This window comes from Carex rostrata, chromosome 5 (assembly GCF_964058835.1).
Source record: "Carex rostrata chromosome 5, lpCarRost1.2, whole genome shotgun sequence".
Lineage (NCBI taxonomy): Eukaryota > Viridiplantae > Streptophyta > Magnoliopsida > Poales > Cyperaceae > Carex > Carex rostrata.
The window spans coordinates 7,168,310-7,233,910 of record NC_135922.1 but is presented as its reverse complement, the minus strand read 5'-3'; the positions used below and the strand labels follow the sequence as shown (position 1 = coordinate 7,233,910).

General features: G+C 32.5%; 3 protein-coding genes and 2 pseudogenes across 4 annotated transcripts; all 5 read right to left on the bottom strand.

The window, feature by feature from the left end:
- Positions 1 to 20,050: 20,050 nt before the first annotated feature.
- On the bottom strand, positions 20,051 to 34,964 carry LOC144553779 (G-type lectin S-receptor-like serine/threonine-protein kinase SD2-5; annotated as a pseudogene). The gene is made up of 5 exons (XR_013511454.1): positions 34,027 to 34,964; positions 28,419 to 29,676; positions 27,845 to 28,229; positions 27,585 to 27,662; positions 20,051 to 20,089 (listed from the first exon to the last, which is right to left on the bottom strand). The product of XR_013511454.1 is annotated as a G-type lectin S-receptor-like serine/threonine-protein kinase SD2-5 (transcript).
- On the bottom strand, positions 20,055 to 22,357 carry LOC144554538 (G-type lectin S-receptor-like serine/threonine-protein kinase SD2-5; annotated as a pseudogene).
- Positions 34,965 to 39,600: 4,636 nt separating the features above from the next.
- Positions 39,601 to 42,563, bottom strand: LOC144554537 (G-type lectin S-receptor-like serine/threonine-protein kinase SD2-5). The gene is made up of 2 exons (XM_078302854.1): positions 39,881 to 42,563; positions 39,601 to 39,698 (listed from the first exon to the last, which is right to left on the bottom strand). Exon 1 carries the CDS (start codon positions 42,497 to 42,499, stop codon positions 39,995 to 39,997), a length of 2,505 nt encoding a protein of 834 aa, XP_078158980.1. The 5' UTR covers positions 42,500 to 42,563; the 3' UTR covers positions 39,601 to 39,698; positions 39,881 to 39,994.
- Positions 42,564 to 50,324: 7,761 nt separating this feature from the next.
- LOC144554797 (G-type lectin S-receptor-like serine/threonine-protein kinase SD2-5) lies at positions 50,325 to 53,013 on the bottom strand. The gene has a single exon (XM_078303143.1). The coding sequence runs from the start codon at positions 52,983 to 52,985 to the stop codon at positions 50,487 to 50,489; it is 2,499 nt and encodes an 832-aa protein (XP_078159269.1). The 5' UTR covers positions 52,986 to 53,013; the 3' UTR covers positions 50,325 to 50,486.
- Positions 53,014 to 58,160: 5,147 nt separating this feature from the next.
- Positions 58,161 to 59,744, bottom strand: LOC144553778 (EP1-like glycoprotein 2). The gene has a single exon (XM_078301974.1). It carries the CDS (start codon positions 59,742 to 59,744, stop codon positions 58,161 to 58,163), a length of 1,584 nt encoding a protein of 527 aa, XP_078158100.1.
- Between the last annotated feature and the right edge of the window lie 5,857 nt (positions 59,745 to 65,601).

The window sequence follows — 65,601 nt, the reverse complement described above, 5'->3', positions numbered from 1 at the left end:
CGAGTTTTCAAATCCTAACGGTCGATCCGAACCGTTCATCTTGTTCTCCGTATTAATATGTGTTTGGAGACCAAATTTTACATTTTTTGAAATTTTTTTACTATTTTTTTAGATTTATTGAAAATCACTGTTTTTGGATGGTCCAGAATTTTCAGATCAAGTGATTTTCTAAATATCTAAAAAAATAGTAAAAAAATTTCAAAAAATGTAAAATTTGATCTCCAAACACATATTAATATGGAGAACAAGATGAACGGTTCGGATCGACCGTTAGAATTTGAAAACTCGAATATAGAGCCGTAGCACGGTAACAACCCGTGATATGCATAGTACCATAGACTCACTCCATAACAAATGTTAAAATTATATAATAATACTTAAAACAATAATATTTTATTATTTTCATCTTAATGTTTCAAATTTACTATTTCGTCCCTGAAGTTATCAACTTGTACCTAATCAATCATACTGTTAAATTTTGTTTCAGAAATAAATGAATTATTGAATGTTGATTATTGGTAATTAATTTCATTTTGAAGAAAAAGATAGTTGGTAATTAACTTATATGATGACATAAATATGTATGTCATTTTTATTGATGATGTGATTTTATGAAAGAGATTAGATGGCATCAATCATCATGATAATGATATGGTAGTAGGTTTTGCACCTTTTTTTTTTCTTAATCAAATTTTACTAACAAGGATCAATTTAATACAAATTGATAAATGTAGGATCAAAATGATATTTATGTAATTTACTCATAATAAAAAAACACAAAAAAACAAAACAAAAATTGCTGATGCATGCACTCTGTGTTTTGTGCTGTGTATCTAAGTGAAAATCTTGTGATCTAACTAACTTTAGGTAAATTTCTCTATTAGTAGTTGAGGATGAAAATATTAACAGTGTTGTTCTTACTTCACGCAGTGTACGGACAATAGAGGTAAGATGGAAAATCATATAACTCGTGCATTGTATGAAGTCAAAACAGTGATGTCAATATCTCTACTGGTTGATGAACTTCATATTTATTATGTCTCTAGATGTCAAATTATGACATAATTAACATGTATTGTACAATCTTTGAATATTTGTCTGAATTTGCTTTAATATCTAACAAATATCAATCAACCAATTGGAAGTTGCATATATTGCCAAAGAAATTAATGTCAAGAAGAATTGTCTTTATGAAATATGCATGCATAGTATATATGACCAAAGATACATTGGAGAGGTTGGCAAATATTAGAGTAATTAATTTCAACAACATTCCAAATTATTGGTCTATAACATGACATTGGATGTTGAAAAACAATCTATATAATCTAATTATAGTATATTTCTTAAAAAAAAAATGATTGATTATCATATGTGTTTGATTTTTATAGATCGATTATACAAAAACTCGCAAATGAAATCTCTAGAGACGAGATGTGATTTTATCACTATCCATTCTGTATCTATTATCGGGTCTGTATCCGTCATGTTTTCACCTCTAATTGATCCTATATATATTTAACCCCCATAGTTTTATTATACAAAAACTCGCAAATGAAATCCCTATAGAGGAGATGATATTTCCAACTTTGATGCTATTGTAATCAGTGTTGTAAATAATGGTATATGTTTGTCAGACGAACAGTGTATCATCAAGCAATTAATTCATAATAATCGGGTATAATTGAGAATAATCAGCCGATTAATCGAAAAAATCCATAACAGTTTGATCGCCGCCAACTACTAATCGACCGATTAATCAACTTAAACTGTGGTTTTTTACAACACCTATTGTATTTGATTCTATAATTTTCTTTCATTTCCTTTTAATATTCCTTTAATTTTAACCACCAATGTTAAATTTATAAAATTTGACAACTACATCTATATTGTGTACTTGAAAAGAAATGATAGTGTTGTTCTCTACCAATTTGCAAGGAAAGCATCCAAATAATTAAACTTTTCTTACTCCAATTACATGGCCACTTGTCATGTCATGTCATGTAGAGATTGCACAATATAATATAGGAAAAAGAATCAGAAGTAGGTTCTAATAAAAACAACAAGAGACTATGATTCTATAATAAGAGATTTCTGATAAATAAATAAAAAAAAACAAGACGTGCAAGTCACGTGCTTGCACGTGCTGTGAACTTAACCTGGTATTGCTCCACCTAACCCCTCCTCAACTGTCATAACATTAATGACAATTTTTATATCCAATTTAATAATAATGAAGATTATGAAATGTATTTTGATTTAGTGCATCATTACTACAGTATCATTTTAAAATAATTTAATATTATGAAGTATTATGACAGATCATTCTAAGAAAGAAGAAATTATATTATTAAACAATAATATAAAAATGTCTATAAATCATAAAATAGGAAAAGAGTGAGACTATGATAATATGTATATTATTAATTGACTCGTGCTATGAATTTATATTTATATTTTCAACATGAACTAATTAAATCGTTAAATATGATGTTGAAAATTAAATTTTACATTTTTAAAATTATATTACTATCTTTTTAGATAGGCAGTGATTTTCTACCTATCTAAAAAATGTAAAAAGAAAATATAAAATTTGGTTTTTAAGTATTTTTTTTCATGTGGAGTACATGTTTAACTGTTCAAATCAATTCCGAAAATAATATATTAAAAAGATAATATAAAATTTGGTCTTTAAGTACTTTTTCACGTGGAGTACATGTTTAACTGTTCAGATCAACTCAGAAAATAATATGGATTGATCCGTAAAATACATATTACTATATTATCTAGCCTTACTCCTAAGAAAGATATCATTTTCCTTAAGAATCAAAGTAACTTACGTGAGATAACTTATGAAATAAATTAAACCACCCAAAATATTTTTTTTAATTTGTAAACATAATCCTTGACAGATGCTTTTAAATTGCGTCAAGTAAATGTTGATGCGTCAAGTAATCTACATAGAATTAGAATATATTCTTACTTGTAGAGTTGCAAACGAAGCAGACACGCATTGAATAGTAATTAATTAATTAAATCATGTATATTATTTAATGTTAGAGTTTTAACCTAAGTGTTAACTTTTTTTTTAAAACGTATTAGATAGATTTTAAATATAAATTCAAATCATTTAAATTAATCTACTTCACGAATGATATGTGTAACATAAAATTTATAATTTTTTTAATTTATTTATTATCAAGACAGGCATATATTTCGAATAATTAAATAAATATGACTAAATATGTTTCAATTGAAGGATTTTTGAAATAGGAGCTTCTAGAATTTACTTAAAAAATAACGTGCTGTTGAATTTTTGTAGATATTTTTTACAGAAATTATATATATATAGGGTCCGGCTAATTTGCTGCCGGCAGCATTTTAGCCGGAGGTGCTGCCACTGTTTTTTCTATTTTTTGATGTTCAAATGACAAATCTAAACCGTTAGATGTTTAATCTATATTATAATCTACTTGGAGACCAAATTTTACATTTTTTGGAATTTTTTTACTATTTATTAAGCTGGTTTGAAAATCGCTGATTTCAGTAAATTTCTGCAGTATTGAAATCAGCGGTTTTCAAACCAGCTTAATAAATAGTAAAAAAATTCCAAAAAATGTAAAATTTGGTCTCCAAGTAGATTATAATATAGATTAAACATCTAACGGTTTAGATTTGTCGTTTGAACATCAAAAAATAGAAAAAATAGTGGCAGCACCGCCGGCAGCAAATTAGCCACAGCCTATATATATATATATATATATATACTAGTATCATACCCGTGCGTTGCAACGGGGACATATTATAAGTGATACGGGCTATATGAGGTAGCAGGCTGTATGCTAAACTAGGGTTGAACTGGGCTCGTCCTGCTATAGATCACAGGCCGAGAGACAATCAATTCAGAGAGATCAAGGGATGACCTCGGATCCCGAGCTCGGAGGTCAATAGATCACCTCGGAGATAAGGGAATGGACCCCGGAGATATCGTACTCTGTCCTATCTGATATCTCGGAGTATGAGTATAAGAAAAAGAGTGTACAAGTGACTAGGGGTGTTAGAGAGTAATGGCCTATCTCTCGTTCGCCCTTTTCCTGTGAAAGGGATGGCCTTATATAGTATTTTCTACGTACCGCCTTCCCCCTGCCAGGGTAAGGCAGAACGTGAATCAGTTATACGGTTATGTGAGCGTGGCCACTTATGATCGTGTGATCGTGGCTGTTAGGAAGACGAGGTCAGTAACCGGCGTGGCTGCCAGTTATAAGAGGTTATTGACTCAATGGAGACTTTGGGGCTTTATCCCCCAAGGCGTAGGCGGTCTAAGCCTTTTATTGGGCCGGCTTATTATGGGCCTCAATCATGGACTTTGCATTGCATCCCGGGTTGGCCTCACAGAACGAGGTCCTAATCCCGGCCTTGTTCATGGCCCAAATTGAAGCTAATAGAATATTTATATGAAAATAATAATTATCTAAAAATTAAAACACATGTTAATAGAAAATTTATATGATTCTGTATTTTTAATTAACTTTAATCGTGATCTCTGATAACAATCTTATGATGTGATGATTTTTTATTTTTAAGTACCAATAATATCAAATAATAGCTCGATTCGAATCTAATATCACATATCATACAACAATTCAATATCAGCATATAATATGATATCAAAAAACATAAATAAAAAGTGTTATCGTGTGTATGTATAGGATATATACACACACACACACATATATTATAAGAAAAATATATATTCACACACACGTTCCAATTTATATTCTTCTTCGTTTCTAATTTAGAATACACACACACACACATTGATATATTCTATATCGGAAATATATTCTAAATTGCCTACACCAATATGTATAGAAACAAAGAAAGAGAAATAATGAAATAAAAAAAAAATGATTTCCATTGTGATCCGTATAGAAACGAAGAAGTAAGGAAACAATAAATAAGAAAATGGAAGGTGGAGTCTTCTCAATTGAAGAGGAGAAATATGGAAGAAAAAAAAAAAAGGAAACAGATAAATATATCGCTAAATTTCAGAATTTATTCAATTTTAATTGTAACGTATCGTGTAGCAGCATATGTGGTGGGTATGTTTTTAACTAAATTTAGACTTATATACATAAAACAGATGCATTTAATTAAAAGAAGACAAATTATGTAATTGGAGAGCTGAGATCAAATCCGAAGTTTCATCTCTCAATCGTAGCCGTTGACGGATCGAACATCCAACGTGCTTAATAATAGAATAGAGATATATATATAATATTGTAATGAAACGAAGCTATCATCTTACATATTCTGTCTAGTGTTTTGCAGTTGAGTGTTGACCCATCTATCTTATAGTATTAATATTGAATATGACTTTTACTATAGTTCTACAATACTTCTACTTCGCTCGCTTTCTTGACTAATTCATACACAAATTGACCACTTTTGACTAGTATTTTGTAAGTTTGAATCAAAGCTCAATTTTTATGTGAATTGAACACATGATTCTCATTATTTGCACCAATTTTATCAAAATTAATAGAATATTTATTGTTAATTATTTATTGATAAGATCAACCTAGGGCTTCAAACGAATCAAACCAAATCAAACTTCCTCTAATTTGAGTTTGAGTTTGAATTTCCTATACTGATGTGTATACACTGATAGTGGCTATCAGGTTTTCAAAAAAAAGAGTTTGAGTTTGAATAAGATTCGAACTGAACTGCTATGATTTGTTTTAGTATGAACATCAATCGAATGAGTTAATTGCGAAATTTTTTTCGAATCAAATTCAATCGAATGATTTGTTTCAGAACGACCATCAATCGAATGAGTTAATTGCGGAATTTTTTAAAATCAAGTCAATCGAATCACGAACTACGAACTTTTTTGAAAGCCCTACCCCAACCTGGGTTAAATGAATATGATATTTCGGATTAAAATTTAAATAAGATTATAAATACGATTTATATTTATATTGTCTATAAAATAGATGATATTTCATGTAAGTTTCATCTAACTATATCAAATAATTTCAATTTCAATTGGTCGAAATTAACTCTTGTTGTTGTGTCATTAAACAATACTTAAATTATATTAAATTTGATTTTATATTATCAATACGTTGAATAGTATACTTATAAATTTATTTTTCAAATTTCTATTTTATATGGAAGTTTTGACAATCTATAGTTATATAAGATAATCAAAATAACCATTACAAAATAATGCTTCCTCATTTTTAAATACTTATATATCTACAAAATATATAAATATTGTAAAGTAATTATATATAGTACTTGTACAACATATAAGATTTTAACAGAGCAGTTTTGGCTTTATACAGCGCACAAATTATTTTGATTATATAATATGTGTATAGAGTGAAAATTGCTCCTAAAAATTAAAATATTTACCACATTATTAGTGGGTAGTTTATTTCTAAGAAGATTGAATTCCAGTATTCGTCAAAGATTTACTGGTGCTAACTACCTATATCTTTTATACGCTTACGTACTTATTATACCAAAAACAAAAGAAAACATATTTTGTCATTATAAAGTCAATCTATGACTGCTAATGAAATTTCAAACTTGACCAAGGTGTCACTGTCAATGTAAAAGTCTATTAGTGTGAATTGACAAATCTCCGTGCAATTATAATTGCAGGTATGAAACAAACAGAGAAGATCTATCTCATCTCATCAGAATCAGATCCAGTATTTTTATTCCCAAATTGGAGGAGGGGGACCCTTTCCACGTGACTTCTCTTCTTACAAATCCGCTCTGTGCTCCGTTTACATTTATCCGTTGGATTATAATCAGACGGTTAATGACGTACGCTATTAGTGGACCGTGATCATTTAATTAACATTTATTTAAAATTTGAACTGATCATGCAACTGGCATGAACAGAAAAACCAGATCCTCAGCAATAACACAAATTTTGAGTTCATATGATGACCGTCCGATCAGAATCCTATGAATGCACCGGGCAACTTTAATATCCGTGTTGAAGCAGATCGTACGGTGCGGATATAAACTCAAAATTTGAGTTAGGTTAGGTATATGAATTCAGCTGTAGGAGGGCTCCTTTTCCACGTGACTTATTTTCCTACAAATCCGCTCTGTGCTCCGTCTAAATTTTCACCGTTGGATCACAATCGGACGTTCCTAAATGTACGCCATTGGTGAACCATGATCATTTAGCTAATACTTTTAATAAAATCTGAAACTGATCATGCAACTGGCACGAACGGATATCCCAACTCTCCTCAAAAAAAAAAAAAAAAAAAAATCCCAACTGTGTTCTCTTTGCGTGCGTGCCATGGACCCACATGTCACTGTCACTGTCACTGGTATTTTCTTATTTATTTTTTTAGTAAACGCCAAGTTTCTTATTTTATTATTTCTTATTATACAGCAGATTTGGAACTTAGTTGTTGTAAACTTGGCATTTACTAAATTAAAGATAAATTTCAGATTGTGATCCTTACATCTTTTGAAAAACACTAAATTGGTTCCTATATTTTTCAGGAGCATCAAATTAATTTTTTTTATTTTATAAAAAAATCAAAATATTATGTAATTTTTTATCGAGAATTGGTATTTTGCAGTGTTGTAAAAAATGTCCGTTTAGGCCGATTAATCAGTCGATTAATTGTTGGCGGTGATCAAACTATCATGAATTTTTTCGACTAATCGACCAATTATTTCTGATTATGACCGATTATTCTTCATTAACCACTTAGTGATACCTTGTCCGTCTGACAACCGCATACCGTTATTTACAACACTAGTATTTTGTTAGCAAGTGGCGGAGATAAAAAAGAAAGTACGGGGGTCAATTGATTCTCATTTTTTTTTTAATTTTTTTTTTGCATTACTGTATAATTTAGAGTAAAACGTCAAGAAATTATAAAATTGATTCTTATTTTTTAGACAAAAATTTCATATGATTGATCCCCATGTATATTTGACCTTTATAGTTCGAAAGTCTGGCTCCGCCTCTGCTGTTGGCCATGTTGCTCTTTTTGGCATCATATATATTTGCTTTGCATTGTCGTATTTATTATCATTTAATACTGTATCTAAACATTAATTACAAGGTTTTCATATTATTTTGCAGCATATACATATACTGTTGAAACATTAATAAGAATTAAAACTCGTTGACAATATATAAACTTAATAGAATAGTATTAACAACTGTAAAATTAATTTTAAATTTTGACAATTGTAATTGGTAATGCATATTATTTACATAAAAATGATAAAATACAATGTAAGTTTTATTTTCAACAAATTTGCAATGGTTCATGTCTAATTATAATCCATGAAAAGATGTTTAAATTTGAACAATTTTAATATATGACACATCATCAATATTTGATCCATTTGATTTCATTCTCTCTCCTTATTTATTTGATCGAAACACTTAAATCTTTTCTTGTGTTCTCCTTATTTTAAAAGAAAATATGTGTTTAATTTTATTATGATGCAACGAAAATTTCAAAAAATTTACCAATCCATTTTACTTCTCTATAAATATTTCTTCAGAGTTAATCATATCGTTCTTATATTACGTGTTAGTTTTTTTTATTTTTTGTGAGAAGCCATAAGGCTTGATTGTTGTTGTTGTTGTGAGAAGCCATAAGGCGACTCTCACACACCCACTCCACACTTTTTTTTTTAATTTTTTTTTTTTCATCTAAGCAGGTGTTTTAGTCTAGTGAATTTGCTCACTGCTTTTGGTGTTTCTGCTTAGTAGATTTGGTCACCACTTGTTGTATCACTTTTATTCGAGCATGTGCTTCCTCCTAGTGGATCTGTCCATCGTTTTTCGACGCTTCCATTTTTTGGATCTAGTCCAAGCTCTTGGCTTTGCCTTTCTGGGGTTTTTATTTTTCACGACAAGCGGTTCGCTTTTTCTTCTCTTCTTCCGAACTCTCCTTCTCCTCTTTGGCAATGGAAAAGTGGGTGGACTGAGTTGTACATAAAGATACTTACTTTATATGTTGTTGTCAGTGTTAGTTATTTGTTGGCGTTTGCTATATATGTGCTATCTTTCTTCTCCTTCTCTTTTCCCATACCTCTTCTGACTTTCACACTGGCGGCTCTTCATTGGGACCTCTGAGTGGTAATTGTTCCGGTTCGGTTGATTCAATTGCCGATCTGTTTGATTCAGTGCATCTCTTGGAACTTCGGAGTGGTCATTGTCCTAGTCCGGTTGATTCAATTTTCAGTCCGATTTGATTCAATATCTTCTCTGATGTAGTTTGCCGAGGAAACAATCACTATGTTCCTATCATTTTCATCAAGCAAGGATGACCAACTTGATCCCAACAGGATGCACATACTCCTTATGTATTTTTAATTTATTTATATATATAGTTGTATGTATTTTTAGATACTTGTGTCTAATCTTATATAACAACTAATGTAATTCTTGTAATTCAATAAAATTACCAACGTGCTTTTAAACCAAAAAAACAAAAAAACATGTTAGTTTTTGTTTTTTGTGTTTTTAGCGTGCGTGTTATTTTCTACACATCAGACACCTTTTTTAAAACATGGTGCACGAGTTTGAAAGGAACTTGCCGACTTGTTAAATTCACCAATTTTGAAGGTGTAAAATATCATTTTTTTTTTAGTTTTAAAATTCTAAAAAAAGTGTGGAGTTTAATTTCTTGGAAATTTAATCATATCTTGAAACTATAATTTATATTGTAGAATATATATTAACAGCATTTCTTTTATTAATATAGTATCGAAAATCGATATTATTTATAGATATTTAATTAAAATTTAGAGACTAATTAATTCATCGTAATCTAAAAAAGATTGGACAAGGATCATATTTTGAAAGCATATTTCAATACTAGATAATGCATTAACAACTTTATTTATTTAAAATAATTTCCAACGACAGTTGTAAAACATATGATATACAAACTACAACTATCCAATCTTGTATTATTTTTCCTAATATCACCTTAAATGAAATTAAAAGATGCCAACCCAACAATTGAATCAAGAGATATTTAAATATAAATCATAATGATTATGTGATATATATATATATATATATAGAGAGAGAGAGATGGGCTATGGTGCATTGCAATGCATGGAGGGGTTTGTGCATTGGACCATAAATATAAAATTTAAAATCCAAATGGCCGATCCAAACCGTTCATCTTGTTCTCCATATTAATATGTGCTTGGAGACCAAATTTTACATTTTTCTGAATTTTTTTACTATTTATTAAGTATTTTACAAAATTATTGATCCAACGGTGTCTGAAAAACAGCGATTTTCAATAAATCTAAAAAAATAGTAAACAATTTCCAAAAAATGTAAAATTTGGTCTCCAAGCACATATTAATATGGAGAACAAGATGAACGGTTCGGATAGATCGTTAGAATTTTGAAAAGTCGAATATTGAGCCGTAGCACGGGAGGCCTCTTAGCTATCACTAGTGGAAAAACTGGAATCAGGATCGGCCTATCTGGATCGGTTATATGAAACAACCGATACTAATACCTATCTGGATCGGTTTTCTGAACAAAACCGATCCTAAAAACTAGTTAGATCGGGTTTTTTAGTCAACCGATCCAAATTTGTGAACTATCAGGATCGGTTTCATAAAAAACCGATCCTAATAGTTAAACTATTAGGATCGGTTTTTTTGATACAATTTTTTTTTCAAAAAATTTTCTGCAAAAAAAAAAAAAAAAAAAAAATCAGGGTCGGTTTTTAATAAATAACCGATCCTAATAGTATTAGGATCGGTTTTTTATTAAAAACCGACCCTGATTTTTTTTTTTTTTTTTTTTTTTGCAGAAATTTTTTTGAAAAAAAAAAATTGTATCAGGATCGGTAAAAAAAATTTCTGCAAAAAAAAAAAAAAAAAAAAAAAAAAATCAGGGTCGGTTTTTTATTAAAAACCGACCCTGATTTTTTTTTTTTTTTTTTTTTTTTTTTGCAGAAATTTTTCTGAAAAAAAAAATTGTATCAGGATCGGTTTTATTGCTAAAAACCGATCCTGATATTATCTGGATCGGTTTTTTTCTTTTATTTGGAACATCTTTTCATATGGTTATGTTTAAATAAATATAAAAAATTACATATTAGAAATATAAGTTAATTATTTAATAGAAATTTTATTTAATTTTCAAATTCTACTTAAATAATATTAATGTAATTTATATTATTAAAATTTATGTGATCATGGTAGAGTTGATTTTTGCCTAACCAACTTTAAAAAAAAAAATAGTATCAAGATCGGTTTTTTATAAAAAATAGTATCAAGATCGGTTTTTTATAAAAAACCGATCCTAATACTTTATATGAGAAACATCACTAAACCCCACTCATATTGATGGTCTATCAACCATCAAACGGCTTCCATTTATTTTCTTTTCTGTTTGGTAATGCATCTACACGGATAAATATTAAGAAAAATGTGAAAAATATAAAAATTATTTATTTGTTTTTGTATGGCCAAATCAACTCTACCATGAGCAATTTTGTACAATTTTATTATTATTAATGGCATCAAATTGTTAAATGGAATGCAGACCGTTCATTTCTGCATGATCATCCAACGGTGGATCTGTAATTAAATGAATTGTAATAATTTTTAAAATGATCAAGATATAACATGGAACATTAATAACGTAAAAAAAAATCAGGCCCGACAACTGTAAGTCTTGATCCAACGTAAACTATTTACGGCCGTGTGATGTTGCTATATTGTTTTGCTTTGATGAACTAGTAAATGAATCCCGAATTGTATCAAATTTTATAATGGTGAAATTAATATGACATTCTTTCATTTTAACGGTTCCGATCGACCAAATGCTAATGTTCGTATTCGTTCCTTCACAACCCCACACAACAAGGGTTCAAGTCCTATGTATATTATTATATGGCACAAGTCATTGATGCATCATGCATGATTGTATAAAAAAATTCAATAGTCAAAATGACTTCAAAATGAAATATCAATGTCAAATAATTAATTATATTATCACATAAATTTTAATAATATAAATTACATTAATTTTTCATCAAAATTACATTAATGAAATATCAATGTCAAATAGTACCTATATGCTGTTTAATATTATTTAAGTAGAATTTAAAAATTAAATAAAATTTTTATTAAATAATTAACTTATATTTCTGATATGTAATTTTTTATATTTATTTAAACATAACCATATGAAAAGATTTTCCAAATAAAAGAAAAAAACTATCTGGATCGGTTTTATTGCTAAAAACCGATCCAGATACTATCAGGATCGGTTTTATTGCTAAAAACCGATCCAGATACTATCAGGATCGGTTTTTAGCAATAAAACCGATCCTGATACAATTTTTTTTTTCAAAAAATTTTATGCAAAAAAAAAAAAAAAAAAAAAATCAGGGTCGGTTTTTATATAAAAACCGATCTTGATAGTACGTATCTGGATCGGTTCTTAGTCAAAAACCGATCTAGATAACAACTATTAAGATCGGTTTTGTTAAAAAACCGATCCTAATAGTTTCTATTTGGATCGGTTCTTTAAAAAATATAAAACCGATCCTGATAGTATCAGTATCGCCTTCATCAGTATCGGTTGGATTCCGATACTGATATGTGTATATAACCGATCCTGATTCCATATTTTCCAATAGTGTATCCATAGCACCGTAGCCAAGTCCTATATATATTTATATAGAGGTAGGCTAATATACAATCGATTGTTTCTGAGGTCCCGTACAACCAAGTCATTTTTCAATTTTTAAAGTCCAAATGATAGATCCAAACCGTTCATTTTGTTCTCCATATTAATATGTGTTTGGAGACCAAATTTTACATTTTTCTGAATTTTTTTACTATTTATTAAGCCACTTTGAAAATCGCTGATCCAACGGTGGCTTCTGATTTTACTGTTTTGTTAAGCCACCGTTGAATCAGCGGATTTCGATGTGGCTTAATAAATAGTAAAAAAATTCAGAAAAATGTAAAATTTGGTCTCCAAACACATATTAATATGGAGAACAAGATTAACGGTTTGGATCGATCATTTGAACTTTAAAAATCAGAAAATGACTTGGTTGTACGGGACCTCAGGAACAATCGATTGTATATTAGCCTACCTCTATATATATATATAGAGGAGGGTTCAAATGCCTCCATTTTGTGTGCCTCCATCATGCCTCCATTTTTAAAAACTTTAATAACTCAAAATTTAAATCTTAAAATTCAAAATAAAACCGTTGGATATGAACTACATCATTTTATCTATGCACGTGTAAAAAATTATGGCATTTCAACTTCGTTTTGATTGTCATCTTGAACTTGTAAAAATGTATACTAATGTGGATACTTTCTAGACGTTGATTTTTCGCCTTCTTGATTCATATAAAAACAAAATCAAAATGTGATAATTTTTTATGGACACATAGAGAAAATAACATAGATCACATCTAACGGTTTTATTTTGACGTTTAAGTTTTAAACTTTGAGTTATTTAAGTTTTTAAAAATGGAGGCATGATGGAGGCACAAAAAATGGAGGCATTTGAACCCTCCTCATATATATATATATATATATGAGTAAAGCTAGGGTGTGACATGCTCACCAATAAAGTTTGGTGAGCATAACTCCAAAAGTATATCGGATCGACATCAAATGTCAAATCCAAACCGTTGAAATCCATGTACTTCATGAGTGATGCATATACATGCAAAATTTTGAAAGTTTCGAGTTTATTTGATACACGGTCAAGTGGTCAAAGAAATGAACATTTTATTATAAGTTATTTTATATATTCAATTTTTATTATTTCTTTGACCACTTGACCGTGTAGCAAATAAACTCGAAACTTTTAAAATTTTGTATGTATATGCATCACTCATGAAGTACATGGATTTCAACGGTTTGAATTTGTCATTTGACGTCGATCCGATATACTTTTTGAGTTATGCTCACCAAACTTTCTTGGTGAGCATGTCACACCCTAGCTTTACTCTATATATATATATATATATATATATATATATATATATATATATATATATATATATATATATATATATATATATAATTTTTTTATGTAATAATTAAAGATCAAGCCATTAAACTATTTAATATTAAAAAAAATAGTATTTGAAACCTACCTATATGGATGTTTAATTAAATGTCATCATCTACCTTTTTAGATATTTTCTGAATATGACTAATAGTTCATACTTCAAAAGCAATCAATGGGAAAAAAAATTTAACAAACTTTGCATTTTATTATTTAAAAATATATATATATATATATATTGGTTGCATTCCTTTTTATTGCTATTCCTAGCCCCCCAAAAAAAAAATCAATCCAGACCTTGGAAAGAAGATCAATAAAAATTTATTATTATTCTTAGGCATACCTTATTATTTGTAAGATGATATTATTATTATTGGGCCACTAAATGCTAATCATTTTATTTTTCAGGACTATAAATCTTACAAGCCCACCTATCTTTTGTATAATTAATTACCCATAAAAAATTTCAGGCTTAAACTCTATACCACAAACAAACAAAAATATGTTATTTATTCTGAGTAAAATGAAAAAAAAAACAAAAGTACCCGAATTGAAAATATTGAATAGACTGTACAATTATAAAATAAATAAATATAAAAGATTATGAAAATAAATACAGTTTGAATAACTTTACATTGAAGAGGTAATTAATTCTATATTAATTTCAAAGGATTTAAAATTTGTGGCTGAAATTTAATTAAATTAAGCAAGGAAAAGTTCTAATATTTGCAGCCCCATGTCTCCTCTTAAATTTCATTTATGATTTCATTTGCTCACCGTGCAAGAGAGGATAAGAAATGGTTGCTCATTTATTTTCTATTCTTACAAAATAGATGAGAAAAACAAAATATAATACTTACAAAGGATATATAATCTGATCAGAAGCGGTTGGTTTGGGCAAATTTCGAATTCCAGCGGAGAACGTAGTTTTTGAAATTAATTATTAATTTTGAATATTAATAAAATTTCGGGTCAAAATTGCTCTTAAAATCTTTGCCACATTAATTAGTTGGTGCTTAAATTCTAAGAAGAATGAAGAATTCCATTATTTGTCAAAGATTTACTAGTGCTAACTGCTAACTACCTATATCTTTTATACGGTTATCTACTTATTATACCAAAAACAAAAGATGACATATTTTGTCATTATAAAGTCAATCTATGACTGCTAATGAAATTTCAAACTTGACCAAGGTGTTACTGTCAATGTAAAAGTCTATTAGTGTGAATTGACAAATCTCCGTGCAATTATAATTGCAGGTATGAAACAAACAGAGAAGATCTATCTCATCTGATCAGAATCAGATCCAGTGTTTTGATTCGCAAGTTGCAGGAGGGGGGCCCTTTCCACGTGACTTCTCTTCTTACAAATCCGCTCTGTGCTCCGTTTACATTTTTATCCGTTGGATTATAATCAGACGGTTAGTGATGTACGCTATTAGTACACCGTGATCATTTAATTAACATTTATTTAAAATTTGAACTGATCATGCAACTTGAATGAACAGTATGTCCGCATCCTCTGCAGTATCTTATATTTTGAGTACATATGAGACCGTCCGATCATAATCCTGGCCAATCCGGCCAGAGTCAGAATGCACGGGATTACTTTAAAATTCGTGTTGAAATACATTGACGGTCTAGATGTAAACACAAAATTTGAGTTAACTCAGGTGATAAGCATTCGCTGGAGCAGGGGTCCTTTCCCACGTGACTTCTTTTCCTACATATCTGCTCTGTGCTCCGTCTAAATTTGTCCGTTGGATTATAATCAGACAGCCAATTTTGTAAGCTATTAGTGGACCATGATCATTTAATTAAGATTCATCTAAAATCTGAAACTGATCATGCAATTGGCATGTTCCTTTCGCATGCGTACCATGGACCCACATGTCACTGTCACTCTCAGTTTATTATTTCTTTTATATTTGATTTTAGTAAACGCCACGTTTCTATTTTATTATTTACTGAATCAAATATTAAATTCAGTCATGATCCTTGCATCTTTTTTGGAAACAATAATTCGGTTCCAATATATTCAGAAGCATCAAATTAATTTTTCACACTAAAAAAACAAATTGGTCTATTAATTTTCAAAAAATTTAAATACCATAGAAATCTTTAAAGAGGATTATTATTTTCTTAATCTACCAAATGTTTTTGGTTTTATTAATTGCACAAACTGGTGCTCAAATTTATCATTTAATTAGTATTTTGTATTTCGGATGTTAATAAATAATTCTCTCGGTATTTATCCTTACACAAATTTATATTAACTTACAATTTTCTCTCGGGTTTTTCAGGAGTTAAGGGTTTAAATTTTTGGTATTTTTATATTAAATTGTATATCTTGAACAATAATTAGATTTTTTTTTTTAAATATACCAAAAAAGAAGTAAAAACCAATATATGTGAGGAAAACTTTGCCTAAAGACGAATGACAAAAATGCAGATAAAATAATTTGTCAAAACAAAAAAAATGCTAAAATAATTATCAAAATTATATTTTACCAATAACATGTTAATATTTGTCAATATTTTGGTTCAAATCCTCTCCTTTTTTTTTTTACCATGATTATTATTTTTAATATATATAGCAATCCCGATCTTGGAAAGAAGATCAATAAAAATTTATTATTATTCTTAGGCCCAGCTTATTATTTGTAAGATGATATTATTATTATTTGGGCCTATAAATGCTAATAATTTGCTTTTTGAGGCCTTTAAATCCAGCCCAGATTACAAGCCCACCTATCTTTATTATTAATTGCCCATAAAATATTTTGTAAGAGAAGCTCTTATCTATGTCAGGATAAACTCTATATCTCAAACAAAAAAAACATATTTATTCTAAGTAAAATGAAAAGATAACCAAAAGTCCATAAATTGAATATTTTCTAGTTGAAAACCACTCAATTGCCTAGCTTGGATGGTCAATGGATTGAACCGGACAAGGCCCGCTTCAAACCGAGCTAAGCATGGGCTTAACCCAAGGCCCATCAACCAGTTTGTTCTAGACTTGAGATAATATGAGATTATGGTACAATGCATAGCGCAAATTGGTTCGTACTATGAATCAATATTTTTGTTTTATAGTATAAATAGTCAATCTGAACCGTTAAATGGATCTCTATATGAAAATGTACTTGCATACTAAATTTTATATTTTAAGATTTCTTTTTTACTATTTGTAGATGGGTAGAAAATTACTAATTTTGAATGGTTTACAATTTTCAGATCAAGTAATTTTCTACCTATCTAAAATGATAGTAAAATAATTTTAAAATGGTTTTATATGAAATCATGATGAATTATTTAGATCGATTGTTTGGATTTTAAAAATAGAGATATTGATCCATAATACAGACTACACTGTGTTATGCATAGTATGATAGCCTCAATCATAATTATGTATATATTAGAGTTGTTTCTCAAATTTTGCCTCGAAAAATAATATTTATTGAACAATTTTTTAAAAGGAAATACTTTTTGTAAAATAAATTTTTATATTCAAGAAATTTCGTAATCGAGCAACTTTTTTTATAACAATAATTTTTTTTACAAAACATTTAATCCATTATTTGTCAAATAAACTACTCTTAATCAACAGCTCACACATCTTTATTTTTAATTAATCATAATCATATTATGTATAAATGATTAAATGGGTTCAAAACTTCAAATCCATATTAAATAATGAAAATCAATAAAAAAAAGTTATAAAAGTTCATGATACGGTAAAATTAAGTTTGAATAACTTTACATTGAAGAGGTAATTCTTTAATTAATTTCAAAGGATTTAAAATTTGTGGCTGAAATTTAAATTAAACAAGGAAAAGTTCTGAAATTCAAAGGATTTAAAATTTGCAGCCCCGTCTCCTCTTAAATTTCATTTATGATTTCATTTGCTCTCCCTGCAAGAGAGGATATACAAGAAATGATTGCTCATTTATTTTCTCATCTTACAAATTAAAAGCAAAAGCTACATCCAATAAGGATCCGCCCTGCCAATTCTTATTTCTTCGTTTTTTTACGCGTTCCGATCAGAGAATTATGCTTGGGCTAGAGAGTAGAGACTCATATGCATTTAGAAGATGAAGGGGCAAGATCTGAAGAAGGTGCTTAATTGAAGTGTGACCAGTCTGCTAATTTTAGTTTTTGCAGGGGCTTATATGCTTATGTGTTTGTCAGTACTCTTTTTGTGTTGAATGTTTGTACTTAATATATGTAATGAACTTGATAAGTAGGAGTAATTGGAGATAGATAGTAGTACAAGGTACTTCTAATACATGCTTAGGTCTTGAAACTTTGTTTTGTTATGTTTTGTATTCTGGTACCAGAGAGGTGGTACCTGCTATGAACTGTGTATTTGGTTTTCAGTTAATGAAAATAGGTGGGAATACCAACTTATTTCAAAAAAACAAGTTGAGTAGAAAATTAGACTCCATTTGATCTTCAAATAAAATAAAAATTAGTCGCATAGTCTTTCACAGTAGAAGTTCAATAATCAAATTGCATTAGAATTTAGAACTGCATTTGAACTTTAACATAAAAAATTGTGAGACTAATTTGTACTACCTTTTTTTTTTTTTTGGTGAAGTGATGGATTATATGATTTTTCTAAATAAAAAATTAACTGTTTGGAATAAAAATTGCCCATTTTCAGTTAATGGATTATATTTTTTTTTTTTGTAAAATGATTTGGAAGAAAGGGGTGGTAATTCCGAGAATCTGTCTCTTTGGCTGAAAACTCATGCAAGGAGCTCTTCCCTTGGCCAAAATAATTCATTCTAGAATTAGGAGAGGAGACCCAATTTGTGCGACCTGCGGGCAAGAGGAAGAGAGCATGGATCATTTGCTATGGAAATGTCGTTTCTCGAGAGTTTGCTGGCTTAATGGAGCTTTATCTGCGGCAGACTAATAGGGAACTTTGTATACTGGTACTGCTGGAGTAAAATCTGGCACTGTCAGACATCCAACAATCAGTTCCAAGCAGGTAATTGAATTTGAATCTTACTCCTGTTTTACTGATGGTTCTTGGAAAGGGAAATGGGCAGGAGGAATTGGGTTTATTCTTGAATTTGCATGCATGCTTCTATGTGAGTGCTCAAGGTATTTTGTCATGCTCCTTTTTCTCTGACTGTGAGGTTTTGGTGAAAGCACACTCAATTGCAACCTCCAACTGAGCTGGACTGGACAGTATTCAAAGAAGCACAACAATTGTGGGAGATTTTTGACAAGAATAGAGGTTTTTAGTGCCACTATGTCAGAAGGGAGCTAAACAATTCGGCTGATTTCAAGGAAATGTGGAGAGGATGGAATAGAATACATGGGATTTACTTTTTCGACTTTTAAGGTTTAGGAAATGGGTTGTAAATCTTGTTTTTTGAGATGCTGGTAAATTGAATCTAAACCCTAAACAACAACAACAACAACAAATAATAATAATAATAATAATAATAATAACAACAACAACAATAATAATAATAATTGACCGTTGTCTTCACTCTGTCTTTTTTATTCAAAAAGATATTTTATTTTAATTAAGAGAAAAATGGAGTATAAATTCCGAGTACAAAACTACAAATGTAACAAAAGATCTAAATTTAACCTACAAAAACTGGAAATTAAAAAAAAATGGGTATAATTTTTTTAATACCTTCAAACGTTTGACTTTTCACGAGGGTAAAAAGTGACTTTTTGCAATGAAGTATTGTCATAAACATGTTTTTTCTATTAGTGACGGTACTTTTTGCGACGGAGTACCATCATAAATGTACTTTTTCTCTCGCGAAAAATGCCTACCTTGTTGTTGTATACATAAAACAAATTGACATAACAATTATAATACCTTCAAACATACATGCATAGAATCATCCAAACATTACAGTTATAATACCTTCAAACATACAACATAGAATCATCCAACATTACAATACTAGAAAAACCTAAACCCTAAACCCTTAAATGCATATAATCATCCATACATTACAATACTAATACCTTCAAAATATACATGCATCAAATAGGAAACGATCTTATAATTAAATACTACCAAAACACACATCTCACCAGTGCAATTCAAAGATTGCTCCAAGTACTCTTTCAGCTTGGAGTCAGAATGCTTCGAATAAAGGATGCCGTAATTTCACCGAGGACCTGACAAAACTGAAGCTGCAAAGGGAGCTGATTGATCCACTGCACTAGGTATATTTGCGATCATTGGAATTGAAGAAACAAAATTATAATCCAATGATGTTTCAACTTGCATCACTCCCTCTAAAACCTTAACAACTACTAACATTGAAGGCCTTCGGGTACTATCCCATTGCAAGCACCACATTGCAAGCTTCATCATATTCACAATTTCTCTTTTGTATAATTCGATATCACCAAGATTTTTGTCAATCAAATCTAATAATCCATTGCTCTTAGATTTTTCTTCTAACAATTTAATCAGATGACAATTCTCTTTGATCTGGAATCATCAAGGTTTCTTCTTTCAGATAGAATCTCCATTACTACCACACCAAAACTGTAAACATCAACCTTCTCAGTGACCATTGCTGTTAGCCATTCAGGTGCTAAATATCCAGGAGTGCCCCACATTTTAGTCATTACTTTGCTAATGCCCTTATCGATAAGCTTGGCTAAACCAAAGTCAGCAACTTTAGTATTAAAATTTTTATCCAAAAGAATATTTTCCTGTTTGATATCGAAATGCATAATTTTTTGTATGCATTCCTCATGGAGATAACATAAACCCTTGACTACGTCGGTTATAATTTTGAATCTAATTGGCCAATCCAGAGGAACTCTCCCATCTCTATAGTAAATCCATTGATCCAATGACCCATTACACATGTACTCATAAACTAAAAGCCTATTCAACTTGTCAGCACAGAAACCGACCAGCCTCACCAGATTGATGTGATGGATACTGCCAATAGTCACAACCTCTGCTAAGAAATCCTTCTTTCCATGACCAACGTTATCCAAAAGTTTCACTGCAATTCTCTCATCCCCCCACCTTCCTTCAAACACAGTACCAAATTCACATTTTCCGAGTATTTTGACAAAGTTTTCTGTGGCCGCTCGTAGCTCTTTGAAAGTGAACCTAGTTGGCATCCCTGGTAATTGTTCGATGATATCCTCATCTTTCGCTTCTTCCCGTCTTCTGAAACACACTATGTAAATACTAATTAAGGTGAGCATAAAGAATAGAGCACCAAATGTGGAACCCAGTATTGCTCTTAGCCGAACTTCGGAACTAGAAGGTGATGAAGGGACAACTTGCACCTTAATATATACAGAAGAATACGCATCAGGTTGATTCTTAAAGGAAAAAACATCTGGTAGTGTTAAACACTTTCCATCTGATGAGTTCCCTTTAGTAGTATGAAACAGAGTAGCTTTACATTTGCAATCTCCAAGACATGCCTTTTTGCAAGTCTCCTCATTAGTTGCATTAAATGCAACATTGTCAATATTATTGAAATAATATACATCGGTAAGGTTTAACAAAAGGTGGTTGTTTGCATCTTGACAAGTTATATTAGTAACTGCATAGCAGCCAAACTTTGCTCGCCGGTTATCAACCGGCTTGAAATAATTTTCCAAGGTTCCTGTGGGGCAAGTGCATTGTCCATTACTGCAAATTCCATAGTGCCCACAGACGTTAGGGTAATCACTGCTATCAATATTTAACAAATCAGCCACCATTTTCCATTGAAATACATCATCAAAATCATAAAGCCTTAAGTGTCCATCAGACTCTAATCTTATGTACTGTATTGAATTAGCATACGAAAAGTCAAAAATTGATGTATCATAAGTTTGATCGGGGGAGGACATAGCTATGCTGCCGTTTGAAAACTTTATAGACATAGACTTGTCTACTGTTCTATTTGATATTCCATTTGTTGTGCTTTGGTAGTAGTACACCTGCGGGGGATTCGAATTGAAAAATCCATACAAACCATCTGCAAGGAGGGTGAATTAAAACTGGCTTTTAGCCAAATTGGTGCTAGAGGAATTGGCACTGATCCTTATGCCTCCTTCCAACATTTGCCCAATTACTAGACAATCAGTTGGGTGATCAATAGATTGCCAGATTATAGAATTATTTATATCAAAGAGCACCAGATTACCAGCTTCTGTGATTTTAATACCGGCCATGGATTGATTCAACCCGCTAGTGGACCAAACTAGGCTACCATCACTATCACGAAGGGTTAGACCATCTTTAAATTACAGTTGAAGTGTGGCATATTCACTAACAGGATGGGCTCAATTTGCTGACCAGATGATCGACTTGTGGACGGTCCGAGTAATCGTACAAATAGCCACCATTATCATCTTCATATGCTTTTATGATGTATATGCAGTAGTGGAAAATATGGAATCAGGATCGGTTATATACGCATATCAGTATCGGAATACAACCGATCCTGATGAAGGCGATACTGATACTATCAGGATCGATTTTTTATTTTTTAAAGAACCGATCCAAATAGTAACTATTAGGATCGGTTGTTTATTATAACCGATCTTAATAGCAGTTATCTGGATCGGTTTTTCTTAACGAATCGATCCTAATAGTTATATTCTGGATCGGTTTTTTTCATATCCTCATTCTTAAAAAAAAAAAAAACTTTTAGGTTCGGTTATTAAAAAATAATCGATCCTAAATTTTTTTTTTTCATATCATAATTCCAAAAAAAAAAAAAAACTTTTAGGATCGGTTATTATTATTATTATTTTTTTTTGGAATTATGATCTGAAAAAAAAAACTTTTAGGATCGGTTATTTTTTAATAACCGATCCTAAAAGTTTTTTTTTTTTTTTTACAATTAGGATCGGTTATTTTAAACAACCGATCCTAATAGTGGTAATCTGGATCGGTTGTTTAAAATAACTGATCCTGATGTTTTATTGAAGCTAAAAAAATATATTTTTATTTATTTGACCAGCTTCCATATATATTTTGCTGGCCAGCATCCTAATTTTTTTTTGTTTGCACAGTAAGAAGCAATAATCAAATATCATATACACATCCTAAATTAAATATCATGCACATCTTAAATTATTACAAAAAATTCATGTTCATACAAAGTTTTGTGAAGCATTACATATTATAACAAGAAATTTAAATCCAAAAAAATTTAATTAACAAACATACAAGTGACTAATTGAGCTATTTCTTCAATTAACACACATTTATGCAATTAATGTAAAGCACAACAATAAAAAAACAATAACTACCTCTTTTGCAATCACATCACTTGAGATTAGAAAAGACCCGACAAACAAAAACAAAGGTAACAATTAGATGGAAAAATATTTTACAATAAAAAATACAAAAAAATGTGTTTTAAAAGTATTATAATGAGAAAATTAGATAAAGCTAATACCATGATAGTTGATCGGCCGGATGATTAAGTAACTTGAACGAGATGTCCTCAAGACTGTAAAATAATATACAAACACCATTAATTAATTTTTGAAACAATAAAAAAAATTAAAAACTGACATAATTGAGAGGCTCGGCTTTGAGAGGAAGAGATGGAGAGAAAGAGAGAGAGACACACAGAGGAGAGGGAGAGACGGAGACAGAGAGAGAGAGACAAAGAGTACTGAGGATTTGAGAGGGAGATACGGAGACACAGAGAGAGAGACACTAAGTTGAAAATGAGAGGCGCGAAATGAAAATAAGAAGAACCCTAAGTAGGTTATATAGGGAGTTATCATTATGATCGGTTGTTTATAAAAAACCGATCCTGATACTTTGAAAAAAAGTATCAGGATCGGTTTTTTTTATAAAAAACTGATCCTGATACTATTAGGATCGGTTTTTTTTATAAAAAACCGATCATGATACTATTTTGTTTTCAAAGTTGGTTCTGTAAAAAAAAAATAGTATCAGGATCGGTTTTTTTATAAAAAACCGATCCTGATAGTATTTTTTTTTCAAAGTTGGTTCTGCAAAAAAAAAAATAGTATCAGGATCGGTTTTTTATAAAAAACCGATCCTGATACTTTTTTTTTTTAGCCGAACCAACTTTGAAAAAAAAAGTATCAGGATTGGTTTTTTATAAAAAACCCGATCCTGATACTATTTTTTTTCAAAGTTGGTTATGCAAAAAAAAAAAATAGTATCAGGATCGGTTTTTTATAAAAAACTGATCCTGATAATTTATATAAGAAAAATCACTGAGGTAAACCCCACTCATATTGATGGTCTATCAACCATCAAACGGCTACCATTTATTTTCTTTTCTGTTTGGTAATGCATGTACACGGATAAATATTAAGAAAAATGTGAAAAATATAAAAAATATTTATTTGTGTTTGTATGGCCAAATCAACTCTACTATGATCAATTTTGTACAATTTTATTATTATTAATGGCATCAAATTGTTAAATGGAATGCAGACTGTTCATTTCTGCATGATCATCCAACGGTGGGTCTGTAATTAAATGACATGTAATAATTTTTAAAATGATCAAGATATAACATGGAACATTAATAACGTAAAAGTGCCGAAGGCCCGACAACTGTAAGTTTTGATCCAACGTAAACTATTTACGGCCGTGCGATGTTGCTATATTGTTTTGCTTTGATGAACTAGTAAACGAATCCCGAATTGTATCAAATTTTATAATGGTGAAATTAATATGACATTCTTTCATTTTAACGGTTCCGATCGACCAAATGCTGATGTTCGTATTCGTTCCTTCACAACTCCACACAACAAGGGTTCAAGTCCTATGTATATTATTATATGGCACAAGTCATTGATGCATCATGCATGATTGTATAAAAAAATTCAATAGTCAAAATGACTTCAAAATGAAATATCAATGTCAAATAATTAATTATATTATCACATAAATTTTAATAATATAAATTACATTAATTTTCATCAAAAAATATTTATAATTGAACCATATGCCATATACAACAGCCACATATATATTATATTAATCATCACACTAATTACATATAACACAAATGCCTAATTACATATACTTTTCATTATTAAAATTACAAACATAAATATTTTAAAATATTGAAAAAAAAACTAATTATAAAATGAAATTTGCTATCTCAATTTTGAAGCTGTCACTGTGCCAATTTGCTTTTAATCTGAACAGAGCATTTTAGACTACATACAGCGCACCACACAAAGTTGGTTCTGCAAAAAAAAAAAAATAGTATTAGGATTGGTTATTTGAAACAACTGATTCTAATACTATATTTTTTTTTCAAAGTTGGTTCTGCAAAAAAAAAAAAAAAAAAAAATTACTACCATAATCGGTTTTTTATAAAAAACCGATCCTGATACTATTAGAATCAGTTGTTTATAAAATCCGATCCTGATACTATCAGGATCAGTTGTTCTAAACAACTGATCCTAATAGTTCAACTATTAGGATCGGTTTTTTCTAAGAACTGATCCTGATAACACTGCAGTCAATACAAGGAAGGATAATAGAACTGGCTCTAAATTATGAATTGAGTTTGTTTGATTTTATTTTATGTTTTATCAGAATAAATGGAAGAAATATTCGCTACTGTTGCTTTTGACTGAGAATGTAGAATTTGAGAGAAATTAATTAATTAAAAAAAATATAAGAAAATTAAGATCTCTCTGAAATTCTACATTAGGGTTAATTTCAAGATTTCATTTTTCTTGTTAGAGAAAAACTTATATAGTTAATGCAGAATACATAGACTAGTAGTTTAAGCAAAGACTATCAACAGTCGCTATTTCCTTGCAAATATTCCTTGAATAATTTGGATTATATGAAACAGTTGTTGTTGCATGCCTTGCAAGAAGGTAATGAGGATGTCACTATAATGGATTTTTCAATGTCAAATGTCATGTCATAGAGCACAATTTTAATTGATGTTGAAATTAATTTCATTAGTACTACTATGAATGCATAATGTTTTATTTTTGATAAATACAATTCCTCTTGATAATTCTTTGCCAAGTAAACGTCGCTCGTTGTCTTTGACTGGAATGAGAAATGTTAAATGCTAGTGGGAGAAGTGTCCTACACGAGATGTTTTTACAGCATCATTTTCCCTTCAGTTTTTAACGCTTGTGCTTCGGTCATTCTGAAGATCAAATTTAATAACAAGAAACACCTATCACAGCCTCGCTCATCAAGTGGTAATTTCTTCAAATTTGTACTGGTATAGCATTTAATTCTATAGACCAGGATCAGTCAACATAGGTGTTGGTGGGACCCACAAAATTGGGGGTGACTACTGACTACTGAGCAGTGGCCAACAAAGAAAACTAAGTTTGATTCCTAAAACTTGTCAAAGGAATCTACAGTCAATAAAAAGGAATGTTGATTAAAGTGGCCCACAATTATGAAAGGTTGTTTCATTATATATATTTTTTTATACCATAATAGATGGAGAATGATTCTGTTATGTTCTTTTCGAATGAGAATATAGAACTTCAGAGATATTAATTAGTTATAAAAATCATGATCTCTGAGAGATTCTATAAAAATTATGATCAGGTTGGGGATTAACTGAGAAAGAGAAGCACATGAGAAGTGCAACGAAGGCAAGGGAAGAAGTTAAAGCCATTCGACGATAAAGATGGTAGTGCCTATAATTGTAAGGAAATTGTTTTTGTTAATCATCCGATTGAGATACCATCTAAATTGCTACTTTGTTTCTTTTTAAAGGTTTGTGGATGTCTCTATTGCTATTAATGAGCCATAGTAAAAAATAATGACTAAAATTGCCCGCTTGATTGATAACAATAGTCAATTGACTCATTAATCATCCAATTGATTTATTATATGAATTGTAAGGAAACTGCCCTTGTTGTTCGCATACTGAGCAAAACATCAAGCAAGTCAAGATTTCCATATATACCCTTCTCCAATTCTCTTTTCTTATCCAGTGACAGTTTTATTCATTCAAAACAATTAAAAATATAAAGGATGACACAACAAATAAAAATTTAACTGGTGCTTCTTATTGTCAATTAATTAACATGAAAGCACCCTCAGAGCCCTAAACCCCACTTTTATAAATATATATATATATATATAGGGTAAACATTTCCTTACCCTCACGGTTACCATATTTGTTTGCTCGAGAAACCAGTGTTGTAAAAAACATCTGTTTAGGCCGATTAATCGGAATATTAGTCGTTGACAGTGATCAAACCGTCACGGATTTTTCCAACTAATCGCCCGATTATTTCTAATTATGTCTGATTATTCTCGATTAATAGCTTGATGATACCTTGTCTGTTCGACGAGTGTATATCGTTATTTACAACACTACAAGAAACAAAGTGCAAAGGGATAGTGTTTTCTGTTTCTTTTCTACACCGTGTTGCACTTTTGTGCACCTGCACTAGAAAAGTTGCCAAAATGACTTTGTATTTCTGATTCATAACATCTCTCTCAATAGCGTACTATTAGGTAGATACACTAAATATTTTACAATAGTAATACCTTCAAACATACATGCATAAAATCATCCATATATTACAATAGTTATACCTTCAAACATACATGCATCAAATAGAAAACCTAATATACCAGTATACAATGGATGATTTTCTCGCGGGAAACAACAACTCCCAAGATTTCTTTTCCAGACAATAAAACAATTTGACATAACAATAATAATACCTTCAAACATACATGCAATATCATCATCCATACATTACAATCATAATACTTTCAAAATATACATGCAGCAAATAAGAAACAATCTTATAATTAAATACTACCAAAACACACTTCTCACCAGTGCAATTCAAAGATTGCTACGAGTACTCTTTCAGCTTGGAGTCAGAATGCTTCGAATAAAGGATCCCGTAGTTTCACCGAGGGCCTGACAAAACTGAAGCTGCAAAGGGAGCTGCTTGATCCACTATGCTAGATATATTTGCGATCATTGGAATTGAAGAAACAAAATTATAATCCAATGATGTTTCAACCTCCATCACTCCCTCTAAAACCTTAACAACTACTAACATTGAAGGCCTTCGGGTACTATCCCATTGCAAGCACCACATTGCAAGCTCCATCACATTCACAATTTCCCTTTTGTATAATTCGATATCACCAAGATTTTTGTCAATCAAATCCAATGGTTTAAATAGCGTTTATCGCGAAATAGCGTACGGGTTAAAAAAATCGCGCTATGCTCAAATAGCGGCGCTATAGCGCGGAATAGCGCGCTATAGCGGCGCTATTTGGGCATAGCGCCATAGCTTTTTTGGTCGGAAAACGCTATAGCGGCGCTATAGCGCGCTATTTAAAACACTGATCAAATCTAATAATCCATTGCTCTTAGATTTTTCTTCTAACAGTTTAATCAGATAGCGATTCTCTTCGGTCTGGGAATCATCAAGGTTTCTTCTTCCACATAGAATCTCCATTACTACCACACCAAAACAGTAAACATCAACCTTCTCAGTGACCATTGTTGTTAGCCATTCAGGTGCTAAATATCCAGGAGTACCCCGCATTTTAGTCATTACTGTGATAATGTCCTTATCGATAAGCTTGGATAACCCAAAGTCAGAAAATTTAGCATTAAAATTTTCATCTAAAAGAATATTAGCCGGCTTGATATCGAAATGTACAATTTTTTACCTGCAATCCTCGTGAAGATAACATAAACCCTTGGCTATGTCAGTTATAATTTTGAACCTCATGGGCCAAGCCAAGGGAACTCTCCCATCTCTGTAGTAGATCCACTGATCCAATGACCCGTTACACATGTACTCATAAACTAAGAGCCTATTCAACTTGTCGGCACAGAAACCGATCAGCCTCACCAGATTGATGTGATGGATACTACCAATAGTCACAACCTCCGCTAAGAAATCCTCCTTTTCATGACCAACGTTATCCAAAAGTTTCACTGCAATTCTTTCATCCCCCCACCTTCCTTCAAACACAGTACCAAATCCACATTTTCCGAGTATTTTGACAAAGTTTTCAGTGGCCGCTCGTAGCTCTTCGAAAGTGAACCTAGTTGGCATCCCTGGTAATTGTTCGAAGATATCATCATCTTCCGCTTCTTCCCGTCTTCTGAAACACACTATGTAAATACCAATTAAGGTGAGGATAAAGAACTGAGCACCAAATGTGGAACCCAGTATTGCTCCTAGCCCAACTTTGGAACTAGAAGGTGATGAAGGGGAAGCTTGCACCTTAATATATACAGAAGAGTACGCATCAGGTTGATTCTTAAAGGAAAAAACATCTGGTAGTGTTAAACACTTTCCATCTGATGACTTCCCTTCAGTAGTCTGAAACAGAGCAGCTTTACATTTGCAATCTGCAAGACATGCCTTTTTGCAAGTCTTCTCATCAGTTGCATAAAATGCAACATTGTCAATACTATTGAAATAATATACATCGGTAAGGTTTAACAAAAGGTGGTTGTTTGTATCTTGACAAGTTATATTAGTAACTGCATGGCAACCAAGCTCTGCTCGCCGGCTATCAAATGGCTTCAAATAATTTCCTAAGATTCCTGTGGGGCAGGTGCATTGTCCATTATCACAAATCCCGTACTTCCCACAGACTGTTGGGTAATCACAGTTACTCAAATTGAGCAAATCAGCCACCATTTTCCATTGACACTAGTACAAAAAACCCCTTCACCGACCCTTAATCACCGACTATTTTAAGCAAAGCATCAGTGTTGCTCACACTACACTGACTCTTTTATTAAATAACAGTCAGTGTTGTTGTTCAACACTGACGCTTTATAAACAGTCAGTGTTGGTTATCAACACTGACTGTTTTTCAAAAAAGAGTCAGTGTTGAACACCAACACTGACTGTTTTTCAAGTGTCAGTGTTGATTATCAACTCTGACGCTTTAAAAAGAGTCAGTGTTGGTACTCAACACTGACTCTTTTGGAAAACAGTCAGTGTTGAGTACCAACACTGACTCTTTTTCAAAAGAGTCAGTGTTGAGTACCAGCACTGACTCTTTTTCAAAAGAGTCAGTGTTGAACACCAACACTGACTCTTTTTCAAGCGTCAGTGTTGATTACCAACTCTGACGCTTTAAAAAAAGTCAGTGTTGGTGTTCAACACTGACTCTTTTGAAAAACAGTCAGTGTTGATAACCAACACTGACTGTTTTCCAAAAGAGTCAGTGTTGAGTAGCAATACTGACCCTTTAAAAACAGTCAGTGTTGGTGTTGAAGACTGACTGTTTTTTTTTTTTTTTCAAATATCATAATTAAAAATATATTATTTTGTTTTGAACATTTCATTGAACACATGTAATACATGAATTTATTTAATAATATCAAGTTAAAACTTAAAATCTTTCAAGTTTTTACAAATACGAATTTAATAATCACAAGATAATACAAAAAGACGGAGAATCCTAAAGAAAATCACGAGTTAATTATATGAAATTTGATAAGGGAATCCAATTAAGTAATTTGTGAATATTTTACAATACAATGAAGTCTTCCAAAATTTATAATATATTTTTAAACTTTGATTAGTTGTTAAGAAAGTATGTACATAAATAAATAATATGATAATACAGTTTATGTTGAAGAGCATAAAAATAAAAATATGTTAATTAGAAACTTAGAATTTTGTAAATTTAAAAATAAATTGTTAAATAATTTTGACACATAAAATTATATAGCATTATATGCATGTTGCATATATGAATTTTGCATAAATTAAGGTGGGTTGTTCTAAATTCAATTTAATTCTAACTTCAAATTTTGCATAAAATTATTCTAATGTTGTGTATATATTTATTGCAGAAAAAATTGGATTCACCCCAAAGGGAAGGCAACAGTTGAAATTATGTTAAACACAAGCAAAACAGAGAGCATGCTAAAAGAATTACCATTCAAATTGGATTCACTCCAAATGTCGTCCGTGGGTCGATTGGAACCGTTTCAATTAGTAGTACAATTGTTTAATTGTTTAAATTGATTAAGTAGTATGATATGGACTCCCACCCACAACCTCAGAAATGGACACCTCCTTTGAAATCAAGACCATTCATCTCCTATCAAACGGATATAAATTTACAAATCTAAATTTAGGTAATAATTGTACAGAAAATAGTATGAAAAGAATTAAAAATAAATATTTTCTACTATTTTTACATCTTATATGTCAAATAATACTTATAAATGTCAATTTTATATAATTTTATCGTTATTTGTCTCTTGAAATTGAGCCAATAATTTCATACCGTTCATTTTTACGTAATCAATCAACGATCGATGTGCTCCTCTCTCGGGTAATTAAAAAGCACTCACTTTTATTGTTGCTTGTTGTCGATTTTATTTAGTAATATGATGTTTTTATTTTGTTTGATTAACCATGGATTAAGCTTCACTGTTCCATAGAGACTTTGTTGAGGCCAATGTTGTCTCACCTAACCTATTTTTTTCACTTATGATATGAGGCTCAATCAAGCTTTAGTTTAGTTCTCGCTTTATTATCCATATACAATTAAACACCAAATAAGCCCATGTAACAATAGGTTCATAGTTTCCAAATTTATTTTGCAGAGCTCTTTGCTATTCTAGCCATGAAATACTAACTACTGTTATGCTGTTTTTGTAAATAGATGATTATGATCAGCGTATCAATGAAGCCATAAATCAAGCAGAGTAAGTTCCTAAATTGAGTTTCTTGCTTGTTGTGATGCGGGTATATTGTTTTGGTGGTTCTGGATTTATCAGTATATGGCTGTCCCTGTTCCAAATTCAGACCTTGAGAAATAAGTTCTGGGTTTATCAGTATACCGATGAATAATTAAAGGGGTTTGAGGCTGAATCAAGTGCTCAGGGAGGTCATTCAGAACATTTAAAAGGTTTCAATGGTTACAGAGGCTACAATTCAACCTGAACCAGGTTCTGGTCAAGCTCAGGTCACATGACCATGCATTTTCAGATTTGTCTGATCCATTTGCTCATGAATTTTGTACATGGGTTGTAAATTTTGTTTTACGGAACCAAAGAGACATGGATTAAGGGCTTGTATACCAATTTTTACCATTTTAGAGATTTTATTTACATTTTTATGAATTATTCTCCTGTCAGGGGCATGGACTGTCATTTTGACAGGAAAATTCAGAATTCTCTCATTTTTAAATATGAACTTTGAAAATTCATAACTTTGTGTAGAAAAATCAGAAAAATGCAAAGTTTGCGTCCATTTCATGTATTTTTCAATTCTTTATCTGACTGTGGAATTGGTTTTGCAATTTAGTCCTTCAATTTGTCAGTATCAGCTGATTTGTCAGCAGAGGTCAAAATAATGCTTTTCATTGCATTTCATTGTGACAGTAGCAGGCCTATTCTCACTAGCTGTTGTCATTCCTTACTGGTAAAATCATTTTTGGTTTTATAATTTATGCTGTAGAAATTGCAGATGCTGAAGACTCCAGAAGTTGTGGTACATAAACACCGGATGTAGATTGTTTAAGCTATACGCCGAGAGATTATCTACTGTTTCATGTGTCTAAGGTTGGTTAGATACTCCCTGCAAATATCTTAAACTATTATTAACTATCCAACATGTAGATGTAATTAGTTACGAAAGTCTCTCTAACCCTGAGTATTGTATGAATTTAAACAAGAGAACTCTACTCTTATTCATGGTAGTACCTAATTTGTTAAATATTGGTAAATAATTTATTTTGTAATTAGTGGTGTACAATGATACCATTGTTAGTTGGTCAAGGGTTAAAAAAAAGTTCGTTCATTTGAGGCCTCCACGATTAGGATGCTTCCAGTAGAAATAATTTCTTGCATCATTATGCGATTATATATTTTTTGTGTGGAATTGTTCTTATTATATATTTATTGTGGAGATGATCTCTGTGGTTATAATTTAGAGTTTTCTTCATTTCATTGTGACTTGATTTTAATTTGTATGCGATTTTACTTGAAAAAGGTATGTTTGAAAAATGCTTAACAAATGTATAGTTCAGGGGCAATTCAAATGTCACGTTCAACTTTTGCCTACAAATTTTCGAAGTTAATTAGTTCAACTTTTGCCTATAAATTTTTGAAGTTAATTATAGGCATGGAGTGAATACACTTCTACGGTATATTGTCATACTACCCTCTTGTCATGCACTTTGTCATTGTGATATTAAATTTAATGGCACAGATTCTAATTTTCACTAATTGCTATCCGTAGGTTGTACTAGGTGAAGTGGCAATGTGAGGTTGATTACGTTGAATAGGCCTCGTCAATTGAATGTCATCTCTTCTCGGGTGGTACTATCCTTTGTATTAGTTATAGGTTGCAAGAAAGAGAAACATTTTTTATTTAAGTCAAGTAAATAGATTTTTGATGGCAATTAACTTGGATAATTTGGTGTCTTTTGTGTGTTTTGTGGATATATGGCATGTAATTTGGATAACATGAAATTTGATAATTTTTAATGGCAATTAACTTTTTTGTTGTCTTTTGTTTGTGATTGTGGCATATTAATTTTTTAATGTCAATAAATGTTGAATGGTAATATATGGCTAGCAAAACAGAATCATGTCAACACAGAAAAACAGTCGGTGTTGATGCACAACACTGACTGTTTTGAAAAGAGTCGGTGTTGGTGCTCATCACTGACTCTTTTTAAAAAGAGTCGGTGTTGGTGCTCATCACTGACTCTTTTTGAAAAGAGTCGGTGTTGGTTCTCAACACTGACTCTTTTTGAAAAGAGTCGGTGTTGGTGTCAACACTGACTGTTTTTTAAAAGAGTCGGTGTTGGTGCTCAACACTGACGCTTTAAAACAGTCAGTGTTGAACCCAACACTGACTGTTTTTAGAGAGTCAGTAAAAGGTATTCTTCACTGGCGCTGGTTTTACTGACGCCGCTATAACAGTCGGTGTAGGGGTATTTTAACAGTCAGTGAAGGGGTTTTTTGTACTAGTGTGAAATGCACCATAATCATAATCATAATCATAATCATAGAGTCTTAAGTGTCCATCAGACTCTAATCTTATGTACTGTATTGAATTAGCAGACGAAAAGTGAAAAATTGGTATATCATAAGTTAGTAACGCAGAGGACATAGTTATGCTGCCGTTCGAAAACTTTATAGACATAGACTTGTCTACTGTTCTATTTGATATTACATTTGATATTTCATTTGTTGTTCTATAGTAATAGTACTCCTGTGGAGGATTTGAATTGAGAAATCCATACAAACCATCTGCAAGGAGGGTGAGATAAAACTGGCTTTCAGCCAAATTGGTGCTAGAGGAATTGGCACTGATCCTTATGCCTCCTTCCAACGTTTGCCCCATTACTAGACAATCAGTTGGGTGATCAATAGATTGCCAGATTGTGGAATTATTTATATCAAAGAGCACAAGATTACCAGCTTCTGTGATATTAATACCGGCCACGGATCGATTCAACCCGCTAGTAGACCAAACAAGGCTACCATCACTGTCACGGAGGGTTAGACCATCTGTAGATGTTAGTTGAAGTGTGGCATTTTCACGAACAGGGCGATCTCGATTTGCTGACCAGATGACTTGTGGAGGAATGTAGTACTCATCAAATGCAGATATGATGTATATGGAGAGAATAAAGCTATTACCAGGTGGCAAGTAGTAAAACCCAGTAGCAAATGACAACCCGTGACTTACGTTTAGCCGTAGGAGGAGGGAATTGGCATATTCACCATAGAAAACCATGGGTTGGAGATCAGATGGTGAGTTTTTCCATGATGCCGGAGCGCTTGCAATGGGATAGTTATAAAGTTGTGGATTAACAGAGAAAGGGAAGCACAAGAGAAGTGCAACGAAGGCAAGGGAAGAAGTAAAAGCCATTTGGGGTAGCATAATTGGTTTGGTTCTGTAGCAACATGGTAGAGAAAAGCTTAGTTGATGTAGAAAACTGAGACTAGTAGTTTAAATGAGACTAGTAGTTTAAACAGAGACTATCAACAGTCCCTGTTGCCTTGCAAATATTCCTTGAATAATTTAGATTATATTAAACAGTTGTTGTTACCTTGCAAAGAGAGGTAATGAGGATGTGACTATAATGAAATGTTTTTCAATGTCAAATGTCATGTCATAGAGCACAATTTTAAATGCTGTTGAAAATTAATTTCATTAGTACTACTATGCATGCAAAATGTATTTATTTTTTATAAATACAATTCCTCTTGATAATTCTTTGCCAAGTAATTAAACGTCGATCGTTGTCTTTGACTGGAATGAGAAATGTTAAATGTTAGTGGCCTAGTGGGAGAAGTGTCCTACACGAGATGTTGTGATCTCCACGCTTTTTACAGCATCATTTTCCCTTCAGTTTTTAACGCTTGTGCTTTGGTCATTCTGAAGATCAAATTTAATAACAAGAAATACCTATCACAGCCTCGCTCATCAAGTGGTAATTTCTTCAAATTTGTACTGGTCTAGCATTTAATTCTATAGACCAGGATCAGTCAACATTGGTGTTGGTGGGACCGACAAAATTGGGGGTGAGTACTGAGTACTGAGCAGTGGCCAACAGAGAAAACTAAGTTTGATTCCTAAAACTTGTCAAAGGAATCTACAGTCAATAAAAAGGAATGTTAATTAAAGTGTGGTCCACAATTATGAAAGGTTGTTTCATTATATATATTTTTTTACCATAATAAATGGAGAAAGATTCTGTTATGTTCTTTTTGAATGAGAATGTAGAACTTTAGAGATATTAATTAGTTATAAAAATCATGAACTCTGAGAGATTCTATAAAAATTATGATCAGGTTGTGGATTAACTGAGAAAGAGACAGGAGAAGTGCAACGAAGGCAAGGGAAGAAGTTGCAGCCATTTGGGGTAGCATTATTGGTTTGCCTCTGTAGCAATAATTGTTTTTGTTAATCATCCGATTGAGATACCATCTCAATTGCTACTTTGTTTCTCTTTGAAGGTTGGTGAATGTCTCTATTGCTATTAATGAGCCATAGTAAAAAATAATGACTCATTAATCATCGGATTGATTGATTATATCAAATTGTAAGGAAATTGCCCTTCTTGTTCGGATACTAAGCAGAACATCAACCAAAGCAAGGTTTCCATATAGTCTTCTCCATTTCTCTTTTCTTATCCAGTGACAATTTTATTTTAAAAAATAATTAAAAATATAAGGGTTGATACAACAAATCAAAATTTAACTGGTGCTTCTAATTTATAATTAACTAACATAAAGCATTACTATTAATTAGTTAAGAAACTTTTACTTAATAAAAGTTACTGTAGAGCAACAAATATTGACATCCAGTGACAGTTCTATTTATACAAAGCAATTAAAAATATAAAGGATGACACAACAAATAAAAATTTAACTGGTGCTTATTCTCAAATCTCAATTAACTAACATGAAAGAACCCTCAGGGCCCTAAACCCCACTTTTATAAAAAAAAAAAAAATACGGTAAACATTTCCTTCCCCTCACGGGTACCATATTTGTTTGCTCAAGCAACCAGTGTTGTAAAAAACATCTGTTTAGGCTGATTAATCGGCAGATTAGTCGTTGGCGGTGATCAAACCATCACCGATTTTCCCAACTAATCGGCCGATTATTTCCAATTATGGCTGATTATTCCCGATTATTCTTGATTAATCGCTTGATGGTACCTTGTCTCTCCGACAAGTGTATATCGTTATTTACAATACTACAAGAAACAAAGTGCAAGAGGATAGTGTTTTCTGTTTCTTTTCTACACCGTGTTGCACTTTTGTGCACCTGCACTAGAAAAGTTGCCAAAAATGACTTGTATTTCTGATTCATAACATCTCTCTCAAAATGACTTTGTATTTCTGATTCATTTACCAGTGCAAGTGAAGTTTAAGGCTAAGCATTTAATGCAAACTATGGCATGGATGTAACTTACTGGTAAATGATTATTAAATTGCAAAGTAATTTTTGGATCTAATTTACTGGTACAATTTACAAGTTTACAGCTGATACTAATCTGGTACCACAATAGACTTTATGCTAATTGTAACAGCTCATACTATGGCATGGATGTAACTTACTGGTAAATGATTATTAAATGGCAAAGTAATTTTTGGATGTAATTTACTGGTACAATTTACAGGTTTACAGCTGATACTAATCTGGTACTACAATAGACTTTGTGTTAATTGTAACAGCTGATACTATGGCATGGATGTAATTTAATGGTAAATGAATTTTATTAAATTGTAAAGCAATATTTGGATGTAATTTACTGGTAAATAATTCAGTAAAGTAGTGGTGCCAGAATGAGTTGCAATCTTTGCAATAAATGCAAAGAAAAGATGAAATTTGAAATAACAAAGGAATTTATTAGTTGACAATAAATAAAAACCTGAACAGTTCACTTAATTTAAAAAAGAATGCCATTAAGAGATTGAAGAATAACTTGAAGATAAAACCCAACCATTTGTACCAGCGAAGAAATTGAAGACAAAACCCTAGCAAATGCGAAGTTGATCAGCCAAGTGAAGGCACTTGCAGCCACGATCGGACTGAGTCTGAGAGACGATGAAGAGAGGTGGAGTGGCGGAGAGAGAGGGGAGGGGGAAAGATGGAGCCGCTCAAACAGGAACTCGTAAGTTTGTAACTAGAGATGCTACTTTTACCCGATTAACCGGATCCGATCCGGAACCGAACTAGATCCGATCCGAAACCGAACCGGATCCGATTAATTTGAATAGGGTATGGTTTAAAAAATATAACCGGTTAAATTATGGGTATTGTTACAAAATTAATAATTTAATATCCAACCCGGATCCGAACCGGAACCGATATTGTAATCGGTAGGATATGAGTTTCATTTAATTATCCGACCCATAACCGAACCCGACCCGATACCCGTATAAATACCTGATAAAACATATATTAATAACTATTAATATATAAAAATATAACTTTGCATATTAATTTTTGCATAAGCCGTGGTGAGCCCAGTACTTTTATTAATATGAGAAAATAGAATACAGTGACATATTCGCTATGTTTATACACATAGATGGATGCCACATTTATTCTTTTTATAACAGTCGTATTAATTTTTTAAATAAAATTTATTACTATGGATATATCCTTCAATATTTGCCTTGATATCCTCTGCATAATAATGAAAAATTATTGCTCTCATTGATATGCCATTTCTACAAATTATTAATATTTCATTCATAGATTTTTTGAACCATAGAAAATGAAACCGTCATCTCTAATATTTTACTTTTTAAAAATTATATCTCTTCTTCAATATTTTTTTTTCAAAAGTTATTTTCTCTCCATCCTCCTGATTTTTTTGTGACATATACCCGCTCCGGATCCGGAACCGCCCCGTATCCGAACCGGACCCGATAATCTACAAACAAGTTATGGGTATATATCTACCCGGAACCGAAAGATTGGACCCGAAATATCTATGGGTAGATAGGTACCCGGATCCGGACCCAACCCAAATTGAAACAGATAAGTGTATGGATCGAAATTTGGATCCGAACACTTTTAGGGTACGGGTCCAAATATAATAGTATCCGGATCCGACCCGACCCGATAGCACCTCTATTCGTAACCTAGAGGCTGCTCAAACGGGAAAGATGGAACCCGTTTGTTCACTGGACCTGTTCACTGGTCAAGAACCGGGCTGTTCACTGGACAAGGAAATGGGCTACTCCAACGGGTTGTTCGGTTATTGTTCAGGCCCGTTCGGTTTGTAGTAATTAATTTGAACCTGAACTGAACTGAACTTCGGACTTTGTTCGGATCATAGTCCGTTCAATATTTATTAGTTATCTGTTCAGCCCGTTTGTTCACGGACTGTTCTGTTCAATTAGCAGCCCTAAAATAGGTAAATACACTAAATATATATTTTGCTAAGTAGGAATCACATACTTGCTAAATATATATACCCTTCACCAATTCTCTTTTCTTATCCAGTGACAGTTTTATTTATACAAAACAATTACAAATATAAAGGATGACACAACAAATAAAAATTTAACTGGTGCTTCTTATTCTCAATTAACTAACATAAAAGCACCCTCAGGGCCCTAAACCCCACTTCTCTATAATAAAAAATAAAAATAAAAATACGGTAAACACTTCCTTCCCCTCACGGTTACCACATTTTGTTTGCTCAAGAAACCAGTATTGTAAAAAACATCTGTTTAGGTCGATTAATCGGTAGATTAGTCGTTAGCGGTGATCAAATCGTCACGGATTTTCTCAACTAATCGGTCGATTATTTCCAATTATGGCTGATTATTCCTGATTATTCTCGATTAATCGCTTGATAATACCTTGTTTGTTTGACGAGTGTACGTATATCGTTATTTACAACACTACAAGAAACAAATTGCAAGAGGATAGTGTTTTCTGTTTCTTTTCTACACCGTGTTGCACTTTTGTGCACCTGCACTAGAAAAGTTGCCAAAATGACTTGTATTTCTGATTCATAACATCTCTCCCAATAGTGTACTATTAATTAGGTACCTACACTATATATTTTACAATAGTAATATCTTCAAACATACATGCATAAAATCATCCATATATTACAATAGTTATACCTTCAAACATACATGCATCAAATAGAAAACCTAATATACCAGTATACAATGGATGATTTTCTCGCGGGAAACAACAACTCCCAAGATTTCTTTTCCAGACAATAAAACAATTTGACATAACAATAATAATACCTTCAAACATACATGCAATATCATCATCCATACATTACAATCATAATACTTTCAAAATATACATGCATCAAATAGGAAACAATCTTATAATTAAATACTATAAAAGCACACTTCTCACCAGTGCAATTCAAAGATTGCTACAAGTACTCTTTCAGCTTGGAGTCAGAATGCTTCGAATAAAGGATCCCGTAATTTCACCGAGGGCCTGACAAAACTGAAGCTGCAAAGGGAGCTGATTGATCCACTATGCTAGATATATTTGCGATCATTGGAATTGAAGAAACAAAATTATAATCCAATGATGTTTCAACCTCCATCACTCCCTCTAAAATCTTAACCACTATTAACATTGAAGGCCTTCGGTTACCATCCCATTGCAAGCACCACATTGCAAGCTCCATCACATTCACAATTTTTTTTTTGTATAATTCGATATCACTAAGATTTTTGTCAATCAAATCTAATAATCCATTGCTCTTAGATTTTTCTTCCAACAATTTAATCAGATGGCGATTCTCTTCGGTTTGGGAATCATCAAGGTTTCTTCTTCCAGATAGAATCTCTATTACCACCACACCAAAACTGTAAACATCAACCTTCTCAGTGACCATTGCTGTCAGCCATTCAGGTGCTAAATATCCAGGAGTACCCCGCATTTGAGTCATTACTCTGCTAATGTCCCTATCAATAAGCTTGGCTAATCCAAAGTCAGAAACTTTAGCATTAAATTTTTCATCTAAAAGAATATTTTCTGGCTTGATATCGAAATGCACAATTTTGTGCCTGCATTCCTCATGAAGATAACATAAACCCTTGGCTATGTCGGTTATAATTTTGAATCTCATTGGCCAATCCAAAGGAATTCTCCCATCTCTGCAATAGATCCACTGATCCAACGACCCGTTACACATGTACTCAAAAACTAAAATCCTATTCAACTTGTCTGCACAGAAACCGATCAGCCTCACCAGATTGATGTGATGGATGTTGCCTATAGTCTTGACCTCTGCCAAGAAATCTTTCTTTCCATGTATAATGTTATCTAAACGTTTAACTGCTATTCTCTCATCACCCCACTTTCCTTCAAACACAGTACCAAATCCACCTTTTCCGAGTATTTTGACAAAGTTTTCAGTGGCCGTTCGGAGCTCTTCAAAAGTGAACCTGGTTGGCATCCCTGGTAATTGTGCCATGATATCCTCATCTTGCTCTTCTTCACGTTTCCTCAAACACACAAGATAAATACAAATTAAGCTGAGCACAAAGAGCAAAGCTCCAAATGTGGAACCCAGTATTGCACGAAGCCTAACTTTGGAACTTGCAGCTTGCACTTTAATATATATAGTGGACTGAAAGCCCGCATTAGGTTCATTCTTAAAAGAGAAAACCTCTAATAGTGTTAAACAAATGCCATCTGATGATAAGTTTCCATTAGAAGACCGAAATAAAGCTGCTTTACATTTGCAATCTCTAAGACATGCCCTTTTGCAACTCTCCCCACCAGTTGTGTTAAATCCAACATTGTTAGCATCACTGAAATAGTATACATTGTTAAGGTCTAACATATGGTGATTGTTTGCATCTTGACATGTTATATTAGTTACGGCAGAGCAGCCAAGCTCTGGTCGTTGGTTATCAACCAGATTGAAATACATCTCCAAGGTTCCTGCAGGGCAGGTGCACTGTCCATTATGGCAGATTCCATAGTGCCCACAGACTGTTGGGTAGTCACAATTATCCTTTTTAAACAAATCAGCCACCGTTGTCCATTTATGAAAGTAATAATCATAATCATAAAGTCTTAAGTGTCCATCAAACTCTAATCTCATGTATTGTATTGATTTTGGAGGTGGAAATGTTAAAATAGATGATGTTGGAGGGGCATTATCAGTATTTGATAATGTTAAGAATACAGTTAGGCTGCCATTCATGAACTTTATAAAAATAGACGGGTCCACTGTTCTATTTGATTCATCATATTTACCATAACCATTATAGTAATACTTCAGCGGGGGAACGGAATCTACAAATCCATACAAACCACTTGCAAGGGGGGTAAGATAAAGCTGACTTTTAGCCAAATCGGTGCTGGAGGAATTGGCAGTGATCCTCATGCCTCCTGCCAACGTTTGCCCCATTATTAAACAATCAGTTGGGTAGTCAAAAGATTGCCAGATTGTCAAATGATTTTTGTCGAAAAGCACCAGATTACCAGCTTCCGTGACATTAATACCGGCCACAGATCGATTAACCACGTTAGTAGACCAAACTGGGGTACCATCACTATCACGAAGGGTTAGACCATCTTTAGATGTTAGTTGAAGTGTGGCATTTTCACTGACAGGGTGGAATCGATTTGCTGACCAGATGACTTGTGGAGGGTTGGGGTAGTACCCTGGATAACCATCATATGCAAATACGATGTATATGGAAAGAAAATAGCTCTTACAGGGTGGGAAGCAGTAAAACCCAGTAGCAAATGACAACCCGTGAGTTACGTTTAGCCGGAGGAGGAGGGAATTGACAATTTCACCACTAGTGAACGTATAGTTGTATGTGAGATCGGATGGTGTGTTGGTCCATGATACCGGAGCGCTTGCAGTGGGATTGAAATAAGGTTGTGGATTAACAGAGAAACAAAAGCACATGAGAAGTGCAACGAAGGCAAGGGAAGAAGTGAAAGCCATTTGGGGCAGCATTGTTGGTTTGTTTGTTTAGCAATAGAGATGGTATTTCAATAGCAATAGACCCAGGAAGAAGTTATAAATTCATAAAACGGTGCATTCATAAAACCATTCAGAAATGAAAAAGTCTGTGTCCCAAAAGTCGTACAATGCCTAATTAGATATAGGGACTCTGTTTTGAGATTCGTGCTAGATTAAAACGGTCGACTCAGATCTCATTCTACTCAGTCAGCTGGTATTGCACTTGATCTGAATTCATGAAATTATATTTCTTAATCATCCTATTGAGATATTATCTCTATTGCTATTAATTGACTCATTAATCATCGGATTGACTGGTCAGATGAATGGTAAGGAAATTACTAGAGCATCAAGCAAATAGATTTCCATATATTGGCTTCTCCATTTCTTTTTTCTTATCCAGTGACAATTTTATTTTAAAAAAATTAAAAATTTAACTGGGGCTTTTAATTCTCAATAAACTAACATAAAAGCATATTATTAATTAGTTAATAAACGCTTACATAATATAATAAAAGTTGACCTTTAATTATTTGACAGTAGAGCAAACAAATATTGATTTCTCATTCTTAAGTTTAGTAATATAATCTTGTTTCGTACCTATTTTTTTTACATACAATTTTTTTTTCTAAGAAAAGGTATCAGAAAAGAAAACTAAAGTCAATAAAATGAAGGATAATTGAAGTGGCTTTAAATTATAAATTCAGGTTGTTTAATTTAATTTTTTATTTTATCAGAATAAATGCAAGAAATAATCGCTACTGTTGTTTTGGATGAGAATGTAGAATTTTAGAGAAATTAATTAATTAATTTTTCTAAGAAAATTAAGATATCTCCGAAATTATATATTACGGGTTAATTTCAAGATTTTCTTGTTCTTGTTAGAAACAAACACTTGGTTGTTGTAGAAAACATAGACAGGTAGTTTAAATGAGATAATGGAGGCACTATTTTCTTTTTCTCCGATTGTCTAATGGAGAAGGACAAAATATACTTCATTAATAATATCAACAGTCCCTGTTGCCTTACAAATATTCTTTGAATAATTGCAATTATATTAAATTATTGTTGTTTCGCAAAGTGGTATAATCATGATTTCAATGTCAAATGTCATGTCATAGAGCACCATTTTTAATGCTGTTCAAATTAATTTGATTAGTACCCATATATTTGATAAATACAATTCTTCTTGATAATTCCTTACCAATAAATTCTTCTTGATAATTATAGCAAATTCGGACAAGTTTGTTCTTAACAATTGTATGTATAATTGTATATTCTTGTGACATTCGGTAATGTTAATATATTTTTTTGAATTTATTTAACATTTATTTATTATATTATAAAATATGAAGGTTTAATATGTAAAAAATCAATTTATCTTATAAAAAAATAATAAAAAGAAAAGATGACCAACGCGGTCTCCATGCCTTCCATCTTCATTATTTTTGCAAAGCCACTTAACGTATGTCTTGAAACCCCTGTAAATATATACTCCTCCTTAATCAAACTCTTAACAGAAAATAAAAATAAAAATCGTAAATGAAAGAGAAAAATATTTTTTTTGAGAAAATTAAACTAAATATTTTGATAAATATTCTTATATTTGATTACATGTATGATTGGAATTCCGACAACGTCTCGTTTATCATGAACAATAATATTATTGCTCGAATTGAATTTCTGGATTTATCGCTATGAGATAACTGGATATTTCTATAATCTGGATCCTCTTCGGTAACACAAATTTTGAGTTCATATGCAGATCGTCCGATCAGAATCCTAAGAAAGCACGGGGACACTTTAATATTCGTGTTGAAGCAGGTGATATGAGTTCAGCTGTACAAGGGGTCCTCTTCCACGTGACTTCTTTTGCTACAAATTGTCAAATTCTGTTCTCCTCCAAATTCTCACCGTTGGATCACAATCGGACGTTCAGAAATGTACACCATTGGTGAACCATGATTATTTAATTAAGATTTATATATAAAATCTGAAACTGATCATGCAACTGGCATGAACGGATATCCCAAGTGTGTTCTTTTCGCATGCGTACCCTGGACCCACATGTCACTGTCACTGTCACTGTCATTTCCTTTTTCTTATTTAGTTTTGATTTTAGTAAACGGCAAGCTTCTTATTTTATTACTAGTATCATAGCCGTGCGTTACAATATGACATATTATAAGAAACAAATATATCAATGAAAATAATAATTATTTAAAAATTAAAACACATGTTAATAGAAAATTTATATGATTCTTTATTTTTAATTAACTTTGATGATGTGATGATTATTTATTTTTAAGTACCAATGATATCAAATAATAGCTTGATTCGAATCTAATATCAAATATCATACAACTATTCAATATCAACATATAATATGATATAAAAAAAACATAAATAAAAAATGTCATCGTGTGTATGTATAGGAGATACACACACACATATTATAAGAGAAATATATATTCACACACACGTTCCAATTTATATTATTATTATTCTTCTTCTTTGTTTCCAATTTAGAATATATATATACACACACAAATTGATATATTCTATATTGAAAATATATTCTAAATTACCCACACCAATATGTATAGAAACAAAGAAAGAGAAATAAGAAAATAAAAAAAATGATTTCCATTGTGATCTGTATAGAAACAAAGAAGAAGTAAGAAAACAAAGAAATAAGAAAATGAAATGTGGAGTCTTCTCAACTGAAGAGGAGAAATATGAAAAAAAAAAGAAATAAGGAAACAAATAAATATATCACTAAATTTTAGAATTTGTTCAATTTTAATTGTAACGTATCGTGTGGCAGCACATGTGGTGGGTATGTTTTTAACTAAATTTAGACTTTTATACATAAAATAGATGCATTTAATCAAAATAAGACAAATTATGTAATCGAAGGGCTGAGATCAAATCTGAAGTTTCATCTTTCAATCGTAACCATTGGCGGATCGGACACCCAATGTGCTTAATAATAAAATGGAGATTTCATATTATATAGCAGACTTGGAACTTAGTTGTTGTATGTAAACTTGGCATTTACTAAATTAAAGATAAAATTCAGATTGTGATCCTTACATCTTTTGAAAAACACTAAATTGGTTCCTATGTTTTTCAGGAGCATCAAATTAATTTTTTATTTTATAAAAAAAATCAAAATATTATGTAATTTTTTTTTTATCAAGAATTGGTATTTTGTTAGCTAGTGGTAGAGGTAAAGAGAAAGTATGGAGGTCAGTTAATTCTCATTTAAAATTTTTTTTTTTTGTATTATTGTATGATTTTCTATATAATTTAGAGTAAAATGTCAAGAAATTATAAAATTGATTCTTATTTTTTGCACAAAAATTTTATATGATTGATCCTCATATATATTTGACCCCAATAGTTTGAAAGTCTGACTCCGCCTCTACTGTTAGCCATGTTGCTCTTTTGGGCATCGGATATATTTTCTTTGAATTGTCATATTTATTATCATTTAATACTGTATCTAAACATTAATTGCAAGGCTTTCATATTTTTTTTCCAGCATATACATATACTGTTGAAACGTTAATAAGAATTAAAACTCGTTGCCAATATATAAACTTAATAGAATAGTATTAACAACTGTAAAATTAATTTTAAATTTTGACAATTGTAATTGGTAATGCATATTATTTCCATAAAAAAATTTCAATGTAAGTTTTATTTTTCAACAAATTTGCAAGTGTTCATGTATAATTATAATTCATGAAAAGATGTTTAATTTTCAACAATTTTAATATATGACACATCATCAATATTTCATCCATTTGATTTCATTCTCTCTCCTTATTTATTTGATCGAAACACTTAATCTTTTATTGTGTTCTCCTCATTTAAAAGAAAATATGTGTTTAATTTTATTATGATGCAACGAAAATTTCAAAAAATTTACCAATCCATTTTATTTCTCTATAAATATTTCTTCACAGTTAATCATATCATTCTTATATTACGTGCTATTTTTTATTTTTTTTTGTGAGAAGCCATAAGGCGACCCTCACACACCCACTCCACACCCTTTTTTTATTTCTTTCTTTCATCTGGGTAGGTGTTTTTGTCTGATAAATCTGATCACTGCTTTTGGTGCTTCCACTTAGTAGATTTGACCACCGCTTGTTGCTTCACCTAATTTATTCGAGCATGTGTTTTCATCTAGCAAATATGTCCATCGTTTTTTGGCGCTTATGCTTTTTGGATCGGGTCCCAACTCTGCGCTTCGCGTTTCTGGGATTTTTTATTCTTCACAACAAGCGATTTGCTTTTTCTTTTCTTCTTCCGAACTCTCCTTCTTCTCTTTGGCAATGGAAGAGTGGGTGGACTGAGTTGTACATATAAATACTTATTTTATATGTTGTTGTCTGTGTTAGCTGTTTGTTGGCGTTTGCTATATATATGTGTTATCTTTCTTCTCCTTCTCTTTTCCCATCATTTTCTTGCTTCCACACTGGCAGTTCTTTATTGGGACCTTTAAGTGGTGATTGTTCCGGTCCGGTTGATTTAGTTCCCGGTCTGATTTGATTCAGTGTCTCTATTGAAACTTCGGAGTGGTGATTATTCCGGTCCGATTGATTCAGTTTTCGGTCTAATTTTATTCAATGTCCTCTCCGATGTAGTATGTTAGAAGGAATATGACAATAACGTGCACTGAGGAAATAATGACTATGTTCCTATCATTTCCATCAAGCAATTAGGATTACCAACTTGGTCCCAACATGATGCACATACTTCTTATGTGTTTTTAATTTGTTTATAGCAGTATGTTTTTCAGACACTCGTCTACGTAACAACTAATTTGTAATTCTTTTAATTCAATAAAATTACCAACGTGCTTTTTTAAAAAAAATGTTAGTTTTAGTTTTTGTGTTTTTAGCGTGGGTGTTATTTTCTACACATCATACATCAGACGCCATATTTTTAATAGCGGTTGTTAAAATAAAACATGGTGCACGAGTTTGTAAAGGAACTTGCCGACTTGTTAAATTCACCAATTTTGAAGGTGTAAAATATCATTTTTTAGTTTTAAAATTCTAAAAAAAAAGTGTTGAGTTTATTTTCTTGGAAATTTAATGATCATATCTTGAAACTATAATTTATATTCTAGAATATATATTAACAGCATTTTTTATTAATATAGAATTGAAAATCGATGTTATTTATAGATATTTAATTGAAATTTAGAGACTAATTAATTCATCGTTATCTAAAAACGATTGGACAAGGATCATATTTTGAAAGCATATTTCAATACTAGATAATGCATTAACAACTTTATTTATTTTTTTATTTAAAATAATTTCCAACGACAGTTGTAAACCATATGATATACAAACTACAACTATCCAAATCTTGTATTATTTTTCCTAATATCACCTTAGAAGAAATTAAAAGATGCCAACCCAACAATTGAATTAAGAAATATTTAAATATAAATCATAATGATTATATATATAACTTTTTTATGTAATAATTAAAGATCAAGCCATTAAACTATTTAATATTAAAAAAATAGTATTTGAAACCTAAGATGTTTAATTAAATGTCATCATCTACCTGTTTAGATCTTCTTTTCTGAATATGACTAATTAATAGTTCATACTTCAAAAGCAAACAAGAGTCCAGCTAGTATCACATTGGTGTTATATGACATCAACTATAAAATTAATTGGATAGACTTCAAACGACTAATTCAAACCGATTTACTTTATGAGTGATGCGTTTACATGCAATTTTTTTTTATATTTTCTATTTATTTTAGGATCAAATCAGGCGGTCAAAAATGTTGAAAAATGAATGCATTAAAATTAACTTAAAAACTCACACAATTGACCGCTTGACTTGATACTAAATAAATTCAAAAAATTATAAATTTTGCATGTAAACATGCAACTAATGAAATAGATGGGTTTGAACGGTTTGAATTCACCGTTTGAAGTCGAGACGATAGGTTTTGGAGTTAGTGTTATATAGGCTGAAATGACACTGATATCATACTAGCCGGACTCAACAATCAATGGAGAAAAAAATTAACATAGTTTGCATTTTATGTACTCAGATAGCTAGGCATCTATTATTTAAAAAAAAAAAATAAAAAAAAAACATATTGGTTGCTTTCCTTTTTATTGCTATTCCTAGCCCAAAAAAATATATAGCAATCCAGATCTTGGAAAGAAGATCAATAAAAATTTATTATTATTCTTAGGCCCAGCTTATTATTTGTAAGATGATATTATTATTATTATTATTTGTAAGATGATATTATTATTATTCTTAGGCATCTATTATTATTATTATTATTATTATTATTATTATTATTATTATTATTATTATTATTATTATTATTATTATTATTATTATTATTATTGTTATTATTGTTATTGGTTGCATTCCTTTTTATTGCTATTCCTAGCCCAAAAAAATATATAGCAATACAGATCTTGGAAGAAGATCAATAAATTTTTCTATTTTTTGTTAGGCCGAACTTATCATTTGTAAGATGATATTATTATTATTGTTATTATTGTTATTGGTTGCATTCCTTTTTATTGCTATTCCTAGCCCAAAAAAATATATAGCAATACAGATCTTGGAAGAAGATCAATAAATTTTTCTATTTTTTGTTAGGCCGAACTTATCATTTGTAAGATGATATTATTATTATTTGGGCCGATAAATGCTAATAATTTTCTTTTTGAGGCCTAAAAATCCAGACCATATTACAGCCCACTTATGTTTAGTATTAATTACCCATGAACGATATTGTAAGAGAAGCTCTGTTGCCTTCTGATGTTAAGGGCCTGTCACAAGGTTTAATTACCAATTCCATGATGAAAGCACAGGGGCATGATCTGATGCTTGGGCTAGAGACCCATATGCATGAAGAAGATGAAGGGGCATGATCTGAAGAAGGTGCTTAATTGTAGTTTTTGCAGGGGCTTATATGCTTATGTGTTTGTTAGTACTCTTTTTTTGTTGAATGTTTGTACTTAATGTAATCAACTTGAGTAGTAGGAGTAATTGGAGAGAGATAGTAATACAAGGTATTTTTAATACATGCTTAGGTCTTGAAACTTTGTTTTGTTATTGTTTGTATTCTGGTACCAGAGAGATGGTACCTGCTATGAACTGTGTATTTGGTTTTCAGTTAATGAAAATCGGTGGGAATACCCACTTATTTCAAAAAAAACAAGTTGAGTAGAAAATTTGACTCCATTTTATCTTAAAAAATAAAATAAAAATTAGTCCAATAGTATTTTACAGTGCATTTGAACTTAACATAATTAAAAAGGTTGTGAGTCTAATTTGTACTACTTTTTTTTTTTTTGGGTGAAGTGATGGATTATATGATTTTTTTTTTTAAATTGACCATTGTTTTCACTCTGTCTTTTTTATTCAAATATATATTTTAATTAAGAGAGAAATTGAGTATAAATTTCCAGCACAAATGTAACAAAATATATAAAATCTGACCTACAAAAACTGGAAATTAAAAAAAATGCATTGGGTATAATTTTTAGAATACCTTCAAACATACATAAGCCAAATTGACATAACAATTATAATACCTTCAAACATACATACATAGAATCATCCAAACATTACAATACTAATACCTTCAAACATACATGCATCAAATAGAAAACCTAATATACCAGTATACAATGGATGATTTTCTCGAGGGAAACAACAACTCCCAAGATTTCTTTTCCAGACAATAAAACAATTTGACATAACAATAATAATACCTTCAAACATACATGCAATATCATCATCCATACATTACAATCATAATACTTTCAAAATATACATGCAGCAAATAGGAAACAATCTTATAATTAAATACTACCAAAACACACTTCTCACCAGTGCAATTCAAAGATTGCTACGAGTACTCTTTCAGCTTGGAGTAAGAATGCTTCGAATAAAGGATCCCGTAATTTCACCGAGGGCCTGACAAAACTGAAGCTGCAAAGGGAGCTGATTGATCCACTATGCTAGATATATTTGCCATCATTGGAATTGAAGAAACAAAATTATAATCCAATGATGTTTCAACCTCCATCACTCCCTCTAAAACCTTAACAACTACTAACATTGAAGGCCTTCGGGAACTATCCCATTGCAAGCACCACATTGCAAGCTCCATCACATTCACAATTTCCCTTTTGTATAATTCGATATTACCAAGATTTTTGTCAATCAAATTTAATAAACCATTGCTCTTAGATTTTTCTTCTAACAGTTTAATTAGATGGCGATTCTCTTCGGTCTGGGAATCATCAAGGTTTCTTCTTCCAGATAGAATCTCCATTACCACCACACCAAAACTATAAACATCAACCTTCTCAGTGACCATTGCTGTTAGCCATTCAGGTGCTAAATATCCGGGAGTGCCCCGCATTTTAGTCATTACTGTGCTAATGTCCTTATCGATAAGCTTGGATAACCCAAAGTCAGAAACTTTAGCATTAAATTTTTCATCTAAAAGAATATTTGCTGGCTTGATATCGAAATGTACAATTTTTTGCCTGCAATCCTCGTGTAGATAACATAAACCCTTGGCTATGTCAGTTATAATTTTGAACCTCATGGGCCAATCCAAGGGAGCTCTCCTATCTCTGCAGTAGATCCACTGATCCAATGACCCGTTACACATGTACTCATAAACTAAGAGCCTATTCAACTTGTCGGCACAGAAACCGATCAGCCTCACCAGATTGATGTGATGGATACTGCCAATAGTCACAACCTCTGTTAAGAAATCATTATTTCCATGACGAACGTTATCCAAAAGTTTCACTGCAATTCTCTCATCCCCCCACCTTCCTTCAAATACAGTACCGAATCCACCTTTTCCGAGTATTTTGACAAAGTTTTCAGTGGCCGCTCGTAGCTCTTCGAAAGTGAACCTAGTTAGCATCCCTGGTAATTGTTCGATGATATCCTCATCTTCCGCTTCTTCCCGTCTTCTGAAACACACTATGTAAATACTAATTAAGGTGAGGATAGAGAACAGAGCACCAAATGTGGAACCTAGTATTGCTTTTAGCCAAACTTTGGAACTAGAAGGTGATGAAGGGACAGCTTGCACCGGGACAGCTTGCACCGGGACAGCTTGCACCTTAATATATACAGAAGAATACGCATCAGGTTGATTCTTAAAGGAAAAAACATCTGGTAGTGTTAAACACTTTCCATCTGATGACTTCCCTTTAGTAGTCTGAAACAGAGCAGCTTTACATTTGCAATCTCCAAGACATGCCTTTTTGCAAGTCTCCTCATCAGTTGCATAAAATGCAACATTGTCAATACTATTGAAATAATATACATCGGTAAGGTTTAACAAAAGGTGGTTGTTTGTATCTTGACAAGTTATATTAGTAACTGCATAGCAACCAAGCTCTGCTCGCCGGCTATCAAATGGCTTCAAATAATTTCCTAAGGTTCCTGTGGGGCAGGTGCATTGTCCATTATCACAAATCCCGTACTTCCCACAGACTGTTGGGTAATCACAGTTACTCAAATTGAGCAAATCAGCCACCATTTTCCATTGAAATGCACCATAATCATAATCATAATCATAGAGTCTTAAGTGTCCATCAGACTCTAATCTTATGTACTGTATTGAATTAGCATACGAAAAGTGAAAAATTGGTATATCATAAGTTAGTAACGCGGAGGACATAGTTATGTTGCCGTTCGAAAACTTTATAGACATAGACTTGTCTACTGTTCTATTTGATATTCCATTTGTTGTGCTTTGGTAGTAGTACACCTGTGGGGGATTCGAATTGAAAAATCCATACAAACCATCTGCAAGGAGGGTGAGATAAAACTGGCTTTCAGCCAAATTGGTGCTAGAGGAATTGGCACTGATCCTTATGCCTCCTTCCAACGTTTGCCCCATTACTAGACAATCAGTTGGGTGATCAATAGATTGCCAGATTGTGGAATTATTTATATCAAAGAGCACCAGATTACCGGCTTCTGTGATATTAATACCAGCCACGGATCGATTCAACCCGCTAGTAGACCAAACAAGGCTACCATCACTGTCACGGAGGGTTAGACCATCTGTAGATGTTAGTTGAAGTGTGGCATTTTCACGAACAGGGCGATCTCGATTTGCTGACCAGATGACTTGTGGAGGAATGTAGTACTCATCAAATGCAGATATGATGTATATGGAGAGAATAAAGCTATTACCAGGTGGCAAGTAGTAAAACCCAGTAGCAAATGACAACCCGTGACTTACGTTTAGCCGTAGGAGGAGGGAATTGGCATATTCACTATAGAAAACCATGGGTTGGAGATCAGATGGTGAGTTTTTCCATGATGCCGGAGCGCTTGCAATGGGATAGTTATAAAGTTGTGGATTAACAGAGAAAGGGAAGCACAAGAGAAGTGCAACGAAGGCAAGGGAAGAAGTAAAAGCCATTTGGGGTAGCATAATTGATTTGGTTCTGTAGCAACATGGTAGAGAAAAGCTTAGTTGATGTAGAAAACTAAGACTAGTAGTTTAAATGAGACTAGTAGTTTAAACAAAGACTATCAACAGTCCCTGTTGCCTTGCAAATATTTCTTGAATAATTTAGATTATATTAAACAGTTGTTGTTACCTTGCAAAGAGAGGTAATGAGGATGTGACTATAATGAAATGTTTTTCAATGTCAAATGTCATGTCATAGAGCACAATTTTAAATGCTGTTGAAAATTAATTTCATTAGTACTACTATGCATGCAAAATGTATTTATTTTTGATAAATACAATTCCTCTTGATAATTCTTTGCCAAGTAATTAAACGTCGATCGTTGTCTTTGACTGGAATGAGAAATGTTAAATGTTAGTGGCCTAGTGGGAGAAGTGTCCTACACGAGATGTTGTGATCTCCACGCTTTTTACAGCATCATTTTCCCTTCAGTTTTTAACGCTTGTGCTTCGGTCATTCTGAAGATCAAATTTAATAACAAGAAACACCTATCACAGCCTCGCTCATCAAGTGGTAATTTCTTCAAATTTGTACTGGTATAGCATTTAATTCTATAGACCAGGATCAGTCAACATAGGTGTTGGTGGGACCGACAAAATTGGGGGTGACTACTGACTACTGAGCAGTGGCCAACAAAGAAAACTAAGTTTGATTCCTAAAACTTGTCAAAGGAATCTACAGTCAATAAAAAGGAATGTTGATTAAAGTGGCCCACAATTATGAAAGGTTGTTTCATTATATATATTTTTTTATACCATAATAAATGGAGAATGATTCTGTTATGTTCTTTTTGAATGAGAATATAGAACTTCAGAGATATTAATTGGTTATAAAAATCATGATCTCTGAGAGATTCTATAAAAATTATGATCAGGTTGGGGATTAACTGAGAAAGAGAAGCACATGAGAAGTGCAACGAAGGCAAGGGAAGAAGTTAAAGCCATTCGACGATAAAGATGGTAGTGCCTATAATTGTAAGGAAATTGTTTTTGTTAATCATCCGATTGAGATACCATCTAAATTGCTACTTTGTTTCTTTTTAAAGGTTTGTGGATGTCTCTATTGCTATTAATGAGCCATAGTAAAAAATAATGACTAAAATTGCCCGCTTGATTGATAACAATAGTCAATTGACTCATTAATCATCCAATTGATTTATTATATGAATTGTAAGGAAACTGCCCTTGTTGTTCGCATACTGAGCAAAACATCAAGCAAGTCAAGATTTCCATATATACCCTTCTCCAATTCTCTTTTCTTATCCAATGACAGTTTTATTCATTCAAAACAATTAAAAATATAAAGGATGACACAACAAATAAAAATTTAACTGGTGCTTCTTATTGTCAATTAATTAACATGAAAGCACCCTCAGAGCCCTAAACCCCACTTTTATAAATATATATATATATATATAGGGTAAACATTTCCTTACCCTCACGGTTACCATATTTGTTTGCTCGAGAAACCAGTGTTGTAAAAAACATCTGTTTAGGCCGATTAATCGGAATATTAGTCGTTGACAGTGATCAAACCGTCACGGATTTTCCCAACTAATCGCCCGATTATTTCTAATTATGTCTGATTATTCTCGATTAATAGCTTGATGATACCTTGTCTGTTCGACGAGTGTATATCGTTATTTACAACACTACAAGAAACAAAGTGCAAAGGGATAGTGTTTTCTGTTTCTTTTCTACACCGTGTTGCACTTTTGTGCACCTGCACTAGAAAAGTTCCCAAAATGACTTTGTATTTCTGATTCATAACATCTCTCTCAATAGCGTACTATTAGGTAGATACACTAAATATTTTACAATAGTAATACCTTCAAACATACATGCATAAAATCATCCATATATTACAATAGTTATACCTTCAAACATACATGCATCAAATAGAAAACCTAATATACCAGTATACAATGGATGATTTTCTCGCGGGAAACAACAACTCCCAAGATTTCTTTTCCAGACAATAAAACAATTTGACATAACAATAATAATACCTTCAAACATACATGCAATATCATCATCCATACATTACAATCATAATACTTTCAAAATATACATGCAGCAAATAGGAAACAATCTTATAATTAAATACTACCAAAACACACTTCTCACCAGTGCAATTCAAAGATTGCTACGAGTACTCTTTCAGCTTGGAGTCATAATGCTTCGAATAAAGGATCCCGTAATTTCACCGAACATCTGCTCGAACCATGTCTAGGGAATGTCTTGCTCAGCTCCCTCATACTCCGCTTTCACGCCTTCCCACCAATGCCTGCCTGACTTCTCTAGCAGTTGCACGGCCAACTCCACCTTGTTGGCATCCGGAATCCGGCACAGAGTGAACTTGGCCCTCACGTTCACCATCCACTCTTCCGCCTCAGGGTATCCCCCTGACCCATCAAAACGAGGGGGTGCTGAGCGCATGAACGCGTCGTAGAGTTGCCTAAACTCCTCTCCCGGTGCCACTTGAGTAACCGGTGCAGCTGGTCCTTGTGCCTGTTGCTCGGCTCTACGACCTCTCTCGTAGGCCGCAATCAACATCTCCTCTAGACCGCGCTCCATTATCTGAAAACTTAATACGCTTCATATTAAGTTTCACGACAATTTAAACTACCGTCCCATTCTACTTTTAATCCCCACTCGCGAATCCTATCAAGTCTGGTTATGGTTTGGTCTGGTTAGGGTTTGAAAAACGAACCAAACTTGTGCTCTGATACCAACTTATAACTGTCACACCCCGGAACTAGGGGTCGTGCAGTTACGCCGTGAATATATAGATGACTATACATTCACAAGGCAATTACGGTGTAAACCTAACATAATATCGGTTTACAACATCACCACTTATCATTTAATTCGATTTAAAATCATGTTTATACAAATACATTTATAGATTATCAAAATATACTCAATAGTATATATAAATTCGTGCAATAACTATATAATTGAAAGATTAAACAATCCCAAATCAATTCCCATTAACATTTTATACACAGTTTAAAACATAAAAAAAAAATTCATATTAAACCACAGTAAACGTTTAATATACAATTAGGTTTACAAAACCACTCGACACGGTCCGATAACATGGTTATACACAAATACCATACCAAAACCCTATCGACATCAAAATGGACTCAATGTGAGGCATACCCTATCGCTATGCGGCTTAAACCTCACTGGTCGAGCACTCGAATCCCTTCTATTCGCGTTTACCTGCAAACACATACAAAAGAATAAAGTTCCCCGAGGGGATAGGGGGGGTGAGAAAACTTGTCAACCGTTTTCTCAGTGCGGAATTTAGTCAGGGCTACTGGATTTGTAAGAAATCCATTACCGGAACTAAATAAACCCGCAACGAGTTTCAATTCAACAATTCGATAAAAGAAATGCATATGCAACATATATAGAAGCAATTGAAATCCAACTCATATCACAATCAAATGAAATCGAAGAATTCATAGAATGGTTTGGTATAACAGATACAATTGCTAAGTCCGGTTACAATTGATAGATATCGACTATCCATCTCATTTGGCTTAACATTTCTCTGGTCTGGTTTATAGTCAAACATCCATATCAATTCGTCAATTTCCAATTTAGGATTTCATATCTCCCGATCATGCAACGGGTTGTCACTCTTCCAAAGAGAGACCAATAACAATCAATTATCCACAGTTTCAATCCTCCTGCTATACTCTACCTTTTTGGTATCAGTTAACCTAGCTCTGCCTTTCTCCTTGGTTACCGATACCCTCCACAATTAGGGTTATTCACCGTATGCGCATATGGGCCCTGAGACAAAGTCTAGTAGCTAGCTAGACATTGTCCCTACAATTCACTCATTTCATTCACAATTAACTTATCCTCTGCCCTCTTCACATTTCAGTATTGTGGTTCCATTCAATTATCAAAACGATAGAACAATCAATCGAATAACAATACCAACATGCTAGATCAACAATATCATATCAATTCAATTATATCATTACTTATTTTTATGCAATGCTGCAAATAATGCTAACAATAGAGATCCAACATGAGGTCATGCACAATAAGTCAATTAACAATTCAATCGGTATATATATATAAGCACATATATATATATATACATGTACCGTTATTTAATTCTAAGTAATAGAATCCAAAACAGATCCCGTGAACCCCCGCACCTGATCAAGTAGGGCACTTGGGTAGGATCCGGTATCGCTAAACTCGACGACCTCGTCTAATCCGCTAATCCTCGGTCAATCGGGTCTATGCCTAAATTACATGGCATAGCAAGTCAATTTCAATATAATTCATAATTCCTATACCCAATCGCATTCTAATACTCGTAAACGGTCATTTACAATTCAATTCGTTTGAAAGTTGGTTCAAAACCCTAATCAATTTGGGATAATCTCACCATTCGGGTTTTAGTTGGAATTGAGACATGAAATCAATCAAATAACGCTCAAGAAGCAACAAAGACATTGATTCTCGAGTTTGGTTCAATTTGGTCGGGTTTCACCGAAACCCTAAAAATCAAGGGAAGGAAATGTAGAGAAAATGAGAAGAGGGAAGTACCAATGGAGTAGATGAGGGGGCGAGAATCAACCTCCTCTTCGATTTTCTCAAATTTTTCGGGTGGTTTCAAAGAGGAAGCTCTCTCTCTCACTCTCTCTTTTTCTTTCTTCTTTGGGGCGGAACACACAAGAGAAGGGGGAAAGGACGGAGAGAAAGAAGGAGAGAACAGGAATTTTGCTAAATAGACCCTCACTTTGTCGGATAAAACGTTATAACGTTTTGGTAAATCGTTATAACGATTCAGCTAGTGAAAAACGCAGGAAATAGTATATAAAATGCATAATTTAATGTATAAAACGTTATAACGTTTTGGTAAATCGTTATAACGATTCAGTTGGTGAGAAACGCCCTTAATTTAGTCTATAAAACGTTATAACGTTTTCTGAAAACGTTATAACGGTTTAATTGAATCCAGCCTTCATAAAATTGCCATTTTTATCAAATTTTACAGTGGAAAACGTTACATAACGTTTTAAAAACGTTATAACGTTTTAGGAAATTTTTTTTTTTTTTTTTTTTTTTTTTTTTTTTTCCACGGTGTTACACGAATCCACCTTTTCCGAGTATTTTGACAAAGTTTTCAGTGGCCGCTCGTAGCTCTTCGAAAGTGAACCTAGTTGGCATCCCTGGTAATTGTTCGAAGATATCATCATCTTCCGCTTCTTCCCGTCTTCTCAAACACACTATGTAAATACTAATTAAGGTGAGCATAAAGAGTAGAGCACCAAATGTGGAACCCAGTATTGCTCCAAGCCCAACTTTGGAACTAGAAGGTGATGAAGGAGCACCTTGCACCTTAATATATGCAGAAGAATACCCATCAGGTTGATTCTTAAAGGAAAAAACATCTGGTAGTGTTAAACACTTTCCATATTTTGAGTTCCCTTTAGTAGTCTGAAATAGAGCGGCTTTACATTTGCAATCTCCAAGACATGCCTTTTTGCAAGTCTCCTCATCAGTTGCATTAAATGCAACATTGTTAATATTATTGAAATAATATACATCGGTAAGGTTTAACAAAAGGTGGTGGTTTTCATCTTGACAAGTTATATTAGTAACTGCATAGCAGCCAATCTCTGCTCGTCGGTTATCAACCGGCTTGAAATAATTTCCCAAGGTTCCTGTGGGGCAAGTGCATTGTCCATTACTGCAAATTCCATAGTGCCCACAGACGGTAGGGTAATCACAGTTACTCAAATTGAGCAAATCAGCCACCATTTTCCATTGAAATGCACAATAATCATAATCATAATCATAGAGTCTTAAGTGTCCATCAGACTCTAATCTTATGTACTGTATTGAATTAGCAGACGAAAAGTGAAAAATTGGTATATCATAAGTTAGTAACGCAGAGGACATAGTTATGCTGCCGTTCGAAAACTTTATAGACATAGACTTGTCTACTGTTCTATTTGATATTACATTTGATATTTCATTTGTTGTTCTATAGTAATAGTACTCCTGTGGAGGATTTGAATTGAGAAATCCATACAAACCATCTGCAAGGAGGGTGAGATAAAACTGGCTTTCAGCCAAATTGGTGCTAGAGGAATTGGCACTGATCCTTATGCCTCCTTCCAACGTTTGCCCCATTACTAGACAATCAGTTGGGTGATCAATAGATTGCCAGATTGTGGAATTATTTATATCAAAGAGCACAAGATTACCAGCTTCTGTGATATTAATACCGGCCACAGATCGATTCAACCCGCTAGTAGACCAAACAAGGCTACCATCATTGTCACGGAGGGTTAGACCATCTGTAGATGTTAGTTGAAGTGTGGCATTTTCACGAACAGGGCGATCTCGATTTGCTGACCAGATGACTTGTGGAGGAATGTAGTACTCATCAAATGCAGATATGATGTATATGGAGAGAATAAAGCTATTACCAGGTGGCAAGTAGTAAAACCCAGTAGCAAATGACAACCCGTGACTTACGTTTAGCCGTAGGAGGAGGGAATTGGCATATTCACCATAGAAAACCATGGGTTGGAGATCAGATGGTGAGTTTTTCCATGATGCCGGAGCGCTTGCAATGGGATAGTTATAAAGTTGTGGATTAACAGAGAAAGGGAAGCACAAGAGAAGTGCAACGAAGGCAAGGGAAGAAATAAAAGCCATTTGGGGTAGCATAATTGGTTTGGTTCTGTAGCAACATGGTAGAGAAAAGCTTAGTTGATGTAGAAAACTGAGACTAGTAGTTTAAATGAGACTAGTAGTTTAAACAGAGACTATCAACAGTCCCTGTTGCCTTGCAAATATTTCTTGAATAATTTAGATTATATTAAACAGTTGTTGTTACCTTGCAAAGAGAGGTAATGAGGATGTGACTATAATGAAATGTTTTTCAATGTCAAATGTCATGTCATAGAGCACAATTTTAAATGCTGTTGAAAATTAATTTCATTAGTACTACTATGCATGCAAAATGTATTTATTTTTTATAAATACAATTCCTCTTGATAATTCTTTGCCAAGTAATTAAACGTCGATCGTTGTCTTTGACTGGAATGAGAAATGTTAAATGTTAGTGGCCTAGTGGGAGAAGTGTCCTACACGAGATGTTGTGATCTCCACGCTTTTTACAGCATCATTTTCCCTTCAGTTTTTAACGCTTGTGCTTTGGTCATTCTGAAGATCAAATTTAATAACAAGAAATACCTATCACAGCCTCGCTCATCAAGTGGTAATTTCTTCAAATTTGTACTGGTCTAGCATTTAATTCTATAGACCAGGATCAGTCAACATTGGTGTTGGTGGGACCGACAAAATTGGGGGTGAGTACTGAGTACTGAGCAGTGGCCAACAGAGAAAATTAAGTTTGATTCCTAAAACTTGTCAAAGGAATTCACAGTCAATAAAAAGGAATGTTAATTAAAGTGGCCCACAATTATGAAAGGTTGTTTGATTATATTTTTTATTTTACCAGAATAAATGGGAGAAAGATTCTGTTATGTTCTTTTTGAATGAGAATATAGAACTTCAGAGATATTAATTAGTTATAAAAATCATGATCTCTGAGAGATTCTATAAAAATTATGGTCAGGTTAACTTAGAAAGAGAAGCACATGAGAAGTGCAACGAAGGCAAGGGAAGAAGTAAAAACCATTTGGGGTAGCATGATTGGTTTGCTTCTGTAGCAATAATTGTTTTTGTTAATCATCCGATTGAGATACCATCTCAATTGCTACTTTGTTTCTTTTTGAAGGTTGGTGGATGTCTCTATTGCTATTAATGAGCCATAGTAAAAAATAATGACTCATTAATCTTCGGATTGATTGATTATATCAAATTGTAAGGAAATTGCCCTTCTTGTTCGGATACTAAGCAGAACATCAAGCAAAGCAAGGTTTCCATATAGTCTTCTCCATTTCTCTTTTCTTATCCAGTGACAATTTTATTTTAAAAAATAATTAAAAATATAAGGGTTGATACAACAAATCAAAATTTAACTGGTGCTTCTAATTTATAATTAACTAACATAAAGCATTACTATTAATTAGTTAAGAAACTTTTACTTAATAAAAGTTACTGTAGAGCAACAAATATTGACATCCAGTGACAGTTCTATTTATACAAAGCAATTAAAAATATAAAGGATGACACAACAAATAAAAATTTAACTGGTGCTTATTCTCAAATCTCAATTAACTAACATGAAAGAACCCTCAGGGCCCTAAACCCCACTTTTATAAAAAAAAAAAAAAATACGGTATACATTTCCTTCCCCTCACGGGTACCATATTTGTTTGCTCAAGCAACCAGTGTTGTAAAAAACATCTGTTTAGGCTGATTAATCGGCAGATTAGTCGTTGGCGGTGATCAAACCATCACCGATTTTCCCAACTAATCGGCCGATTATTTCCAATTATGGCTGATTATTCCCGATTATTCTTGATTAATCGCTTGATGGTATCTTGTCTCTCCGACAAGTGTATATCGTTATTTACAATACTACAAGAAACAAAGTGCAAGAGGATAGTGTTTTCTGTTTCTTTTCTACACCGTGTTGCACTTTTGTGCACCTGCACTAGAAAAGTTGCCAAAAATGACTTGTATTTCTGATTCATAACATCTCTCTCAAAATGACTTTGTATTTCTGATTCATTTACCAGTGCAAGTGAAGTTTAAGGCTAAGCATTTAATGCAAACTATGGCATGGATGTAACTTACTGGTAAATGATTATTAAATTGCAAAGTAATTTTTGGATCTAATTTACTGGTACAATTTACAAGTTTACAGCTGATACTAATCTGGTACCACAATAGACTTTATGCTAATTGTAACAGCTCATACTATGGCATGGATGTAACTTACTGGTAAATGATTATTAAATGGCAAAGTAATTTTTGGATGTAATTTACTGGTACAATTTACAGGTTTACAGCTGATACTAATCTGGTACTACAATAGACTTTGTGTTAATTGTAACAGCTGATACTATGGCATGGATGTAATTTAATGGTAAATGAATTTTATTAAATTGTAAAGCAATATTTGGATGTAATTTACTGGTAAATAATTCAGTAAAGTAGTGGTGCCAGAATGAGTTGCAATCTTTGCAATAAATGCAAAGAAAAGATGAAATTTGAAATAACAAAGGAATTTATTAGTTGACAATAAATAAAAACCTGAACAGTTCACTTAATTTAAAAAAGAATGCCATTAAGAGATTGAAGAATAACTTGAAGATAAAACCCAACCATTTGTACCAGCGAAGAAATTGAAGACAAAACCCTAGCAAATGCGAAGTTGATCAGCCAAGTGAAGGCACTTGCAGCCACGATCGGACTGAGTCTGAGAGACGATGAAGAGAGGTGGAGTGGCGGAGAGAGAGGGGGGGGGGAAAGATGGAGCCGCTCAAACAGGAACTCGTAAGTTTGTAACTAGAGATGCTACTTTTACCCGATTAACCGGATCCGATCCGGAACCGAACTAGATCCGATCCGAAACCGAACCGGATCCGACCCGGATCCGATTAATTTGAATAGGGTATGGTTTAAAAAATATAACCGGTTAAATTATGGGTATTGTTACAAAATTAATAATTTAATATCCAACCCGGATCCGAACCGGAACCGATATTGTAATCGGTAGGATATGAGTTTCATTTAATTATCCGACCCATAACCGAACCCGACCCAATACCCGTATAAATACCTGATAAAACATATATTAATAACTATTAATATATAAAAATATAACTTTGCATATTAATTTTTGCATAAGCCGTGGTGAGCCCAGTACTTTTATTAATATGAGAAAATAGAATACAGTGACATATTCGCTATGTTTATACACATAGATGGATGCCACATTTATTCCTTTTATAACAGCCGTATTAATTTTTTAAATAAAATTTATTACTATGGATATATCCTTCAATATTTGCCTTGATATCCTCTGCATAATAATGAAAAATTATTGCTCTCATTGATATGTCATTTCTACAAATTATTAATATTTCATTCATAGATTTTTTGAACCATAGAAAATGAAACCGTCATCTCTAATATTTTACTTTTTAAAAATTATATCTCTTCTTCAATATTTTTTTTTTCAAAAGTTATTTTCTCTCCATCCTCCTGATTTTTTTGTGACATATACCCGCTCCGGATCCGGAACCGCCCCGTATCCGAACCGGACCCGATAATCTACAAACAAGTTATGGGTATATATCTACCCGGAACCGAAAGATTGGACCCGAAATATCTATGGGTAGATAGGTACTCGGATCCGGACCCAACCCAAATTGAAACAGATAAGTGTATGGATCGAAATTTGGATCCGAACACTTTTAGGGTACGGGTCCAAATATAATAGTATCCGGACCCGACCCGACCCGATAGCACCTCTATTCGTAACCTAGAGGCTGCTCAAACGGGAAAGATGGAACCCGTTTGTTCACTGGACCTGTTCACTGGACAAGGAAATGGGCTACTCCAACGGGTTGTTCGGTTATTGTTCAGGCCCGTTCGGTTTGTAGTAATTAATTTGAACCTGAACTGAACTGAACTTCGGACTTTGTTCGGATCATAGTCCGTTCAATATTTATTAGTTATCTGTTCAGCCCGTTTGTTCACGGACTGTTCTGTTCAATTAGCAGCCCTAAAATAGGTAAATACACTAAATATATATTTTGCTAAGTAGGAATCACATACTTGCTAAGATCAATACTGTAACAATTTCATTAAAAACGGTTCAACTTCTGATCCTAATAGTTTGGTACACCTAGGAACAACCTGCTGCAATGTTATTGGTTAAAATTTAATAAGTGTTTATTTATTTATTGTCTTATTTAGTTAATTATATATTTACAATATCAAAACATTTGTGTTTCAGGGGAAAGAGTTGAATACAGTGCATGGAGACAGATGAATCATCAAAACTGGCACTGTTAGTTCTTTATTAAATTTTTGCATATTTATACAAATATTTTGTGTGAACAGGAGTCAAGATCAAGTACCTTGCCTCTACTCAGTGTCAATGCTTTAATATTTTTAATTTTATCTCTTTTTTCTTTTTGACAAATCAAGAAGGGTCGAAGCAGTTTTGGCAAACAGACCTTTCAAGATGGAAATAATTTCTACTCAAATTCTTAGATAGAATTTTCAAAATTAGTAGTCTTTTTATGCTTTCTTTAGATGAAGCCTCGCATTAAATATGATGTGATAAAGACATCTCTTGGTAAAACAATTTCTCCATAGTCCTTGCAGTTTCAGCTTTTTGCAATTATCTGTTTGGCTTTTCTTATATAGGGTCTGGTTTTGGCAATTATAGCCAACTTTATATATGTATTATGTTACAAAAAATTAGTTTCTAAAACATCACCCACTTATAACCAACTTAGACCCTTTATAAGAAAAACCAAATGGACAACTGAAACAAGCTTAAAATGTAAGGACTATGGAGAAATTTTACCAAGAGATGTCGTTATCACATCACAATTAACGTGTGGCTTCTTCTAAAGAAAACATAGATTGCTGATTTTGAAAATTCTTTCTGAAAATGAGACCAGAAATTTTATAGAGAAAGGATTACTAAGGAGTGATGGATGGTGCAGGAAACTAAAGACCGAGTAAGTCTTCGCATTTCTCTATCAGAGAAGAGTCCAGTCGTTACGACTGAGTGTTTCAGTTAGCCATTCTATTCAATATATTTCAGAAAACGGAAAGAGAGACAGAAAATGAGGGGTTGTCAGTTCGGTACTAGCATATTGAATTACAGTAGTTTTTCAACCTGTTCGTGAACAGGATACTGATAGAGATGCAACTACTGTGCTGGTCTGTATATCTGACGCGATAAAGGAGAAGAAGAGGACAACTGCTGGAGCAACTAGACGAGGATTTCCGCTGCGTGTCTAGTGGTAAACTCTATATATATTAATCTTGAAATTAATTTTATACATAGATTTTGGCTTTCGAATAGTGAACAAACTTGAATTGATTCGAATTGTTGCACTATAACCTATCTGAAATCTCTACACATAAATGGCTCCACTCACACATAAAATGCATGAAAGTGCAAACAGATATTGCCTATGTTACCCAAATATTTCATATATGGTCCTGTACCTATATCGTATCGGTGTCCGATACCCGTATTGCCGTATTCATTTTCTATTAAAAATTGTCGTATCAATGTATCCGTATCGTATTCGATACAATACCAGTACCCATATCATATTCGATACGATACCAGTACCCGAATCTGCAACATAGGATATTGCAGACTTTTCTATACAAATTGAACTAATCTTAAATGATTAAATCACTAAATTGACAGTTATGTTACGAATAGTATTTAAATCTTACGACAAGATGTTCTTTCATGAACAATTTCAAAAGAATACATCTATTGATGCTGCAATGCACACCTCTTTCTATCTATCCGTATAATTACTCAGCTCTTTTATTTTCAGTTAACTATTCTTTGGCGTCTTTCTTTTATATTTTTTAACTTTTCTTTCACCCTTAT

Excerpts from the sequence above, each read along its gene's own strand:
- LOC144554537 (XM_078302854.1), bottom strand. The coding sequence starts at position 42,499 with ATGCTGCCCCAAATGGCTTTCACTTCTTCCCTTGCCTTCGTTGCACTT.
- LOC144554797 (XM_078303143.1), bottom strand. The coding sequence starts at position 52,985 with ATGGCTTTTACTTCTTCCCTTGCCTTCGTTGCACTTCTCTTGTGCTTC.
- LOC144553778 (XM_078301974.1), bottom strand. The coding sequence starts at position 59,744 with ATGGCTTTTATTTCTTCCCTTGCCTTCGTTGCACTTCTCTTGTGCTTC.